This window comes from Anopheles darlingi, chromosome 3, assembly GCF_943734745.1.
Source record: "Anopheles darlingi chromosome 3, idAnoDarlMG_H_01, whole genome shotgun sequence".
NCBI classification, from domain to species: domain Eukaryota; kingdom Metazoa; phylum Arthropoda; class Insecta; order Diptera; family Culicidae; genus Anopheles; species Anopheles darlingi.
The window spans coordinates 24383967-24441466 of record NC_064875.1 but is presented as its reverse complement, the minus strand read 5'-3'; the positions used below and the strand labels follow the sequence as shown (position 1 = coordinate 24441466).

General features: G+C 48.3%; 5 protein-coding genes across 10 annotated transcripts in view; 2 read left to right on the top strand and 3 right to left on the bottom strand.

Annotated features, from left to right (window-relative positions):
- LOC125956588 (unconventional myosin IC) overlaps positions 1 to 15045 on the bottom strand; it is a 20463-nt gene extending 5418 nt beyond the window's left edge. For 2 of the 6 annotated variants that reach the window (XM_049688628.1, XM_049688629.1), the window contains exon 1: positions 3545 to 3721. Coding sequence is in view for 2 of the 6 variants with exons in the window: in XM_049688626.1 (XP_049544583.1) it covers positions 198 to 202 (5 nt within the window). In the remaining 4 variants the exon portion in view is untranslated. Of the gene's footprint in view, positions 1 to 197; positions 439 to 3544; positions 3722 to 14982 lie in introns of those variants that run through there. The other 4 variants (XM_049688626.1, XM_049688627.1, XM_049688632.1 and 1 more) reach the window with 3 other exon arrangements.
- A 2859-nt stretch (positions 15046 to 17904) lies between these two features.
- Positions 17905 to 21457, bottom strand: LOC125956624 (ornithine decarboxylase-like). Its single transcript, XM_049688689.1, has 5 exons — positions 21022 to 21457; positions 19898 to 20081; positions 19254 to 19818; positions 18414 to 19175; positions 17905 to 18331 (listed from the first exon to the last, which is right to left on the bottom strand). The coding sequence occupies exons 3-5, from the start codon at positions 19691 to 19693 to the stop codon at positions 18229 to 18231; spliced, it is 1305 nt and encodes a 434-aa protein (XP_049544646.1). The 5' UTR covers positions 19694 to 19818; positions 19898 to 20081; positions 21022 to 21457; the 3' UTR covers positions 17905 to 18228.
- Positions 21458 to 25629: 4172 nt separating this feature from the next.
- Positions 25630 to 27042, top strand: LOC125956623 (ornithine decarboxylase 1-like). The gene is made up of 2 exons (XM_049688688.1): positions 25630 to 26837; positions 26907 to 27042. The coding sequence occupies exons 1-2, from the start codon at positions 25630 to 25632 to the stop codon at positions 27040 to 27042; spliced, it is 1344 nt and encodes a 447-aa protein (XP_049544645.1).
- A 90-nt stretch (positions 27043 to 27132) lies between these two features.
- On the bottom strand, positions 27133 to 28360 carry LOC125956625 (ornithine decarboxylase 2-like). The gene has a single exon (XM_049688691.1). It carries the CDS (start codon positions 28343 to 28345, stop codon positions 27152 to 27154), a length of 1194 nt encoding a protein of 397 aa, XP_049544648.1. The 5' UTR covers positions 28346 to 28360; the 3' UTR covers positions 27133 to 27151.
- A 9562-nt stretch (positions 28361 to 37922) lies between these two features.
- LOC125956599 (juvenile hormone esterase-like) lies at positions 37923 to 44348 on the top strand. Its single transcript, XM_049688652.1, has 4 exons — positions 37923 to 38225; positions 38301 to 38567; positions 40196 to 41355; positions 43702 to 44348. The coding sequence occupies exons 1-4, from the start codon at positions 37923 to 37925 to the stop codon at positions 44000 to 44002; spliced, it is 2031 nt and encodes a 676-aa protein (XP_049544609.1). The 3' UTR covers positions 44003 to 44348.
- The last annotated feature ends 13152 nt before the right edge of the window (positions 44349 to 57500 follow it).

Sequence of the window (57500 nt, the reverse complement as noted above, 5' to 3'; positions counted from 1 at the left end):
TAATTATGATCAAATCCATTACCAGCGTACTCAAACAGCACAACGGGGAGGGCTCGCTTCCCTATACCTGGACCAAATTACCGTACTAGGACACCAAAAGTGGGCAATGATTTACGGCCGTACTTCATGCATTCCCCAACCACTAGCACAATCGTAAACACCTATAATTACGGGGGAAAAAGGTGGCTTCTTCTTACTCCATGCTGGACGATTGACGACTTCCCAACACCGGTGGCACACACCTGGACAACGGCCAAGATTGGAGGTTTTTGTAACGAAATTAGGTGCAACAATGGAATGTGTCTCGCTCGGAAACCACTTCCTCTAATAATGCGATTGGTAATTTGCTGCTGCTCATCACAATCCTCCCTTGATCGATCGATTGATCACATCAACTTCGGACCAGACGCTGTTCGAGCTTACTACTGGACTGGATCGAGCCGTAAGCGGTGCCTCATCATCATCGGCTGTCGCTGGTCGTTGGTCTGTGTGTCAGTTTTTTTTTAGTACAAAAGATGACGAGGGTCATCTGCTCGCATTAACGGCTTGTTAAACAGCACGGGATGACGGCGAGTGGCGCCCGTTGGCAGGTGCTCACTAATTGGTTAAGCAAAGTTGGTAAACCACCAGAGTGTTAAAAGATGCTTCGACAGAAGCTGTTGTGGATGCTGGATGTGGATCTTTGGAGTCAAATTAGATCACAAGGTAGTGGGTTTTTTAGATATCTTTTCAAATAAATGTTCTAAGTATCTTATCTAAATGTGTGTTTTGGAATTTGTAAAGCTATTTTTGATTACTTGTAAAAATATTCTACATTACTTATCGTTTCTTTTGTGGAAATTTTGGTAATATCCTCTAAATTCAAGAAAATGTATGAAGCAACAAATAGTTTTCTTCAATAAAATCAATCAACTTATTAATTGAAGCTGCGAAATCTTTAACGACTGATCGCAACAACAGATCCCCAACATGCTAACGACTCAATTCTCGATTCTGGCAGTGCAGAAAAAAGGGAAGAGAAAAAAAATGGAACAACTAATTCCAACGAACACATGTTCGCAACACCTTTGGAATGTTTGGCGTTAAACGCACGCGATCCCCGTCTCCCTTCTCTCTCTCTCCCGATTCCTTCTTAGACTGGCGCCACACTCATGCTCATTTGCAACGATTACGTAGTTCAGTTCCCGCAGAGCAAACGGAACGGCGAGATAGAAATGGAACTACAAAACGAATGCACCACTGACGGTGGCGTGGATCCCCCCCTCCGGGGGTATGCGAGATAAGAGATGAACCCAGCGTTCCACTACGTTCACGGTCAGCCCTCGCGACCCTCCTCTTCTGCTGGAGGGCCTTGGCGCGTGTAATGTGTGGCGCGTGTTATGTGCTCCACCGCAGCTCATAACCACAAACCCCACAGAGAGACAGACAGACAGACAGAGAGACAGAAGAAGGGACCGCACCCCAACGAGGCGCATCTAATTGCAGTGCCACAGTTGCAGCAGCTACCGTAGGAAGCAGGCCACTTCGGTGGAGAAGATCAATTGAAAAAAGGAAGAAGAAGAAGAGCTGTTGAACAGCATGTTTATGTAGTAGCACCTCGAAACCAATGATCTGTGTTTTATGGACCTTTTTGGTGCCAATGAAAGGGGGATGCGCTGTAAAACGATCTTCGTTATCAGGCCCCCCGCCTGGTTGGTGTTTGAATTATGATACAGCATACTTCCTAACACCGGACAACATAAACACTGGCGGTTTATGCTATGGACCCCTTTACATTCACTAACAAGATTGGACATTGCAGAGGCAGAGACGCTGGTCGCTGAGGTGAGGGACTTTAACGTCATTAAATGGTAGCTAATTGCCCCGAGGGGTCCGAGATTGGAACCGAGCCGGAAGATTAGACACGCACTGGAGCATACAAGAGGGGCGGGCGAAAGTCCCTTCCCCCCTTGGGATCGATTTGTGATCCACATCCTCTTACCACTGCTGTATGCGTCGATAAGAGCTTGCAACGTGATACGGTTTGACGCTAGCTGGTGGTGTGTCAATTGACCAGACGAGTGCAAATTGACCAGACACCTCTCGCCGATCGACGATCGCCACGTCGCGACTTTCTGAGATTTACTTCAAGGTCCAAGGTTGCCGCGTGACCATAACTTGTCGCGGTTTATGAGTTTGCTGTCCATTGGCCAACTGGTAACTTTATGGGACCTGGACCAGAGTCTGTGGCCTTCTGGCGTCGAACAACGGAGCTGCTGCTGCTGCTGTTCCTCATTGCACTCGAGGAGGCAGTAAACCAATCGATGAGCGTTGGTAGCGCCACCGCTTCGATGCCGTTCCAGATGGTTTGACCAAATTGATCCTCAGCTCGCCAGCGGTCGCCGGTACGTCTGATCTTGATATGCTCCAAGTGGCGACCGGACATCCATTATAATACCGATCGGGTTTTTGTTTCAACCTTCCCTAGTACCGTATCCTTCAATATCGAGGGTTTAATTGGTTCGAACGACAAACAATGTCCAAACATTCCACGATAAGCGACCCCAATGAAGCGTGTGCTACAACATCATCGAATTGTTCAATTGGTACCGAACCGATTCCGAGCTGTGAATGGTGTGAACGTGCGAGGCCCCCTCACCTCCAAAAAGCCCATCACTCAGCGGCTGATGTGGCTCGATAGATTATCGAGGGAGTGGATGGGGCTCTTATAGGGATGGTGGAGCACCGCCGTCTCATGGCTGCCTTTTATCGGCTAATGCAGCGATGTGAATGTGCAAATCGTTATCGCCAGATCGTATCACAAGAGACCGCCACATCGGAGAGCGTAGACGTAATCGAACCGTGGTGCAGCTGGCCAGTATTTGCATTATGACGCATCATCGGAGCGGGGCTTAGGGGCCACGGTGCAATAAACTAGAATCCCCATCACGAAGGGGACCGGCGAGTACTCTAGTGCACTGCCTTTCAACTTGTGACCTTCGTACGCACTGATCATGGTCAGTCGAGGAGTCTGAGATCACTATTAATGGCTACAGTTGCTCCCACGCCAGCCACGTGGTTGACTCATCAGGGAGCTCTGTAGTACAACGCACCAGCTCATCCTCTCTCCAACTCAGTGCGCATGCAAATAGGCGAACTTCCGGAGTAGCTTAAGCCATCCGACGAGTGCTCGCATGTCCTTCGTGGATCACAGAATTGGAAAGGTGATGTGTCACGGCAGTCCAGCAATCACCATCGACACAGTATAGCTGCAGAACCTTTGGGCGTAGGGTGTGGCGCTTCACAGTCACCGTAACGTAGCACTCTCAGTACAATCCATTTTTGGAGACCATCCACACCCTCTGACGTGCTTCGGCAGTCAGCGGCACTCACTCAGCGGCTCAGTGGTTTGCGTAAAAATCCACGAACAAACAATAGCCACGACATTAACTGCTGTGTGTGCTTTGTCACTCTCGCGGCCAACAGTCGGAGGACTTGGCGTAGCGATTCATGGCGTAACCACTCCGAACAGTGCCTTTGCAGGCCAACAACACCAACGACTCACCTTTATTAGTGATCGCAACTGTGGAACCTCCCGTGGGAGGACACTCGAAGCAAATGCAGCACTTCTTGACGATTTTTGGAAACTCCCAACAACTTCCTCCCCTCTTAGGTCTAGGTACACCAGGAGCACCACAGAAACCAGCCGCGTCAGCGTACGGCCAATTATCGATTGATACCTGTATCACGCGCACCGCAGAGTCGATTGGTCGCAAGTTCCGTTCCTCCCTTGAGGTAAGAGGCAGGTAGCAAGAGCAGGAGACAATCTTATCACAAGCTTGCCAAACAGCCAAAGCCACTAGCCCGCATACAGCATACAGACATACACAGACACACACAAATACATGTATTGTCTTATCAGTGCTATTACTGCGTTCGATTGTACGGACTTGGACACCTCGGACACGGCATCGAGACCTAGGAAAGAGGTATATGGATAGATAGGGCACCAAACACCGGGCGGAACTACTCGTGTGTGTTCTTCTCTATACCTCCCAGTTCCTCGCGCTCACTCTGGTTACACAATTACACCCCGGCGGACAGTGAACAACAACTTCAAGAGTCGACGACGTCACCGACTTGACTAAATCTCCACGTCGATAGATAGTTAAAGCGAGGGTGTTTTATGAGCGGTGGTTGGGCTACGTGAACGTGAACCATAAAAACGGACTCGGAACCGAATTAGAACGTAAACGCTAGAAGCCACTGTCCTAAACCCGTAAGGTTCGTAAGTGCTTGCGGACAATGGCCGAGACATCATCAAGCCGAACGACGGGCCGTAGTCCTCGCGGTCTGCGTTAATGCGTCCGGACCGGATCGGTTTGCTACCATTTCTGGTCTGGCGCGAACGGCTGTCTCGATGATCTCGAAGCAGCCGCCGTATCAGCCATCAACACCGTCCGCTGTTCCGGCGGCCGACGATCGTACGATCGCGCACGATTGGGTTTTGCGCTTTCCGTGTTTTCTTGTTTTTTTTTCAACCATTTTTATGCCAAACACAACAAAATGGCACATCGAACGGATGGCACCGTAATTGAGTCTGCTGCTGGCAGATACGCGATACGAAAATAAAACTCATAAATATGAGGAAATCTCGATCGCGAGCGCGATCCTTGTGCTCAATAATAGTCCAGAGGGAATGAAGGCCCGGGGTCCGGGGTGCGGGGATTGGTGTGAAAATAAACAAATCCAGTCGTATTCCGCTCGAATGTGGAGAGGCCGAGAGGCCGGGTGGAAATTGATTTTTCTCAAAACAATTTTCCTTCTCATCTGGCAATGGTGCTATCCACGTCACCGAAACCAGAGCACGGTGTCTGGAGTCATATTATCGGGGTGGAGGGGGGCAGTTTCTTGTTTTTGGTCCGAAATTGGCCTCCATTCGGTGACAGATTGAATATCCCTGAAGTGCCACCGTAGTCAGCGAGTTAAGTGATGTTGATTGAGTAGCGGACGCCGATGCGTTCTCAAGGGTTAAGTGGATCATTAATTTTGTTACAAACAACACTCCCCGTGGTGCCAAGCACGATCAGACAATCGCCATCTACCATCACCGTCTGCGTCGTCGTCGTCGTCAGGAGTGGGGGTCATTGAATGGCATATCATTCGTCGAAGATCTTCCGGTTGCTCAAGACAGACAAACAGGAAGAGAGAGAGAGAGTGTTGTCGAAACCGCGATCCCTTAAAGCCGGGTGTAATAATGATTGCCGGGCGAGTGCATTGAACACCACAACAAAAACCTCACCAACAGACAGACGACAAGAACGTGCTGCAGGAAACTGGGACACGTACGAGATGATATTTTCGGTAAACTCTCGTCTGGTCTGGTCTGGTCTGGTGCGTTCGACGGTTCGTCAGTGTAACCGATTTGTTGCGCAAGCAGCAACATCAGCACCCGGCAACGACGACCAAACACAATGCACCGTTTTGTCGGTCCAATCCATTGGTTGTCTGCGTCCGACGAACGCAGCTGAGGCGGCCAGCGTGGCACGTAATGAAATGTTTTTAACCTAATTCATCGTTGGCCAGATCATCCTTGGCTGATGCGGCTAACAAACAGGAAGTAACAGCAGGACCGGCAAAAGACCGGCGTGGCATCGTGTTCCAGGTCCCGGAGTCCGGATTTGGAGAACTAATTAGACGTCCATGTGGGGGCAGGCGGCGTCCGCTAAGCCACGTAATAAGCGAACGTAAAGCGCCGGTTGACCTTAATGATGAAGATGATCAAACGATGAGCCTATTGGTTGCAGCAGATCGAGGTATTGGCCAGCCTCAAGCCAACCTTCTGGTACGAATTATCACCGGTATACCTGGCCGATCGTTTGCGTGTGCTAATTATAGCGTCCAGGTTGTTCCTTCATCGTGCATCTGTCACCAGGAGGAGGAAGTGTCGCTTCCCTTTTGCCAGCCTTCCCCCCCTCTTTCATCGGCTCGGCATCGGATCTTCTGGAACAGCGATCTGTCAACGCACGAGATGAAGGGCAAGCGGCGATGGCCGCTGTGCGTGCTGTGCGACAGTCTGCTGTTGGTTGGTTGGTGCAGCAATCGCAACAGCAACAAACATGAGCGTCTTGGCGTTTCCGCACCGCTCGCTCGGACAGAGACTCCGAGTTTCTAAAAATATCTCCCTTCTGGTCTGTCTACGTGTCGCGGAGATCGTGGATCGTGGGTGCTCGCCCCCCGAGTTGTTGAAGTTGAAGTTGCAGCTGCGAAACGCACACTTTGCATGAACTCACACACCCTCGCCGGCAGACGAGAGGCGACCGAAGCAAACATAAACGCACCATCGCCGAAAGAACACTCGCAATCCTCCCAGACCGCCAGAGGTCCGTCGTCGTCGTCGTGGTTGTCGTGGCGTGCCTTGAGCGCGAGACCTTGGCTACAAGTCACTGTGGTCGCTGGACACTGGACACGAGACCGGGCAGCCATCGCACTCCAGCCATCAAAAATAGAAAACCATTCCTCAGCATCACCCCAGCGACCGGACTGAAGGTCCACTCGCTCCATCTTCTGCACCGTGCGCTGATGGGTCCCGCCGGGGTTCGAAGGCAAATGAAATCGCTCCTAATTGCTGACGCATGGCATCGCCATAAATCAGCGCCGCGTGCGTACGATCGCGCCAACGTTTCAAGAGCAGCACGGCGGCGGCGACGACGACGACCAACCGAAGCGTGCCATCAACCTCAAGAGGCCCCAGAGCAAACAGTTTTGCCTTCTGAGATTGAGATCGTGAACTGTCAGTTCTGCAGCGTTGGCATTGACAGTAGTGAAGCCTTGAGGTAGGTACTATACTCCGTGGAAGGCGAACGAACGAATCGTTGCAAAACGCATCTGTTGAGCGCTGCGCTACTGCATTTACCGCATTATCTCCGCAATTTTACGGTTTTATGCGGCCGCTTCGAAACGAAACGGTCCAACGGCTCCGAAACGGGCCATCTCGCCCAAAACAAACCGAAGAACAAAACCGGTCCAGCCCGGCCGATGACGTTGACGCAATAGCGAGCGATCCCGTGGGCCAAACGACCGATCGCGCCGCTCGTCATCCTCGCTCGGTCGGCTGGTGTCTGTCTCTGTCGCTGAAGATTGCAAAACTCTACGCCACTCTCAGGTTTTCCAGCCGTTAAACGTGGCCGCCCGGCGTAACAATGGCGTAATGGATACCTTGGGCATACTGTTCCACCTTTGCAGTCACCGGCGCCGCCTCGCAGCGCGCGCACAGCAAACTACCATCACCGAGATCGAGAGATCTCTTGCTGCTCGTTTCGTTGCTCGTCGACACGTGGACATTAGGGGATTGATCAATTTCCATCGGCGGGATCGTCGAGTACGCGCCCCAATTAGGTTCGTGACGGACGTTAAGTGTAGCCTGCTGGCGCTAACCGAGCGGCACCACTACGGGCGGTGCTTCTAAATTTGGAGAAGGGGAGTGCCCGACACCGGCACCGGCGGCTCGAAGTGATGACAGTTGCAGCAGCCTTCATAATTGTACCGGCGAGGTTACTAATGGCGTAGGGGCGTCGTCACGTACCCGTCACCGTCATGGCTACTCCAAACGATCTAGGCCGCTTGCCGTAATCGGATTTGGATCGGATCGGATCAGATCTAACCTGACGTCTCCCGGGTGCTACTGTAATACTTCCTCGGGTGCATGCAGTTCCAATTGGAGAACTAACTACCTCAATTTGCATATAATGCTTCTCAGCTTACTGATGACTAGAGACTCTGACACAGGTAAGCGATCATCTGCCGTAGCGTGAGTTGCCCTCAAAGCTTGTGAGCTGGGAGTCATGTTCTGAAACTTCCTCCCTACCCCGAGAAGTCGATCAGATAAAAGCCCTACAGAGAGAGAAAGAGAGAGAGAAGGAACACCGCTACACAACCTCCCCGTCGATCTACCGACAAACGGTTCCGAGGTGAACGGTTCCGGAACCTTAGCGAGATAAGTGGAAAGCCCCCCAAAGGCACCGTTTACTCTTCTCCTTCTCTGCCCTCCTCCCGCTGTTTAGACCCTATTGTGCGCTTCGCACGCACTTGCGGGATCTCCGATTTCACGGGAACTCCGATTTCCGATTTCTGGCTGCGATCATCTGAAGTGACACCTTAGCGAAATGTGGAGATCACTAAAGGGTAAGTGAAGTCAAAACATTTGTTAACCACAGGTGGAGGGCACTTGAGAGCACGAAACACGTGTACCACTCTGCACCGGCCATATCAGCACCGTATACCTGGGTCTGGACATAGCTTCATTTCCATAAAATCTGCGTCGAAGCAAAGGTTCCACTTTCCGGACGTCACCACATCCAAGTGGAGCATATTTGCAGTATTAAGCCTTCGACCAAACTTGACGGAGACGGATACAGAGATGCCCAGGTCAGGGTTAGAGGGGACCGTTGTAGTTCAAGCATATGATTGCTACCGTCCGGCATTTTGGCTAAGCTCTGATGGGCAATGGCAGTTGCACGGGGATCAGCAGTCGAGCGAGCGAGGGAGTCAAGCGAAAAGACAAGCTCTAGAGGACAAAGGACGGAGCATGAATTATAAGTGGACGACACGGACATGGAGGTGGGTGCGAACCTATACATTTCACGACGCTCGTGCCGTATCCATTTTCGTCGCGTTTATGGCTCCCTTCCTAGACCGTGGCATACGGTTCTGCTCAACGATTACAGAAGCCATGTCAAAGACCGTAACACTACTAGGCACTGGTGGCCATGGACCAGCTAGTGTCACGAAGACCAATTGGTTCTTGAGGACTGGATACAGGATTTATTTCCCCGGGTGACTTCTTGTAGCACTTTTTAAGATGACTCATAAAAAAACTCTCGTGAGTGTCGGGTGAGGAGGAAGTTAACAAATTGATTACTTCATCGGTCATCGACGATCGAGACAGCGATAGAGGCGTCGCGGTAAAGGAACAGGTTTTTCGGGATTAACGTGACGCACCCGGTACGACGACGCATCGGATCGTTATGCCAACAAAACAACAGCCACAGAATGAGTCACGCGGTGCAGGAGGTATAGTGCTCATCTGTTGCTGTTGTGCCTCGCGTATTTTGATAACTGAGCGATGATCGAATCCAATCTGCAAGTGATCCAACACCTCGATGCACCAGTAAGCGGTTGTCCTCTCACAGCGAATGAGGTCATACCTTCCTCCAGTGCAGTCCAGAAGAAGAAGCACAATCATGCACCTCGCATTGAAATGCGACCATCAGCGACACCTACTACTAGGGGTTGGTTGTGGATATGGTTTGGAATATAAATAACTCCCGTGGTGGTGGTGTCCGCTCGTTTGATCACCGCGATCTCTTACCCTTTCCTCTCCGTCTCTTTTCTTGCGATGGAAAAAGCGGCATGATGAGGAGAGGCCGAGTTTGAGAGGTGTTTATATTGCTTTTGGCACCCCGATCGATCGGCTTTGACCGGCTGCACAATACCGCACACACACACTTCTTGGCATTGGGCACATATTTACCGAAAACATTAGCGGCAAGCCCACCATTAATCATCTCTTCCAGTCCCAGGACAATGCGTTGCGCGCACTCGTAACCATCGCGTTTCATCGCGCTGAAGATCGATCGCTGGCTGGCGAGCGATAATTAAATCGAGAGAGCGAGAGAGACGCTTCTTCGCTTTGTCTTGCCCGAGAAGGTTGCTTTCCATCCATCCGTTCGCCCTTACCACCCTCTGGAAAAGGCAAACAATGGCCCATCAGCCGCGTCTCGGCATCGTCGTGGTCTTGGGCGCGACATCGATTTTAATGTATTCTCGTTCAGGCCCAGAATTAGGTCAACGATGAAAAGTACAATAAACTCAGGCGATCGTCCGGTGTGATCCGAGGTACATGGTACGTGGTCTGTATGTAGGTTATGGCTACGTCTTGTCGGTACTCCAGATACTGCACCGCACGTCGCGATGCCACTCGCTTACCAATGTCCCAGCCACATGCAGGACGTGCGTTCTATACTCTGCAGCTGCGTGAAAGTGTGTTCCAGTTGCCCCCTTTTGCTTTGGAGCATCGCGCAGGCGTTTCGGGGGGGTCAACAGTAGCCCACAACTTGCCGGTGGGGGAGCGGAGTGAAAGCTGACGCGTACGGCCTACGCGGTCGACGCACGCGACATGCATAAATTTGGGCAGATCTCTTTGCATCAATCCCCCCCGGCGCCGACAGCATTAAGACAGCGTCTGGGCTCGGCAATCCGTCACTCTATCGGTGATCCGCTGCAGCTTCGTCATCGGATAGCCGGATCGGATTAAAATATGCAGCACGAGGCTGTCAAATGCTGAGAGTCGAGATCCCGCGGACATGCCTCGACCTCTAGTCGAGCTGGTGAAAGTGAGACACTGATCAAATGTTGTCCAACTTCTTGGCGGCACCTCGCACCAGACTACAAATCAATCATTGGAAAGCGGTCGCTTTTTTGGCAAAAACAAAAAAAAAACAGAGACACCGATCACGGATCACATCAAACAAAACCTTTCAACCAGTCGACCAACCGGCCACGGCAAAACCCATACCATCGAGCGCAACTAGTCTGACCTTTCGGGCACTGCAACCCTGAGACTGAAATAGTACTGCAGCAGGAGAACCCTCGAGGTAAAACTCATCCCATTCGGAGAAGGAAAGGAAATTCGCGATTCGCGCAATTTCTTTTGCACAGTTGCGCAAAGGCGCAAAACCTCCGCACCGCACAATTACCGAATTTGCACGCCAAATAATTGCACGCCAGCAAGCAAGGGGGGTGGGGTGCTGGGCCTGGCCAATCCCATCCCGGAGCCAATCAACCGAAAACACCGTTACGCAATTTACGCCAAAAAGGTTCCAGCCTCGGCGCCACGGCCTGGCCACGAGACAGCGACACGGAGTGAAGGAACGGACGCAGGCGGAGGCGCAGGCCCAGGAAAAGGGTCGCTACGGCCAAAGGCATTCCACCAGCACCTCTCAGCCGTCGTCCTTCACCGTGCGTGGCGTGTTCGCGGTTCGCGAACGCGAAAGCTTATTAATCCCTTTTGCTGGCACCCTCCGCTCCGTTCGCCCCTTTTCGGCCGACGACGAAGGCGACTGGCAAGGCGCCAAAACGGGGAAATAGTGTCCATCCGTAGTGTCTGGGGCGCGTTTTGTGCAGGAAATGAATGGGCACGATACGGTGGCCAGCACCCTGCTGCTCGTCGTCGTTTTGACACTGGCGATGCGTTGCGGAAACACAATCGGAGGGTAAAGCAGAAGAACTGCGGCTTCAAGGTCAACACTATGCGAGAGTCTCGGTAACGAAGCATTGCAGAAGCGACGAAAGGGAAGATAGCGGAACCTCCCTGTGCTCAGCGGAAGGGCATGACGATTTGAATTCGATTCGTGTTCAACCTCGAACGAAGTTGTGTACGAGTTCGGCCATAAACCGGCGAAACCATTAAAGCCAGTCCAAACGACACTGTACACTGTCCACAGCAAAAAAAAAAACGAGCCAGAAAAGAACTAGAATCGTGTCTTCGGCATCGCACCACCGTGAGTCATGCTGGTATGATGGGGAACTTAAAGCTGACATCACTTTTGGATATTAAACTTTTGGAGAACCAACCAACGGACCAGAGATGGACCAGAGAGGTCTGTTTGGTGCCATGGACACATCGTGTGTGGTATCCGTGTGTGACTCGAAGACCGTTTTATGATTTACCGCCTCTCGATCACCGTATCGGACGTCTCTTAAGGGGGTACCTGGAACGGATGATTTCAAACATTCCGACATTCCCCAAATTCCCGAGATCAATCAGCAGGATGCCTGCACTGGATGCCTCACCATCGTGAGATCGTTGAACCACTTTGTCTGTCGTTTGCATAGAAACTCCAGCACCATCAATCTGAGTTCATCAATGGGGCACGATTTAATGGCACGCGGCCATACAACAACCCCCGTTGGTGGGCCAGCGTTTACAACACCGCGCCAGGCGCGCACCCATTTCGCTGCGACGACAAATTGGATTATACTCCTTCCGCAGTCCGCAGCGCGAGAGCCCCACGGTGCCCAAATATTGGGCCTTATGATTAATGCATGTTGGGCGATTTCGAAACAAGCGAAGCCCCGAAAAGGCCTCCTCTACTCACTCACCACTTGGCTTCTCGGCATTTTAGCGAGCGCATGGTTTTTTTTTTTGGTTTTTTTTGGGAAAGGGGAGTTTGTTTTTCGATTTTACAATCCCGATTTTATCAGCTCCTAAGCTGACAGAAGCGGGCTACTATCTAGTTCGGTTGCAACCAGCATCGGTTGACGGCTGAAACTGAAAGCAACAACAATCAGACCAGGCCGGGCGCATTTCGTGCAAAACATCGTGAAGAAAGTTTTGCGCGCCGACACCTTGGAATGCCATTCGATTTTCAACTGGCCCTATCATCATAGAGCCAGCCGGGGGGTTTGCTCGCGTCAATCAATGCTAGATGATGGACACCTACCCCCTCCCGGGTGAGTGATGATCACTGTGTGCAAACAGCACTCAAATTGAATCACTGCACGGTGGCAAACACTTTCCCTGCGCATCATCGCAATGGAGAGCGACCACTGGCCGGTGATCACTGGCGATCGTCGACGTAATATGGCAAGAATATGCAACCTGCAGGGTTGCAGCTATGATACAAAAGGTGAGTTATGTAAAGGCTCGCCTGTTGTCTCGCTGCCGGCAGAGCCAACGGCATTAGTAACTAGGCGTACAGCCACGGATTGGACACAGTAGGTCGTTCAGCATCCAGTAAAACCGGTAGCAGCACACCAAGCAACCGGCGTGTCTCGATCGTCATCAACGATTCAATTCCGTCAACAGGATGATGCATGCTGCCTGTTGCTGCTGTTGTTGCTGCTGCTGCTAAGTCATCAGCCGGCGTCGTGTCTCAAGGCATCGGTCGAGATGTTTCCTTTTGCATCGCCGCGGATAGACAGAAACAAGTTTCGAGCAAAACCCACGGCAACACAGCTACCTATCTACCGTCTGTGGGTCGTTCACTCTCCCTTGCTTCCCTTCTGGCGCTGTCGGGCTGGCTGACTGGCTGGCAACGAAGGGTTCGCCTGTGCGCCGATTCCTTCTCGCTGCCGTAGCCGGCCCAAAAAACAGGTTTCCCCCAGCCGCAGACGCAACCCCGGGGGCCACGAGCATCTGCACTTTTCGTCTCGAAGGCGAAGCGAGCGCAAAAGAACGATACGGACGGGCACCAGATCGCTTCGTTTGGCGGGTTTTGCGAGAAACAAAAAGTGTTGGTTCTTCTGCGTGTGCGATCCTTCGGTTGACCTCCTTGGATGGTCCTTCCTTAAAAGGAATGTCCAGCTGGGCAGATCCCGGATTCTTTCCCAAAAAAAAAAGTCAAGGAGATGAAAAATTTGCCAAATTCTCGGCTGAAGCAACAACCGCGAAGAAAACATTTACACGCACATTTTGGAGCTCTCCACTCTTCCGGTGGAGCTCTAGCGCAACTGAATAAAACATTCCAAACCACCCTCCCCCGCGCCGGGTACCTCACATCATCAGCCAGCACCTTGAAATCCGTTTGGAACGGAACGGAAGCCCACCACTACCGAACTTGAGCGTATATCTCTCGCACACAAGCAGAAGGAGAGGGAGAGGGGAAGGGGGGAAGCAGTGGGTTCAAGCGCGATCAATTCTCACCCCCAGAAGCCCCCACGGGGGGAGGTATGCGCATCAATCTGTGCCCCATTGCTCCCGGAGAGGGTCTGAAGAACACACTGGAAGGTGGAAGAAAGGGAAACCACCTTCCGGGGCGCGGTGCGGTGCGGTACGGTACGGTGCGGTGCGAATCGCTTGCCGAAGATCTGGTGCGCGAAGAAGTACACACACGCGCACACACACACACGATCGCTGAGGCGGCGCAGGTTGGCGTAAAGATTTGGAGCCACAGATCTGGGGCTCGGCGCACGCTGCCGGTTTCGGTTCATTTACCGGAAAAACAACAGTTTTCTTTGCGGCGCTGATACGGGCCCGGGGCCTGACGTGGCCTGTTTGCGGCCCGAAAAAGAAAAAAATTAAAAACGGTGCCCGATACCGCGAATGCCCCACCAGTGGCACCGGCATTCTTTTGGCCACCACCACCAGGAGCAGTAGCAGCAACGGCAGCAGCAGCCATGGAAGGCCGTGCGCCATTCGCCGTTGGATGATGAGTTATGGCTGCAACTTGCCCTTCCTTCCGATACCGCATTGCAAGCTGCATGCCAAACATGGCAGGTATATTGTGTGTTGTTTCGCGGCACGGCAAGGCACTCGTTCCGCAAGAGGTCTTGGTTTTTGATTAAAATTTCGAGCGTGGCCCCCGTTGGTCACTACTCTGCTGGGAGAATTTCTGATGGGAGCCGGCACCGGCACCGTTTGTTTGCTGGACAACAATTCTGGGAGCCCGCGGGCATAGCGAGTCTCGCAAAATCCCGAAAATCTGGACCAGAAATGAAAGTGTCCAAATTGCCGGTGGGATTATGCGATCTGATGCGCAAAGACACCGCGCGCACCTGGTACACAATAAGAAGTACCACAATGGTGCAAACTCAGTAACCATTGTGAATTGAACCAGGGGCGAGCTGTGCGACACTTGGGGAGCAAAGATACGGAAGTGAAAAGGGGGCACCGGCAAAGCAACACTACTGGAGCATAACAACGATGGCGAAATAGAAGAAAAAAAAAGAAACGGACTGCAAATACCTTTTGTGGACCACTCGTTTCGTTAGTCGTTCGATCACTTGACGTTTGACTTTAAAATTTCGACAACACTCCGCCGGTGGCTCTTGATTGAACTGCACAAACCAATACTCATCCATCTTGACCAACGAGATTCTTGTGTTTCGATAAAAGGTTGTGGCCCGTCTCACCGAAAGGGAGGAAGCGGAGAGGCGCCACCGAAGAGAGATGCTCACGTCGGAATGATGGTTCGCGCAACATTCGCCGCACCGCGCACTTACCCACAACAACACTCTACGCTCGGTGCGGATGCTGTCTGAAGAAGCCTGCTATGCTTGCGCTGCCCGTTTTTTGATGCTACACATTCGAACAGCAATCCAAGGTGGCTGCTGTTGCTGCTGCTGCTGCGGCTACTGCTGCTGATATTAAGGTTCACTGCAGGTCGTCTAGATAGTGTAGGCGCACCTTCAATCGCACTCTGCCCAGGGCACAGGCATTAGAAATTGAAACTTCTTCTATTTCTGCGACTTTACTTAACTTCAAACACTATTTCAGTGTTTGTGCAATGCTGAAAGAAAGATGGGGGTTATTTCAACTGACTTAACGTAAAGGGCATTGATTCTTTTGCCGAATTGCACTTCGGTAATCTTCACTATACACATCTTGGTTACTAGTTGGGTTTTCCTTGCGAACATTCGATGCACCAACAACAACACCACCAAAGTAACACTTTGGAGTTCCTCTAGTTGGCTTCTTCCTAATACCGGTCAGCCGCACCGTACACGCACCACGTACGATGAGCAGCACACCAGCACCAGCATGAATGATTTTCGGTCAGGTTACACGCTTATCCACGAATAATTAGGTTGGCGGCCTCTTGCTTCGTAGGCACTATTCAGTCGTACTCCTCCCATCCAGAGGTGCTCCTGGGGATCATGCTGACTTCGCCTTCACTCACTCGTTTGCAACATAATCCAAGCCTGTGCCACGGATCGGAACTGAAACCCCAAACAGCTGAACCCCGGTGTTGCACATGCACGCAAATAGCCACACACACACACACACACACACACTCTTCACTTCGTCCCCGGACCCCGGTGGTAATGCATTACCTTTGTGCAAACCGTTTTCCTTCCGCACTGCACAGTGACTTCGAGGTTTTTCTACACTTTTCCCGGCGTAACGGCACCACGGACACCACGCCGCTCGTGTTGTAGTGTTCAAGTTCGGCCGTTAAATGTGATCACGTTTCGTACAGTTTGCCATTGGAACCTCCGAACCGGGCGGTTGAATGGTGAGCGAACACGCAGTCGGTGTCTCTTGCTCTCTGTGTTTCGCTCTTCTATGCTTGCGTTACTATTATGCTTCTCTCCAAGATTCGAAAGGCGATGCGTATGCCGGGTGTCTTCTCTCATGGCCGTTGCCATGCCTACGGACTAACTCTTTGCCGGGACTCGCAGCGATGATCTTTACTGGAGATCATCTGATCGACAATAAATTATGCAAAATGCCTTCATTTGTGTCACCTCTAAGTGATTAGGTGTGTTGTGTGATGAGCAATTAAATAGAATAGAGAGAAGAAGAGAATCAATTTGAAGAGAGAGAGAGAGAGAGCGAAAAAAGGAAGAACAGCACGGTGTGGATCAGTTTTTCACTTTCCTCCGAAACCTCCGACTCAAATAAAACCTACGTCAACATTAGAAGCTGAAGCATATCGTCAACAGTATCACACGACAGCTGCTGATACGCTTAATGCAAGCGCCGCAGTCTGCGCCCCCAACGAGTAGCACCGGTGGTCCGCGGTTCACAGTCCGGTGAGCGGCAAATTTCCGGGTCACCGTATGCATGCGAGATTTTTGGCTGTCCGGAGGGTATATTTTTCAGTTTATTTTCCGTCGCCGAAAAAAGGGAAACCTTCAGTAGCAGGCCAGCACAGGCCCCTCCACATGCGCAACACTTTTACTTCCGCGGAAGCTGGCTGGTGGGTAGAAGTGGTCCGAGGGCGCCTTTTCAGTCGGTGGACAATCCTCACCGACTGGTAAGATTTTTCATGAGCGCGCCCCTGTTAAGATGCAGGCCAGTGGAAAGCGCAGTTGTCGCTGGTCGCAAAAAAAAGGTGCCATCAAAATTCGCGAAAATTCACCCGACCAGCAACGAGCGCGACAACGAGCGAACCGTGACACCGACGAAACCGTATGTATTTGTCGTGTAGTTTTGGAGTGATTAAAATCGAATGAGATGGATTTTCAATGCAGCATTTGTGGCGGTTTGCGGTTGCTAGAGCGAGATTTCGAGAAAGATCAGTTTGAGGCTAGAGATTTTTCAAAATTTTAAATCATTTTCGCGCCGTTTCGAGCGAGCGGTTAGTGAAATTCGCCCGAATCTCGTGGCGAAATTCGCCAGAGTGAAATAACGTGCGTGAAATGAGCCCCCCTCCAAAGTATTTTAAATAATCAGGTGAAGTGAAGGGTTCAAAGGCACAACGCGAAGGTAAAAAGCAATAGTTTACATGTTAAGGATGTGACAGACTACCAAAAACCATCAGGAAAGATTGGAAAAACCTTGTCTAGAGCCGGTGAGTTAGCTGAAGTAGGCATCACAAACGGTAAAAATGGAAAAAAATGGAAACGTTTTTGGAATCAGAAAATCGAAAAGATTGTGAAAACACGTGAAGAAGATGTTGGAAATACAGGAGTTGATTTTTTTAGATCACAAACTAAAGCGCACTTCAAATTTAACCCAGCTTCAGCATGACCTTCATAAATAGTCAGAATCTGCGCGACCTTGAGTTTTTAAATTATGGTTCAAACTGAACGTTATGCCCCACAGCGAGCTGATTCATCTCTGGTCGAGCATCTAGCAGTATGAAAGGTGCACAGTAGGGTGGATAACCGTGGCAGGCCAAAGGGAAAAGCTTCTTCTGAAACGTACCGGATGCGACGGTACGAACGGAACAACTTTTCCAAACCGAATACATACGGCAAGAACAAGTCTCGTAGCATTTTGAGCGGCTTAAACGTAAGGAAAAGAATCAGTGTCGCAAGGAAGAGCGTAAACGGCACCATCAGCGCATGACGAGGGAGACTCGCCAAGGCCAAGCGGTGATGTAGGGCTCAATGGAGCTGCTATACAAGAAGATACGAAAGAGCATGTTTACGGTATGAAGGAGAGACAATGCGGCGACGCAATTAAACCAACAAAACTTGTTTTTTAAAAGGCGTTTTAGGCTCATAAAGGCTGCCTCTTCGTTTATTGTTTTGGAGAGGCCACGCGTTTCGGAGGAACGATCGAAACGTTGTGACTTGCGTTAATAAAAGCGAAATTAAAATAGAGAGGGACTCGTACCGTACGTCGCTAGCAATCGGTAAAAGGCGATAGCACGAACGAACGCTACGGTACCCGCAGTAGCAACAGCAGCAGTAGCAGTAGTAAATCAACCGTGGGTCAGCTGCTTCCGGTTTGAGGAGGGTTTGTAGAAGGAGCGCCCTGGCGGGCGCATCGTCGTCTGCAGAAACCCTCGGATAGCTTCAGGCGCAGACCACCGATTCGAAGCTGCTCATCAACCGCTCGGCAATGCTCTGCCCCGCGGAGCACTCGTTCTGCAGCGGAAACAGCGACTCCAGCAGTTCCCTGTAGAATGAAGAAGAGGTGCATTCGATTAGTATCCCGGGATGAAGGACACTCTGAGTTCGTTCCGTGTGCGACCACTTACCAGTTTGCCTTGCTGATGTAGCAATAGATCTTGGGTAGCTCGAACCCATTGAAGGGACTGGCCACCGGAATGGTGTAAGCGCCCATGTTCTCGAACACGACCCAATCGTCGATCTGGAGCTCGGGCAGAGCGATCGTTTCGATCAGCTGATCGAGCGCATCGCACGTCGGTCCCCAGATGGTGCTGTTGTACTGCTTGCCCGTCTGGCCACCGATCAGTTTCGGGCGTGGAATTTGGTGATCGTACAGGATGCAGTTGAACGAGGCATAAACCCCGTCATTGAGGTAGTACATCATCCGATCGATCGCTCCGGTGCGTGCGTTCAAACAGATGCGCTTCGACTGCACATTCGTCACGAGTGTAAATGCCGACGAGACGTAGTAACGGCCCGGTTCCGAGATGACACGCACGGCAGCCTTATCCGGGAAGAACTGCTCGAGAGCGGCGTTCACGATCGTCGATACCTCATCGATGGAAGTACCGGTATCACCCGGGAAACCACCACCAATGTCCAACAGATTGAAGGTATAACCGAGCTGGGCCGCATACTCGAACAGATCGTGCGCGTACGAGATGGCCTTGTAGTAGATCGGGAAATCGGCACATCCCGAACCAACATGGAAGCTAACTCCGATCACATCCAGCCCGAGACTGCGCGCAATCTTGATGAGACGCGGTGCCTCCTCGACCGGATCGCAACCAAACTTCTTTCCCAGTGGACACTGGGCTTTCTCCGCTTCACATCGGATCCGGATCACCAACCTGAAGATGGGGAAAACGGGATTAGGTTCATAAGCAACACTTCGAGCAACGTTCGCGATCATTCGGTTTGCTACTTACTTCGCATCCGGACAATACTGCTTGATCTTGTGCAGCTCCGTATCGCTATCGTACGTCATCGTCTTGACACCGTTGCTGCTAGCGTAGCGCAGATGCGAAGCCGGCTTCATCGGGTTCGCAAAGATGATGCGCTCCGGTGCGACACCGAGCCCCAGGATCTTCGCAATCTCTCCCTTCGAAGCACAATCGAACGAGGCACCGAGTGCGGCCAGCGTACCGCACACGACCTCGTTATCGTTGCACTTGACCGCATAGTGCGGTACGACGCGCGGCATCTTCTCGATCCACTGCCGATGCTTGCGCACAATGTCTCCGATGTCCATCACGTAGAATGGATGCTCGGTGGACATCTCGCTTACCATACCATCGATAATGGTCGGCACGCTGACCGGTCCGTCAATGATCTGGATCTTCTCCGAGTCATTCTCGAGGAACTTCATCTTGCTCGGTTTGGGTAATTCCGCTTCTAATCGCTCTAATGGTAAATACTTTCTTCCCCGCTTTTACACGCTTTCGATTCTGCAATGAATCAAATCTTCAACTCCTTCAAACTTCAACAAACAAACTGTAACGAAAGGAACGACGAGGATCGTGTGTTAGTGAGCATTGCGTGGTAGGGACCATCAAATTCGAGGTGAACTTACGAGGCAGCCTTTATGGGTGGGAGGTAGATCACTGGATAACAGCGTAGTAACAGGCTCCCCGCACACGGTGTGGCGTCTGTCACCAAGGCGGTTTGGCGTTGGAGTCAGTTAGTCCCAGCAGGTGCCAATTGTTGTTGTGGTCAGTGCCCTGGGACGCCTGGGCCCACTGACCGTCTATGAAGTCCTGCAAAAAGGAAAAAGAAAATCCAAATTAGAATCCGATCGACAGGGTTACCATAACCTAGAGCAACAAACACCCCTCGACCCTCGAGGCAAGAACAAGTCACCGGGGTTATCGACCCAACCCAGGAGGCACCGCAGTGACCTTCGAGAACGAACGAAATCGAACATTCGCAGATGTTGCCAACACTTTTTCGCCCAATTTACCTCCCAAGCGAATGGCGGGTACGACGCTTCGGTCCTTATCACATCTTAAGCGTCACAAATGCCGACACCGACGCGAAAGTGATAAGGATGGGAAAAGAGAAAGGTAGAGAGAGCAGCCGGGACAGGACGAGCCATTAACGGCGACAAGACGTGATGCCGACAATCTTACTATGCGATCACCGTCTACCATTCAGCGTTACATCATGAAAAACCATCATCGGGGAAGCTGCTTGGGCGTGCTGTTGCCGAGGCTACTTTGGTCTGGTGCTAGGTGGATGGATGATCGGTGCATCGAGTAGAGCGTCCCCGCAGCGTGCTCTGACGTAGGGCTGACTCATGCCGATGCCAGATCCTGTGCCACCAAGTCGGCGTTGATTTCGCTTTCGAACAAACGCTACGAGCACCGCCAGAGAGGGAGAGACGTGTCATATCACGGTTCACGGTTCTAATCAAGTGACCTTCGACGGTTTTTTGGGGTTACAAGTGGTCAACCTACCGAGGCTAACATGGGAAGGTGGTTTTGTAGCAGAAAAAGCGGATGGCGAGTGAAGTTACAACAATAACCTTCCTTCCTTTTTCCCTCCTGCTCTGTGTTTGTGGCTATTTTTACTGTTGCCATCCCGGGTTTCGCTTTCGCTTCTTACACCACCACACAACATGTGACACACCGAAGGGGTTTTTTTTTTGCTCTTCACCATCATATTCTTCTGTCTCTTCAGAGGCTGGTCAAAACTTACCTGGTGTGTAATTCTCGAAACTTTTCGACTAAACCAGAAGAACCAGCGCACCTCGTTTCAAGCGGGGGTCAGGTTCTGATGGTCGTCACTGGCCACTATTGTTCAGTGGGCATATGGATCGATACGAGGAATTGCGAAACTGTCCACGACAGCAGCAATGAACGACGACGACGACGACGTTCTAGAAGGAAAATCCCGTGACACAACGGAGCGGTTGTGAACGGAGTGCGCGCGCACAAACACACACGGGCACCACACAACAACAGTTGACGTGTTTTTTCTTGCAGTCACCAACCACGGCCAGAGTGGAAACGAATTTTAAGGGTAGAAAAACCACCGCAAACTGTGGAGTTTTCCTTAAAATCTGCCCACTTGGGTGGTGTGGCACTTTTACACCCGCAACCAACGAACGGGAACGTTGACGACCGACCGATTCTTGGAAGAAAACACGCGGCGAGAGAGCGGTGGCCTCTGCTTTTATACTCGAGCGCGTGCGTCCATTGAACGGAGAGAGCAAATCAGTCTCAACGTGAGCGCGCGAGAGCGAAATAGCTACAAAAAGAGCTAAAAAGGAAGTGAGGGAGCGATCGCCAGCTGCCACCAGAAGATCAGCACTCGAGGCTCCTTCGATTGGGTTTTAAAGCCAAAAAGTACAGTTAAAATCGCTCAAGTTATCATCTAATGAGGCAGCTAAATGAGGCTGTGAAGCAAACGAATCTCGATTGATCTCTGTCACCTCACGAAAAAGGCATCGATCAAAGGAGCCAAAAGGCAGAAGAGGACATTCGGTGAGTGCGTGATCGTGATTCTCCCACGGAGGCAGATACGGACCGCTGTTCCGCATACGGAAACGAAAGCAACAGAAAAACACCGAACCCGAAATGCTATTAGCGGTTTGATCCGGTATCCATCTAGTTTTGCAGGTTGATCAATCATTCGTCGGTTATCACGGGTGTCTATTGTTCCTCTCCCTTAGCCTTGCCTTGTTGCCATCATCATCATCATCATCATCACCATCCGAGAGAGAAGAGAGCCGTACGCACGAGAAAGCATACACACGCAGCAGCAGTAGCAGCAGCAGCATAACCGGCAGAAGCGGGTTTTGCTGCGTCCGTTTTGTTTACGTTATGCGCCGGCGAACATATGATACACAGCCCAAGCGGCCTTGCTTGTGGCGGGCTGAAGCCGTGGCTCCTCCGGTATGCTTCGTAACGAGCCCAACGCGCGCGAGCGGCTCGGAACTGAACTCTGAATTCTCGGAAATACCCACTAACTCTCTCTCTTTTTCTCTCTCTCTTGTAGTTCGCTATAGTGCCATCTCGTGTCGCACGGAAGCCTCGTTGTTGCCGTTGCCAAGACCTTAATTTTTTGTTGAATTTTGTCACCGTACCCTAGCACCATGCACGCATCGAGCATGGGTTGAAGTTGCGCCATTATCATTTAATTTGGGACAGTTCCGCTTAGACACGCGGGCAGGCCGACTTAGCAGCAGCAGCAGCCAGTCTGGCATCGGTGGTATCATCCGGTGACCGAATGATGCCTTCCGAACACCCAGCGTGCTGATGCAGCATGATTTGGTGTCATTGAAACAAATTAGTCAGCATATTTGTGGGAGCATGTGATCCACGGTTGGCTACTTTTAAAATCAATAGATAACATGCTTCTTGCGACTCTTGTGGGCCTCTTGGGCACGAGTAGCGACAGTGAACTACCGAGAGGCGGGCGTGGACTGCGCGCGCGCGCACAAAAAAACTAATCTTTACCCCCTCAAGATGACGAGCCTCTCGTAGCATCTGCAGTCTGAAGTGGTGCGGCCATAGCGCATTGCGTCACTGATTCCAGAAGGCAGGACACGATTGAGCGAGTGTGATTTCCCCGACCGGAATCGAGATCGCGCTTAGGCGCTGAAGCGCAGGAAATCGCTTTATCCAGGATGCGACCATCCGGCACCCGGCGTCTAGACGCAAGAATCCACAGGTACTTCAAGGTGCGCGGCTGGATGATGTGTCATATGGTTTGATACAGTCTCAAATCGGTAGACAAGGGTAAGCTGCTTACATGATACTTTAACCCTCGTACCAACGGATGCTAGAACTTTTTCATTTTCATTTGTGCATTACACATAGTTCTATCATTTGTAGAGGCTTGGCCTTTCAGGTAGCTTCCTAAAATTCCAAAAAAAAAAACGTATTCATAGTATCAAGCATTTTAAAGTTCGCTCAGTGATTGGAGCATTCGTCGGAAAACAAATCAATCTTCTGGCAAATATTGTAGCTACACAAAACAACGGCATCGATACACTTATTAGTAAACTAATTAGCGGCCTTTTTTACACGAAGGTGATAAGTTACGTCGTAAAACTAGTTTTTTTGCTCTACGTGCAAATCGCCAGTCTGTCAACATCATTGAAAAGTCGCATATACTTGTTTTTTCGGATTCAAAATCATTGAAAAAGTTGTTCATAATTCATTCGGCTTTTGTTCGTAATAAAACCCATTGATAAACCTCGATTTTAAATGCTTCAAGCTAATTTGGTACGTACAGAATTAAGAGAAAAAAGAACGCGACAACAATATGTTTTTCACGAAATTTTCAGGGCATATTTTAGTCTTTTCATCTAGTTGAGGATATGCTAAACACAAACTAATTTTGTGTGACCTGCAGGTAAATCGACTATAATCTGTTTTACTTAGATTATAAGCTTCTCTAGGTATCTCGTGTCGAGTGTTTTTCTATTTTTCAATTGCTAAACATTCTGGGCAACGGTAGGTAAATGTACTTAAAATACTATTTTTCTTAAAACAATTTTTTGTTCTCGAAAGGTTCATCTTTCACAAAAACACCTGCCGCACTCCTGAGGGCCCTAATATAAGAAAAATAATACCTAATTATTGCTTTTAAACCAAAAATTATTCAAAATTTCCAAAAAATTATAAAGCGAGCCTGCATTTGCTGCCTGTATTTAGGCGCAATCGAAAAGTATGGCATTCATGTAGGCGCTTTCTTCTTGAATAGTGTATAGATTGGAAGTTTGAATTACGGGGAATATTTTTTCTGAATAGTTGATTTATTCGTAGGATCGGGATTGATTGATCGCAGAAAGGATGGATTATCCGCAAATGATGTAGAGACTTATTGAGTTTATTGTCTCTTCTTATCCTCATTCCCCAGAATCGGAGAGGTCATGGAAAGGTAAGCGATCACGTTTGTTACGAGAGGAACGGTGCTTTGAGCATGTCATTCCGGAATGTGCTCGGCGAATGATCGAGACCTGCCATTGATAAGTGGCATTAGAGTCGCCTGTATCGAAGAGCTAATTTGACGATATTATTTATAGAAACGTATGATCGATCGACAACTAATCACTTCGGTCGCTGTTCGAATAGATTCCGTCCACGCACAATCAGCAGAACCTTGAACTCGGCAACGGAACGGAAACCATTTTCTCATCATCGTCACTATCGCCCTTATGGCATATGTTTGTGTTCCTTTCATTTTAATGCTATGATCGAGCCAAACGTGATGGAACTGTGATTCTGTCAAATCGCTGATAGGCTTATCGATTTTCACACCGGCATAAGTCCGCCATTCATCGGTCACGCCGTGACATGGATGCTGGCCTATGTGAAACCCATCTCGCAGATGCCGCAGTTGGATGTGATGCGCGATGAGCGATGATCAGCGCCCCGCAGCTTGACAAGCGGGCCAGCGCGTACGCCAGAACGAATTGGCATGTCACGCACGGTGGGAGAAATGAGCAGCCGGTGTAGTAGCGGCTATCATCGCGACGATGACTATTGTTTTATGTCACCAGCAGCAGGAGAAAAAGAGGTGAAAAAAGCAAATCCAACCTTGCTCGATATCTCCCGCGTGCCCCTTTTGTTTGTGCTTCTTCTGTAACGGTTGTTCTCACCGTTGAACTCTGGACACATCAATTTGAACACGTTGAATACATCAATTTGCGCAGCATCGCACAGATTAAACTCGGTTCCCATTGTACATCGGACAAGATCGTGATTCCCTCGATATCAGATAGGGTTGCTTTCTACGAAAATCGAGCTAGGTTTGGATTTTTTGGGGGAAAGTAGCGCCGAACACATGCCGCTACCGAAGGACGAAGGCTGCCGCTGATAATGGCGCATCGCCACCATTGTTACGGTGGCGTGAAGCGGCCACCCGGACACTATCATGATCGATGGGGGTTCCGGGTAAAAAGCAAAGGGCAGCCGGGGATCGTCATTCGTCTTCCAAACCCGATGGCGCGTCTCCATTCCATTCAAGTGGACATTTCTGCCTCCACCACCCTTCCCCTTCCCCTGCCCCTGCCACCGAGATGACGGATGATTAGAAGTGGCGTGGCCTAGAGAGGACTATAAGAACCCATTTTCCCCGATACCCCTTTATCAGTACATCGTTGGCATCATCGCTCGCTGTGTAGCTCCATCGCGTTTCTAGCCGCTTGAGGACCTGAGGCAGAGCTGTCAAATCGATCGCACCGATCGGAATCGTAGTGAAAACATTAAACCACCAGCCAGCCAGCCCACAGCTCGTCAATCGCGTTCTCGTGCGGAGAAAGAAGAGAAAGAAGAAAGGATCGAAAAACCAAAAATGAGTGTAATGGTGTGCCCGTCCGATCTGACGCTAATTGGAGACGAGCTGTCCATCGGTGATGTCATCCGCGATATCATCCGGATGGGCCCGCACGAGGAACCGCTCCATGTGCTCGATCTGGACGATGTGGTGCTGAAGCACTACGGTTGGTGCGCGAAGATGCCACGCGTCAAGCCGTTCTACGCGGTCAAGTGTAACGATGATCCGCGCATCCTGCAGACGCTGCACATGCTCGGTGCCGGGTTCGACTGTGCGTCGAAAGGGGAACTCGAGCGTATCCTTGGGCTGGGCGTGGATCCGGACAACATCATCTTTGCGCAGCCGGCCAAATCGGTACCGTCGCTGCTGTACGCCCGCTCCAAGCAGGTGCTCACGATGACGTTCGATGGTGCGGTCGAGCTGGAGAAGATCCATCGGCACTATCCCGAGGCCCACCTGGTGCTGCGCATACGGCACGATTCGCAGAAGGTCCGGTGCTCGCTGGGTAAGAAGTTCGGTTGCGAGCCGGTACGGGATGGTCCGGAATTGCTACGATACGCGGCGGAGCTGGGGATGAACGTGGTCGGCATTAGCTTCCACGTCGGTTCGGATTGTGAGGAGCACGAGGTGTACTACGATGCGGTGCAGGTGGCCAAGGGACTGTTCGAGTACGCCAAAACGCTCGGCTATAAGCTGACGGTGCTCGACATTGGTGGTGGCTTCCCGGGGGATAACAACAAACCGCTCGATCGGTTTGCGGTGGCCGTCAATGCGGCTATCGATCGGTTCTTCCCGGCGGATTGTAACGTGCGCATCATGGCGGAACCGGGACGGTACTACGTGGCATCGGCCGTCACGCTCGTTTCGTTCGTTGAGTCGAAGCGTGTAGTGAAGGAGGTGCAGGAGGAGGATGGTACCGAGTGTACGATCATGCACTACTACTTAAACGACGGTGTGTTCGGAACGTTCTATACGACCGCACACGAGGCACAACCGGCGATACCGATTGTGGCGCGCAAACCGGGGGCCACCGAGTATCGGTCGATGGTTTGGGGACCGACCTGCGATTCGGTTGATTTGATCCTGAACGACTGGAAGCTGCCGGAGCTGGAGCTGGGCGATAGTGTGGTGTTTGAGAACTGTGGCGCTTACACCTCGGTACTGTCCTGTCGCTTCAATGGCTTTGCCCTGCCGAAGGTGGTTGCGTACCTGCGTGAAGAAACCTGGTAAGTTGTTTGACGATGACGCTCACGATGGTGCTGGTTCTCACTTCGCTTCTTGTTTTTGCTCTACAGGAAACTACTGCAAGACATGATTGCCGCACCTGCCTCTAGCACACCAGAACCGGTGGACAGCAGCACGGTGGAGGGTAAACTGCTGGTTACGCACGAAGCCTTTACACCATTGGCCGAAGCGGCCCTTTCCGTCTGACTCTGCTAGCTATAGTAACAACATAGTTTTTGTTTGTAATATTAGTTTCTGTTTTTTTATAATAAAAATATGTTTATTTAAATCCTCCAAATCACACTCCGCTGTTCCCCTAGTGGGTGACCTCGAAACCGAGCAGTGCCCTGGTCGAGCTGTTGTGGGCACAGGCGATCATCCGTGGCAACGGACAACCATTGAACTGGGAAGCGAGCGTACCACCGTACGCACCGACATCCGCAAACACCAAAAAGTCCCCAATATCCAACTCGGGCAGATTAACCTTCTCGAACACTACGTCCGCCGAATCACAGGTTGGACCCCACACCGAGGAAGGCCATACCTGAGCTGGCAGCGACTGCCGGGCACCATTCGTACGATAAACGGTCGGTTCCTTCGTCACCGGTGTTGTCCACCACTCGAACGAACCGTACCGGCCATCGTTGATGAAGTACATTATCTCGCGGATTACCTCCGGTTGGTCGGGATCACGGACGATCCGCTTCGATTGTACGCTAGTGACGAGCGTTACGGCACTTTCCACAAACTGGCGCTCAGTTTCGATGACGCAACTGATGGTGGCCGGTAGCTCGAGGTTCGCGATCGCGCGTGCGAGTGCTGACGAGGGTATGGTTTCTGCTCCTACAACGGCCAGCTCACGAATATCCGTGAGACCGAGTGCGCAAGCTTGCTCGTACACCGCCTTCGCTTGTTCCAGTCCACGCTGGAGTGCTTCCACCTGATGTTGATTCGGTGCCGGAATGGCAACGTATAGACCGGCCACCTGTATACCGTTCGCTTTCGCATGGGCCAAGATGCCCGGTGCGTCTCCCCGGGGACAGCAGCCATACTTTTGCTCGCGTGATAATCGTATGCGAAGCAGCAGCTGACCGTCCGGATAGTGACGGTACACTTTGTCGATCTCGGTCTCACTGTCCACGACGAGCCGTTTTATGTGGTGCTGTTTGGCGAACAGGATCGATTCGACCGTTTTGACCGGATGCACGAACCGAATGCGACCGGGTGGAACGCCTAGCGAGAGTGCGGTACACATTTCCTCCTCCGAGGCGCAGCTAAATCCGACGCCCAGTCTAGCCATCAGCGCTAGTACGGTCGGATGATTGTTGACGCTTGGTGCGTAGTATGGAAGGAGACCGGTACCGTGCTGCTGTTCGGTCCAGCGCTGGTAGTTTTGCACTATCCTATCCAGATCCAGTAGGTTGATGGGCGCCGGATCGTCGGGTGCGTCGTTGAGGATGTGATCGAGGGCTTCCTTTACGGAAGCGGCACAAACATCCGTTAAATCCATGGTCCGGCTTGGCTTCGTCCGATTGATGAAACGACCGTTCGGATGAGGGTTAGGATAGAAACTGTTTTTATATCGCTCCGGTCCGGTCGGTGCACTTTTCGCTGCTCGAGACATCGTAGAGAGGGTGCAGCGCAGCGCAGCGTGAGGGTTCTCAGCCGATCGCAATCTAATCAGATCAATCGGATCAAATCCGTGGCCAGGTGGAATGTGGGTTGTTAGTGCGAACGAACGAGTGTGCGACCTAGTGGAGGAGAGCAATTAGTTATCTCAGGTGTTAGTGCTCCTCTGGGATAAGTCGGTACGATTTACCCGTGCATGGTAACATCCACTGATTCGAGTGTTTCTTACGCTACTAGCGTGTGTCAAGTAGTGTGGAGCCCGTTGTTGGTTACTCGGTGAACGTTAGTCTTCCATTGGTTGTTTTTGTGAATGATGTGTGAACTAGTATTTGCTTTGTTCGCAGGTCGACGCGTCGACGTCATTATTGGGTGATTGTAATATGCTTATGAAGGGGCCAACAATGGAGGGGTTATCAATATCAGCGCAGCGTTTGCTCGATGTTGTACGACGCATCCGGCTGTATAAAGTATTGGAAAGAACGTCGACAACGGCAGGTACGGATCGTAGAAGCCATTGCTCCCGTATACTTCGCTGGTGGCAAGGCAAGCAAATGTAATTGAAACGGTTTTTATGCTTACACGGTAACTGCTCTCGGTTTGGATACAATTAAACCTCATAAACATGAATGAAATATAGCAAACAAAAAACCCCATTTTCATATGCAACTGTTTTGTTGAAGTACTATATTGTTGGTTTGACGGCTTCAGACCCTTGTGCAAACACGCATTCGATTCCTGGTAATGCATGAAACACCAAAAGGAAATGTAGTTTCTATTGTTTAAATGTGAGGCTCTGAGACATATCGCCAATCGTACCTTATCTGTTCAACGATTGAATTTTGGGTTGAAAACACCACAAAGTGTTCGTACACTAGCTCATCCAACATTGTACGAAAAGCTGTGAGCGAACATCAACTCGACTAACACCCAACCTCTAATCAGCAGTCTCTGGGGGTGTGTCCAGCTTGATCTGGCTGAATCTGGCTCTCGCCAAGCGGTGCTAATGATCACGCGTCCGATGATTCATTGGTTGCATCACATGATCGAAACTTGTGGCGAGACAAAGCGAATGCTTCATCATTTCGTGGAGTTTGAAGGGAAAATATTATTGTCAAAGTGTTATAGCCACCAATGGAACTGAGCAAAGGGATATAGTGCACATGAAAGCCTTACGCATTCTCCACTACAGTGATAAATGAATCAGGTTCCGGTGAATTATTTCATTCAGTAACTGTGGAGAGCGTTTTTTTTATGAAACAAAGATTCGCTTCAATTGAATTGATAACGAGCAATGATATCGTACACATGCCATTTCATTTTTTATGTTCTATAGGGGTTTTTTTTGAGGAAAAAAATAGAAAAAATCCTTGGGTGATTGCATGCGTGCTGTGATGTAGCATCGTTTGATGCAAATTTTAGGCCATTACAGTGCGAAATTTTAATAGGAACCTAGTGAAGACTAATACCATATATGGTATTGAAGTTCAGCTAGTTCAGCGCCATACGCAACATCTCTTTGATTACTCACTACTTTACGCGGGAGCACCGGTCCTCTATGACCCCCCCCCAGCATCTTCTTCGATATCGAGGCCCATAAGTTTGGTCGGGGAAAATGTTGTGTTCTCGCTCTCTCGAGAATAATGAATAATATAATATTTCGTAAATTTCTACGTAATGCCATGTTATCTGGTGTTGTGATTGGGCACATTGTTTGCACAATATAACTGCAGACGCCCAACGCTCTGTCCAACATAAGTAGCACAACTAGCTAGCTGCCAACTTCATTCGCCCTCAATCCCAACTCACAGTTTTCGTACAAGATGCAGAAATCAAAAACCGACACAAAGGACGTTGAAGCGGGATGCAGTAATAAGTGTTACAATGTCGCTTGTGAACCGATTATCATCAGGTAAGCAGTTCTGTTGTGTCGATGGTTGTGCGAAACTGTTTGTTTTATTAGTGCCAGTGGTAAAGTGTTATCCCAATAAAATCTTATGCTTTGGTATTTCCTTTTCTCCGCAGTTGCTACCAAACTTGCGTCCTAATGATCCTCAAGCTGATCATATTAGCGGTGGTGGTGTTTTTGGCATACAAGCTTCTGGATTTCTTCGTGCTTCGACATTACAATCCGAAACCGAAGGATAATAGTTTCGGTGCATTTGTTGAATATATGTTTTAAGGATGGAAACAGTCAGATTAGACGTAAGTGGTAGTAGTAGATATGTAAGATTCTATTCGCTCAATTTGTTCAGCTGGACTGGATTGATCCCGAAGCGAAGATGCCGGTTGCGGTCAATTGGATCAAGTGCAGCATCATCAGCGTGAAAGTTATTGTTCTGCAGTATTACATGAGACGTTCGTTGGTATTTACGTTTACTGGTATGTTGCCGGCAGATTTTACTTAAATATTATAGTAGTGAAGTGAAACATACATTGTAAACAATAAACAGTATGTTTAGCTCGGCGAAATACTAAAATCAAACAATTCAATGCGTTTCAAGGTGTTGCAGGTAGCGCTCAAAGCCCTATTCCGAAATTCACAGTACAGTGCATGTAACGAGTCACCTAACGAGAAATGACGCCTTCTACCGTCTTGACTCATCGGATGACTAAGCGCGGTGCGGCTGAAGGTTTGACGAGTCACCGACAGGAGCTGGGAGTTTTGCTACGATCAAATGTTAATTGGGCGTCGATGATTTAACGCCGCAGGGCCCCAAGGGCTCCCGTTTAGGGGGGTACCATTCCATGTTTCATGCATCGATTGTATCGATAAGGGTGTCAGTTATGCCCTCAAATTATCTAAATAATAGTAAAAGCGCAAACATAAATGTTGGGCAAAGCAGTAACAATTACCGCAGCACTACTATTCACGCAGCGCATACCCGTAAATCATACCAGCTACAAAACGCATCATTTGCAAAACAAACAGCCATGCCATTGGGGGGTGTGTCTGCCAGTAGCGATAAAACATCGTGCACACATTGGTGGGGTTCGTGATGCATACTAATCAATTCACTGCGATTCGCACGTAACCGGCTGTATGATTCATCGACTACCGACTAGCGACCGTGAAGCTGGGCAAAGGTAAGCGGCACTGTCAATGGAGTTTCCTTCCGGAACGGGTCGAGGGCATCCCGTTGGGACAATCCGATTGCGCTGAAAGTCACCAAAGTCGTAAAAGATGGAGTAGCCTTTTGGTATTCGATTCTTGGGGGACACTAAAAGGATATTCCGAGGAATTGTATATGAAACGGTTTGAAGTTGGTTCCAACCGTCCAGATCGGATTCGGTTCGGTCAAGTAGGTCGATGACCGTCCACAAGAAGCAAAGAAGGCTGGCTGTTCTGGTAGTATGAGATTCTGATAAGCAGCAAAACAACGCTTGGTGTATGAGAAACCCGCTGTCCATAATTATCTCCAGCCGTAGAGAAGACAAAAGACGAGAAAAAAGAAACAAATAAACCCATACGCAAAGCATCAGCATAGCGTTATCATCCGCACAACCAACCGGTTCAGCCGCAAGTGGGTCACAGCAAGCGTGAAGGCTTGACCGGCCCCGACGGCGGACTGGCGAGCTATGGAATGTGACTCATGGGCGCTTCTCGCTAGTGGATTCGATTTTTGCGTCACCAACTTGCTGGAGAATCCCTATCACGGATAAGCTTTCGAGGTATCAAAGCTTTCAAAGTCACTCTAAATGCATATATGTGCATTATTCGTACGGTTAATGAATGCGCGAACGGGCGCGTGCGCCGTTCGCGCTCTATACGCAGCACAACTCAATGCCCCATAGCCTCCAAATAACCCACGGGTAGCGCGCATTAACACCAAGGAACTTGTCATCCCCACTCCGCGATCGTCGTCGATCAAGATGTGACGCGTGACGTCGTGACGCTTCGCGCGCCTAAGTCTGGCGGGATATACACCCTCGGTAAGCGGCAGGACAGCGCATAATCCACGATCGACTCTTCATGCGCTGACACTGGTCTGCAGCTTTTCGTGTGCGAGAATCGTGAAGTGAAGCGAAGTGTGTGATCACAGAAAACGGAACGAAAATGGTGAAACCTCAGAAGCTGGCCCCGGAACCGGAGATGGGATGCTGTGCGCGGTGTTGCTGTGGTGTTATGGAGCCGATCCTTTGTAGGTTAGTAGTAGGTTCGATATTCTGTGCGCTACCGTGTTGTTGTTGTTACTGCGTGTGGTTAGCGTTTCTGCGCTAAGTGATCAAGTGTTTTTCATTGTTTTTTTTCTTTGTTTTTCTTCTGTTTATCACTTTGCTACAGTTGCTACAAGAGCCTGGTGGAGATGGTGGTGAAGCTGTTCATGTTTGTGTTTATGCTGTTTGCGGTTTATGTGATCCTAGTGTATCTGTTTTCCGGCTTGAGATTTAAGTCGTCAACGGAAGAACCGCAATCGAATGGTTTGCTGAAGGTCATCGCATCCATCTTCTAGCGAACGGCCAGAATGTGGAGTGTCAGCCTGTCCGTCATCTTGTGCTATATTGTTCGTTTGTTACTCTAGTTACACTATTGCGCTCTCAACAACCCTCACAAAAGATGTGTACTCGAACTCAGTCTTACGTTACCGGAGGCAGATCTCATCGTGTTAAGTCTCTCCAACCAAAGTTATCAATAAACAACCGAATCTATCGTCAATTTTATATAAAAAAACAACCGCAAAGAGAAGATACGTTGTGTGATTATTTAGTATGTTTTGGGTAGATTAAGAGGATTGCTTGAGAATATCAGCATACTATCAATGTCGAGGAAAATGCTTTGAGTAGATTCCAGTTCAAAAGCGGCTAAGTATTTGTTTGCTACATAATGCTAGTGTTGATACCATATCCATATCCACTAGAAGGTTGGGAAAAAAACGCAAATCATTGCAGGTTAAGCATCCCAAAAGATTTAAATAACTTTATAAGCAAGATTGATAAGCAGTAATATAATTTGACGTCTTAAGGAAGCGGCGCACGTCGCCTACCTCTGCCAAACAGCCTTCTGCGCAAACAGCAAAGTCATCTGGAAACCGGTAAATCCCTCCAAAACGGGGAAAGATTGTCGATGGCCCGGAGTGCGGAGCGTTACGCACTCAAGACACGTGTCACAAAATTATAAACGAATCGACGAAACATCACCGACCGACTCAGGATGACTCAGGTAAATAAAAGAAACAATCAATGCCACTTAGAGTCATAGGTCTTCCCAGATGTGTTAATACGCATGTGTTCAACTCCAAACCGGATGATAAGATCCGCTTACATCGACTAATTGCGCTTCCACGCTGTATAGCGAACGGCGTTTGCGTTTCGGAATTCAACACCTTTCGCCATGACCGACAGAGAGAAAGACATCGCAACCTTCAGTCAACACCGCACTGCTCAAGATGCTCGTTACTCGTGTGTTGCTAGCCCGCCCCGGGCCTGTCACCGAACCAATCGGATTGCAATCGTACGACTAAACTCGACGACTCGAGTCAATGGTGATGGTGGTGACGATGGTGAAATGAGAACTAAATTGCCACATTGCCCGTGTGGCACCGGCATCCTCACGGAGGTCAATTTGTAATTTTACCAAGCTTTTCCAAGTAATTAGACACCCGAAGCAAAGGGGATACCGGGTTCGTCTAGCTGCGTCCTGCCTGGCTGGGTCGAGTGTTACTGGCGTGCGGAATGGAATTTCCGGACAAGGATCCAGAGACTAGAACGTCGCCTCTGCCCGGGAATGCTCTCTCTTTGTCGCTTTATGTGGTAATTGCCGAGCTAAGCCATTCGATGAAACTTCTCACATTGACAGGACGCACTCGTTGCCCCCGTCTCCGTTGGTTCCCTTCCTGATGTTCCACTCGAATGCTGGCTACTGCTTCGTTTCCATTGCTTCTCCTTCATCTCAGTGGCAGAAGGTGTACGATTAATTTTTAACACATTCCACTGCCTGCTGCTGCTTCGTTGTCTAATTTCACCTTTCTCTGTGTTCTCCGTGTACGGGACCAGACCATGGGACTACCATTAGCAAATTACATGTTACTCCGCTTCCGGCTTCGTTGCGGCCCCCCACCCCCCGGACGAACTCCGATGAAACCCAAACCACTGACAGAACGGTTCGTGACCGTTCGCCCATTTCGGGTCTGCATCTGGAGATGTGCAGCATCCGAGCAGGCCAAGAGCGCATCGCACACGTATCGTAGTAGTGGAATCCTTCGCATACAAAAACGGTGTCGGTATTCTCGGTGTCTTATCTTTTTTCCCCGTTTCCGTGGACATTTTGCTGGGAAAAGCGGAGAAACAATTAGGGCAAATGAAGTTTGAGAAAATGGTTCCAAGGTGATCGTTTGTAAAAGTTTCGCACGGGCGCAGAGAATGCCACCATTCTGTGCGTTTTCAATTGAATTCTCGGTGAGGTTATGGTAGCTGTAGGGCATACGATTTCGACTTGATCTGAAGGACTTTGTACGGTGGTACTACGTATTTCATTGAATCGGTCTTTGAAGACATTGTCTTTACATTAAAATTGTTGTTTCACGTGTTTTAGTTACTTCTTAATATATTGTAACCATGCTTGTATTTTTCAAATGTATTTTAAATCACTGCTATAAATAAAAAAAATCCAAGAAATAATTAAATGGTGCAGAGAGTACGATTTTGGTAAAAAGAGAAAAAGGGAGAGAAGAAAGAAAGGAAACGAAAAGTTAGAGACAGCCAAAGTTGTCAAATAATTATTCAAAACATCAAAGTTGAAAAGCGTATCAAAGGAGAAGATATCATCTTATGTTAATTCTTCCAGCAAAACACTGCCGACCTATCGACCGCTTCGCTTCATCTTCATCAATGACTACTGCGCTGCTGCTTCGAGTGCAAAGCAGAAGTGCTCTTAACGCGGGCTGGATGAGTTTTCGGTTGATTAACGTTACAAATCACCTGCCGTGGTGTAGAACGGAAAACCGAAAACATTCCATTTCCTCACTCGACTGCCACGCGCCATCGAAGACGCGAACGAACGTCCTATAAATAAACATAGACATTTTCATTTTCATCACCAAGAGTCCCGTCTAGACGTACGCCTCCGTTTGGAGTGGGAAAAAAAATGCAATTCCTCTCTGATTAGTCAATCGTGACCGCTCGCTCCACTTCCATCAACACCAATTTGGTTTTATTCCCTTTGTCCCAGTGGATGATGTTGTGCTGAAATTCTTTAACATCACAATACTAATTAGCATGCTTATCACCTATCCTCGGGAATGGTTCATTAGAAGCCAGCGAGCAGTCCCACTGCCTGTAATAAATGAGCCACGTTGTGTGATGCATCGCAAAATTGGTTATCAACATGCAGGCGGCAGCATTTTGCATTGTGTTGCACATTCCAGTACCTATCAACCACAGGGTAGTTGGTATTGTTTCGATTTCGATTGCCACCTGCAGTCATCAATATGCTAACCTCGGTGAGCATGATATTGTCCTGAATTTAATACCAGCTAATGAAGCGACTATCTCTGACTATCGTTTCAGTGACATTGTGCTCTGGAACAGTTGGTGGAACATATATGAGTAATATTGGACAACGGCATGCGCGTCAAAAATAATGCATCCGATGCCATTGTGCATACGGATGTTCCACGAATAGCGCACAGTATCTTAATCTCTTTTTCTCTTTCTCTTTTTAGCAGTATCTCGCCAGCTGAAGACGATGCGTGCAAAAAATATGATGTGTGATTCAACATCTTGAGGTTACGTGGTTCAATGCGATGATGCGTGAACCACACCCTTTCGATTTTTTCTAACACTATTATGGGCAGATGATTCATGACAGCGAGCCCCTTACCAGCAGGCGAAGAAAAGGGCCAACAGATAGCAACAGCATAGGAAAGATTATGTCAGTAAAATGAAGGAGTTACGCTTGGTTTCCATGAACACCTTGTTATAGGAGTAATCTCGTCTACTTTGCCTAGAAATTATTACATTTTTCAACGTTGTTTGCAATGCATGTCAACTTGACTTGTTGTAATCCTATAATTTGAGTGTACAGTGAAAATATGTTATTATAATTCCCAAAAAAACACAACACTTCAAATGGAAAATTATGACATTTATGTGATGTAGTATGTCGATTTACGTAGCATTTGGAGGTGAATAACATTAGAAATTTAAGTGTTAATAAAAACTATATTCAATTTAGTATTATAAGGCCTTATGATAATATAATTATTGTTGGGAAAGGTTTAAACGTTTGTTTAAAATGCATTACAAAGCAATCCAAAAGTACTTACGTCCTGCTGAAACGATCTGAACTGAAGCAGCCTTAACGCAAACACCAAGGCACCGTGCTGCAAACCGCTTGACAATAAGTTTGAACGCTTTTTATTGCTTTCTCCCCGGTCCAGTGACGGAAAACGAATCGCAATCGCAATCGGTATCATCTTGTTCGACCCTTGGATCAATATGCAGCCAGAGCGGCTGGAGGCAATTTGTCTTGCGTGTTGCTCCGCTTTTTCTCGCCAAACCCTGCCTGTAACTGGATGCCACCGGACTGGACTGACTGGCAATGGTGCGGCTTTCGGCGGCATCCGCCTCGCATCATGCTCCATGACGTGACGTGGCGGCTCATGGTAATGAGTAACCGTAGAGCCCCCTCTTTTTTGTGGTCGAATATGGCCCCCGGGGGACACATAAAACATCGGGTGCGGAGGAGTTTAATCTCGGGGCAACGGGAAACCGAACCGATCTGATCCGGATCAGCCGGAGGTATAAAAGATGGTGCGGTTCCGGTGGTTTGGGATGTTTGTCGGTCGGTTTTTCCGTTCCTTCAATTGTGGCAGTGACAGTGGCAGTGGCAGTGGTTATGGTGACTAGGCAGTACGCTGTCCACCGGAAGGACCGGAGGTGTCACTGTCGTTGCAACAACGGAACGTGTCAATTGGCCACACGCAACGCAACGGTGCCAGTCAAACGTGCAATTGATTGCATCGGTTTCCAGCGCAATGCTGGTGGACAGTGTTGATGTGAGTGCGAGAGATCAATCCCTTTCGGGCATGCAAATGAAATGCATAAAGTTAACCAGCAGCAGCAGCGGGAGCAGCAGCCCTGCCGGTGTGTAATTGATTTGAACGCTCGACCCCCTCGAGGTATGGAGCTGGTAGCCCGGTCCCAGCTCGCCACCTCTGATGCCTCTTCGTTCGAACGTTTTCGATGAAACAATCGACGAAAGGTCGACCGTCGAGTGGTTGTGTGAGTGTGACGCGCAAAGTGCAACTGCAAGTGCGGGGTTTTGCAGCCGTGAGCTGCATGTGCAGCTGCTGCTGCAGCCACTGCCAGAAGTAGAAGACATATTCTTGGTAGCGCCGGTAGTGCATTCTTGTGGCGTCTTTTTTTTATCGCAAATTAGTGGTTCCGCTGATTCTTTTCTTGAAGACATTCATCGAAAAGTTGTCGAAAGTGATCGCTGGTTACGGTGTGCGTAGCTGCAAATGGCAAACGATCGGTGGAGTGTCGTCCAGTGTCACCATCGGTCCAACATCACGCTGTTCGTGTTTGTTTTGCTAGCGCTCACTGTACTGGTGACGCTGGCTGTAACACTCACAACACATCATCACGGTACCGCCACGACGGTAGTGCAGCCCCTGAACGATGCACCGCTGCTCGAGTGCATCGTTACCTTCGACCGTGGCGTGGGGATTGGAATGCGCAGACAAACGTTCACCGATCGACGATACTGTGCCTACGAGGGTATACCGTATGTAGAGCCACCGGTTGGCGCACGACGGTTTGAGGTTAGTATAAGATCCCCTGGTTGTGCTCATCGACCACTTTTGTGATCGTGTGATCGTGTCTTCGTCTTTACCTAGGATCCACAGCCGTACCGCTTCCAGGGAACACGATTGTACTGGAATGTGTCGAAGGCCTGTCCCCAGGCCTATGCAGCGCATATCGATCCACTGGCGACGAGCGAGGATTGTCTGTATCTGAACGTGTACACCGGAACTGGAGTGGCGGTGCGGGAGGTCGATTCCAATGGCACACTGTGGCCGGTGCTGCTGTGGGTGCACGGCGGTTCGTTCGTGGTGGGATCCTCCGAAACGGACATCTTTGGACCGGAGTTCTTCATCGATAAGGTACGTTTAACTAGTGTTTCAGTAACTTCCATTGAAAAAGGTGTTAGATTGATGTGCATTGGAGACAAATATAATTGAATTTGTACATGATGTGAGATCGAAGGCCATCAGATTCAGATTCAAGATTAGGGAGATTCCAGAGTTCAAGCAGTCTATCAAGAGCAGGTTTAGGATTCTACTTTCACGAAAAATGCTTAGCTTAGTTATGGATTAAAATAGCTCCTGAGAGCTGCTGTTCGAAATACTTACGACATGATTGAAAGGTTATCAATTATAGGGCTTGTACCAGTTACAATTTGGCGACAGAGAGTCATCTCTCCGTAAAGATAAGTCGTGAAAAAGAACAAAATATGTCATTTTGAAGTTTTTTTGCCTTTGAGGTGTATTGATGCACGAATAATACTTATTACAAATTCGTAATTTTTTTTGTATGAATTTTTAAACTTTTACTTTAAACTCACTGAAAATAGTTTCACACTACTGCCACCACATTTGCCCTCTTGTTGCACATTATGCCAATTTCATTTGGTTTTGATACATTTCTTAAGGTTCCCTTTGATAATTTTCCAATATAAATTGATGGAACGATAATCCAGATGATTTGGTAGATTAATAGTTTTTCCTATCAAATCGATCTATACGAAATCGAACAGTTGACGTCTTAGCTGCTGTAAGGGCAGCTAACTAAATCAGGCCTAGCTTACACAGGATCATTGGTGGACAAATGCAGGACAAAATCCTTTTCTGTAGACACTTTTCTTCGCATAAGTTTGAATACACGCTGGCACTTGTTTGGTATTTATCGAAATGCATTATTATGTATAGTTGCATCGAACATCGAAAAGCATGGTCTTAATTCGCTCAACACTTGTTCATACAGTTTCCCTGCACGGATCTGGGCAATGAAGCCGTGCTCTGGGGTTCTATTTGGCTATTTTCTGGCATGAAACGACCATGAAATTTCTCTTAAATATATTTGCCGAAGTGTTATGACGTCTCTCGTGAGTCATTTTTGGTAAAAACACGTTAAGAGATCGCAAGATTGTTGATAACTGTTTGACTCACTGTTGACCGAAGAAACGGTTATATTTTAGACTTCATTTCCTGTTTTGTTTTACCCGATTCTTCGTAAGAGTTCCTTAGTAACGTTTTAATATGGTATTTTGAGTTAACAATTGAATTTTGATGAATTTGACGGTATTTCCCACGGTCCAATTGGGTTGTCATGGTGAGTGTGCAGATTCACATTCCATCTGCGTTATCGGTTGAAGGTTTGGTTCTATTTGGACACAAAAAACCAGTAAATAAGCAAGCTAGAAGCGACAAAACACAATCCAAAGGTTCTCTGTATGTCTACAAGGAACGGCGCAGTGATAAAAAAGAGCTTCTAACCAGTGCCGGTTTTAGGTTACAAGTTGGTGTCGCAAATTAGCTTCAACGAATGGCATCCAGCTCACTCTCCAAATCATTCCCTCCCTAGTAAATCTCACGTTAAGTTCAATATTGCATTGCATTCATTCCGAATATATATGTACACCGCTATAATCACCGAACTCAGTTTCAAACAGGAATGACAACATTGGAAACCCCTTCTAATCCTTCCCCTCTCTGCTTGTTGCCGGACACAGAGCATCATCGTGGTAACGTTCAACTATAGGCTCGGTGCCCTTGGCTTCCTGTCGCTACCCGATCTCGGCATTAACGCCAATCTCGGTCTGCTGGATCAGCTGGAAGCGCTGCGTTGGGTCGGACGCAACATTGTGTCCTTCGGTGGCGACCCGAACCGGGTGTCGCTGTGCGGTTGGAGTGCTGGTGGGGCGTCCGTCTCCTATCATCTTTACTCCCGTGCCGCTCATGGACTCTTTCAACGAGCGATTATCATGAGCGGCACCATGACCCAGTCCTGGGCCTACGATTACGATCCGGATCGGTGCGGCCGGGAGTTCCTGCGTGCGAACGATGCGGTACGGGTGGAGCAGCTCCGTTCCGATCACCACCGTACCCTCGACCAGCTGATGACGTTCGGCCGTTCGTTTCACATTGACTTCTTCTCGCTGTACTACTACTGCTTCCTGCCAACCGATGATAGCCAGCGGGCAACGGAAGCGACAACCGTACCGTCGTGTACGGATCGTGTGCGCTTCGTCGGTCAGGATCCGTTCGCCACGGTGCGTACGGTCAGTCCCGTGAGCGATGTGCCACTGCTGGTCGGTTACACCGAGCTCGAGCACGGTAATCTTTATCTCGAGCGCGATTTCAGTGTCACCACGCGCACCAACTTCCCCAACACGAATGGCACCATTTTTGAGCGGCTCGAGCGGTACCTCGAGAGGGAACGGTGGGCGTGGGAGCTTGGGTTGAACCGCAACCGGAGCACCGGCCACCACCAGCAACAGCCACGCCGGATGACGGACAGTACGTTCTACCGGGAGCTGGCGGCGGTCGCCGACATCATCTACGGGATACAGTACTTCATCCGGTACGCGAGCAACCGGATGCGGTCACCGGTGTACCGCTATCTGTTCGCGTACGATGGTGCGTTCGGGTACGCCAAACACTACTACTACCGGAACCAGATATCACGCCAACCCGGACCGATGCACGGTGACGATCTGGGTTATCTCTTCACGCCCTACCTCTACCGGCGACCAACACCACCGGCAAACGTGGAGGAGGCTGGCGGAATCAATGGCGGACACATCACCACGACGCAGTCCGGCCGTTATCGGACCGAACGGCGTGTCCAGCGTCGCATGGTGGCGCTCTGGTCCAACTTTATCAAGTACGGGTGAGTAATGATGTGGAGGGGGTGTAGGAAGCAGAGAGGAGGCTGAAGCGACATCATTTGATGATACAAAATTCATCAATCATTAAACACACACTCACACATAAACTCACGGATTGCAAACCGTTTGGAGTCAGATTTCGCACTCCATGACCCACTCCACGGGCTTCAGGAGGAGCAGAAGAGTTCGGACCGCTTTGGACGTGGTCGCAACGTGGTGTTCAAGGGCAGCAGCAGTTGGTCAGGGTTTTCGAGGGAGATACTCAATTTGATTGACAGTCCCGTTAGTGATGCTCGTGCTGCCGCCCGAGTTGCCACGAGGTCGCGTGAGTCTAGAAATAGACACTCGGGGAGGTGCGAGAAGATGACTGATTCGCAGCCGCCGCCACCGCCGGGTATTGGCTTAATTGGGTGAGGGTAGCCGCCTCCCGCAGGGAATTTGACATTCCGTCCCGTATTCCCGCCTGCTGCGCTCGCTGCTTGCGAATTTGAATATTGAACCATCGTTGGTGATGCAAATGTAGTAGCTCAGGAGGCTCAGGAGAAGTTCCCTGGTTGGATCAGCCGGGCTAGCCCGGGCTAGCGGCTTTCCCTAGTGTCCTCGTGCCCTCGTCTCACCGGATGAGTAATCAATCATCGACAAGCCTCCAGCTTCGGGAGAAGGGCAGTCTGAGTCATGCGATGACTCCGGCAGGGGCGTGAGCTGGGCCAGAGGCACGGCTACTGGTGCTTGATTTGAATGGCGCACCACCACCCCGCGGGAGTATGAGTACCATTATGAGTTGTGTCGATATTTGTTGGATTGGTGATGTTTTGATGGAGCGCCGGAAGGCGCGTTGTATTCCCTTGACGATAGGCCACAGCTGCCGTGGTAGTTGTGTTTGGAAGCTGGTAGAAGCGTTGGCTGACATGGTTGTTCGGTATAGCCGAATCGTCTTGTTTGGTTAGTACTATTTGCGAATAACATAATCGTGTTAGCAGTACTTGGGCTTGGTATACAATTTGTTGCAGTGTACTAACACTAATTCTTATCTGTTCTGGTTCAGTTTTATAGATAAATAGTCATCTAACCGACTAGCTACATTATTTCAAATGAATCTCAAACTCTTAACAACACATTCGGTATAATGGAAATTGCAGACTTTAGTATTTGCAATAAGCTCTTCATTCAGCTATTGATTTATGTGACTCATCGACTGACTTGTATGACTCATTCAGAAACGTTCTTCTCGATTGTATGAAATAACTTGGTTTTTCCAGGATTTTCTTTCTAACTAAAAAGAAGTTGGTTCCAACTCGCTGACGTCTTCATTCGTAGGTTAGATTCGTCGTCTTCTCATTGCTATACCACTTGTGGTACTATTTGCTCGATATACTGAACCAAAACTCGCGAAAGGACACTTCATTTAGTAATTGGAAGGAAAGGGCCTCGCTAGCGTCAGAAGGTTCTGGGGTTCTGCACTATCTCCCTATCCAAACAGACCAACTTGTGCAATTGTGAAACTCTTCACTTCTCATGCGGAATGATTCAAGAACCTTCAAGGCTATCGACACTCGTTGGAATACTGATAGCATATATTGCAAGTGCAAAGTTTCCAGCAAACAACACAATTCGGCAATCATCTGGAATCTCCATCCGGCGTTCTGTATCACTAAAAATTACCCAATTTATCCACCAATTGATTCACTTCCGAGCTTCCAGCTCGTTTTGCCGAAGATACGGTCAATATATCGGCGCAGCAACCGAACTGTTCGCAATTGATAAATTTCATGAATATTCATATCACTATCACCATAACTTATCCGCGCGGGGGGGGGGTGCTGGGTCCATTGAAAAAAGGATCCCCCGTCCGTGTGCGTCCGTGTATCATACGACAGCACGAGCGACAAGCGACGTTGACTTTTGTCAAGTAAGTCAGTTCTTTCCCGGATTTCCCGGGAAAGTTTACTCGATGACGGGCGCGGCGCGCGCGCGCTCCATTATGTGAATTTGTCATTCGTTCGTTCCCAGTTTAGCTTCCCCAGGATGCCACCATTCTTTACCATCCTCTGTTCGCTGCGAAGTCGTCTTACTACGTGAAGCGATTGTCTGGGATAACGAAAGACGAGTTCAGGACAACCACACTCGTTATGCTGCACCTTCTCTCTCTCTCTCTCTCTCTCTCTCTCTCTCTCTCCTCCCTCTCAATGTGCCACTTTCACATTCGTTATCCGATTTGATTGTGCTCTTGCGGCGCAGTTTCCCTCGGGCATTACCTAACCGTATGTGGAGTATCACGAGCGGAATCACTTGTTAGCCGTTAGACCTTGTATAAAGAACCTCTTTTTTCTGTTCGCTTTTCTTTTTAGCAATCCAACGCCCGAACCTCACCGGAAGAAACCACGGGCCATCCGCTGGCAGCCGTACAATGATGTGTCGCGAGGCCGTCACTACCTTCGAATCGATCAGCGATTGCAGCTACTGCCGGAAGCGGATACCGAGAACCCGTTCCATATTATTTGGGATCGTGTGTTTCGCTGTTTGTACGAGTTTTCCTGCGAGTTCCTGAACGAGTATGGCGAGACGCTCGATACGACTGGTGGCGACGGCTCCTCGGAAGAAACCGGTTACAGCGGACATGGTGACGATGTACGTGACGATGACGAATGAGAGGAAGGTATATGTTACGCGGCATAAGCTATGTGCACCGCGAAAAGGATCAAGAGCAACCTGCTTGAAGGGTGGAATTTCTCTTCAATTTTCGGTTCAACCTAACATACTAAAATTAAGATTTTGTTAGCATCCTTGCGCCCTTTTCAATCGTTTTCAAAATAAAGGGATCATTCCCCACAAAGTGACAAAGGGCAGAGGACGAGGAAGTCAAAGAATCACAAAACACCTTCCCCTAGCAGTGGCATCACGTATTCGCAATGCCCACAACTGTCGCCGATACACGAGCAAGAAGTAAATAATGAAGTGTCTCCGTTTCCGCGCGTGTGTGTGTGTGCACACGCCCCCCTCCTCCGGTTCGGTGATTAATGGGAGGATGATTGTGGCTGAATGACGATGCCTTTGGAGCGCCGGCCGCAATCGGCCACGGCCCGGTTGACAGCCGCGTAGGGTGGAGGGTTTAACTTTTCGCTGAGCTCGTTATTTTTCACTCGCGTCGCGTTTTCGTTCGTTTGGGAAAAATCGTGCGTTTTTCCTGCGTGTGACGACGTGGACCAGTCGAAAGGGAAGCAAGATGTATCTTTTGTCGAAAGGGGTCGAAAGAACATCCGAGTAACAGCGAGAAGGGGACAGAACGCAAACGCAAACGCAAACGATGGTGAAATAAGCAAGGGGGGCGCTAGGGCGATTAAATGATGTACGATTTGAAATTGTTCCCGTTCTTGATTGATTCTTTTATGGACTGCAATCAATGTTTCATAATTCGGGAAATTGATGATGATGAGATTAAGATTGTCGGAGCGGGTGTATTAGTTTCGGTTTTTATTTACAATTACGCTGCAGTTCAATAAAGCGATGCCGTATGCGATGCTGATGAAACATATTTCCAGTTTTTGCTGCAAAAGATCTGATCTTTTTTCAGATGCATATAATGAAGTATGTTCCTGTTAGATAAAATGTTATTGTAATAAAATAAAGAACAATACTAACTGATCCCCTTCAGTAGGAATGATTGATGAGATTTGATGGTTTTTTTAAGTATCATGAAGGTATGGCAAGACTATCGTATCTCATGATTGTTATAAAATCTTTTATAATGTACATTTTATACTACTACTTTTTAATATGAACACTTTGTAATATTTGCAGCTTGAACTCTTCGCCCATATCGGTAGCTTCTTGTCTAATGATCTAAAGTTGATAGATTTACTAAAAGTAACTCTAAAAATTCAGGGAAACCAATCACTGAATAACGTACATCATGAGGTGTTTGCAAAACTATGCATATCCTTTGCATACCAGCAGCCTCTAGCACCATTAGTCGGTCAGTGTTAATCGATACTTCATCATTTCTTGGAACCCATCCACAGGTGAAGTGCTTGTATGCTGATAGGATGCTAGCAAAACTCGAACCAAACCATTTTTCTATTCTGCTGCTCCTGCAGTACGAAGTAAGTGGCAGAAGGTGAAAAGGTAACGCTTATCTTCATCTAGCATAGCAGCATATCGTCGCTGTCTTGTGATGCCACGTAAAACTTTCATGCACACGCTGTCAGTGCAGGGAGTCACTAGCGACACCGATAGCGTAGCCCCCAGGTGTGTGTTTGTGTGTGAGTGTGTGTATGTAATGATTTATGGGTGTTATTAGTTTTCATGACTCCTGGGCTGGAGGTTTGATAGTGCCGGGAAAATCGAAGGCGTGGAACCGAAGTCTTAAAGGTGTGCACATGAGGCCAGAGTCTGGAACCTTAGTCTGCAACTCAGAACGCCCGAGCCAAGTATGTCAAATGTTGAGTTTTTCTTTGTACCTTTACCTTCACAAACATACGCTTCGATGCGACGAAGCCTTCCTGTTTGTGGGCGGGGAAAGAAAGAGTCGTCAAGGGGATGAAAGGATGCGGAAACCGAAGTGAACGGGTGAAGGGTGGGTGGCCCGAACAATATTTAGTTTGTCAAAAGTTTGCACTGCAACGGTTTGCGGCGTATGAAGTTATGTGGAGTTCTGTGGGACGAGAGTGGGAGAAAAATCTCTTTTTTATTGGCTTCGTGACCTGCTCACCGGCAGAAATGGCTGCAGATCGGGTTTGTGGTTTTCGTGCATTTTTTGTGCTTCGTCCGGGAGTGTTCAAAGTTTTTTTTCCCCCATATTTTCCTTGGTGTACTCATATATTGGATCAACAAAGCGGTTCGAACCACTATTAGTTTTGACTAAATATCCTACAAGATGTTATATTTAAGTTCAGATGCTTGTTGGTTTAATGAAAGCTCTTTATTATATCAAAAAATAACATTAAAAAACGGCGTTTTAAAACCGTGAAGTTAAAACAAATCTTTAATTTAAAGAATTTCGATTAACATAATTTAACAAAGGAAAGTACATAGCACAGGCAACCAAAAATATGATTAAAATTGAAATTCAATAAAATTGTTCGCCAAGAGCCATACCGCGAAAGATCTAAAGGATCGCTTTTTAAAAAATAAATATGAACATTCCCGTGGACATGTTGAAGGCATGGGAAACGCGAGGATCAAACAAATAATATTGACGAAACCAATCATCATCAATCAATCAGCGAGTAGCGGCATTTTGGAGATCTGCATCGAGCAACAAAAACAGGGTTTCAGCATTTCACCGAAGACAAAGGTAGATGGATTGTCAAAACAAAACATTGGAGCATATCATTTTGATTATCATGTGATTGAGCGATCCAATGAATGTCACATCAAAGAGAGCACGTGGGATTTTCACTAGCTGCTATGCTGCAATAATAAATAATTTGAACAAAAAATTGAGCTGGTTGGTTCAATTATTGTTCACAAAAATGTATATCCGCTGGGCTGTAAATATTAACATTTATTTTTGGGAATCGCCAAAATCGAACTGAGCATAAGACCCCTACACCCATTGACCGTTAATTTAAACTATTTCTATTCAAGATAATGCGGAATTCCAAAGGGAACGCTCGAAACCAATCTCTCCATTTAACATTCATTTAAGAGTAAACACATTCCATTCCAGCGAATAAACGCCCGGGGGAGACCGCACACCTGCCAAAAAGGGATGATGATTGAATTTGCATAGCTTTTCACGTTAATTTAACGAAAACGTTCTATCGCTCCTCAATCCTCACCATTAAACCGTTTCCGAACGACCCTTCTCTTCCGGGACTCATTCAGAACGTTCCTGAAGAAGGAAACGGCGCTGAGAAGAAAGGCACCCCATTCCCCCCGGTGGGGGCATTATAGATGCGCTCGAGAAATCCCGCTGTGAGAGCAGCTAGATAATGATGCTATTAAGCAAACAGATCGAGATTTCCACCGAGAGACCGTTCCACCGGTCGGTCGGTCGGTCGGTCGGTTGTTCATTCGCAGGCAGTCCGTTTTTCCATTTGCAAAACGTTGACTTTCTCAAAGGTTCGAGAATGGTTGAGAAATTGAGTTCATATTGACGTGCATAACGAGGGTCTGGAAAAGGATCTGCTTGATCCGAAAGAAAATCTAAACTCCGCGTGGATAGTACATTTCAGTCGATCTGGTTAATGGAAATGAAATGTTGAACACTGAACAGTTAATGGATCTAGACGAGGTTCGAACAATATATCTGCAGCAGGGAGCAGACAGGAGTGCAGACTGAGCAAATCATAAGATGTCACGAGATATCGAGACCCGACGTGCCTTGGACCCTAGTTGCCGCTTAAGGCATCTCGGCCATCAAGAAGCCACCCTCCAGACCTGAACCTGAATGCTTTCTTTCAATCATCGACAAAACACACTCACACACACACACCACACAGGCCGCCATTGGTGTTTGGAGAGGGTTTTACGGTTTTTGAAGACGTTGACCAACCTCACTATCGGGTGCAGCCCTGATGCTGATCAGCCAACCTGCTGCACGTCCTTGAGGCGATGCATCGTCGACCGACGGTACGCTCTGCAATCTAACTTTCGTGATTGTATCGCACTTCGACAGCGACTATATCGAGAATCCTCGCCGTTATCTTTCTCCTCTCCATTCTTGGCTTGGTCGGCACATTGCAAACAAGATTTGCCATTTCTGTTTGTACTCCGCGTAGCATAGCGAGGATGCACGAAGAGCAAAATAAATATAGTATGCTATTGAGACTGAACGAGGAGGAGTTTTCAAAAGGAAATCATAAAGCTATCTCCTGCACTGATCCGCTACTCTAACAGCCAACCGTTAAAAGGTGAGACTGGAATGAGATCTCAGGACCGGGCGACTGAACTATCGGCAGCTTCGTCAGGAGGGAGCTGACGAAGGGAGAACAAAGAAACAGACCGAAGTTCGTTTCTGAGTTCGCATCCCTGTGTTTGTTTGTAGTGTAGGTAGTCACGGTAGTTCTAGAATAAGCTTCCTTCGTTTGCTTCCATAGCTCTTATCTTATGATGCTGATGGATGGTCATGTTTGGTATGTAAAGTGTATCGATCAACACAACTTCTAATGGAAGATATTGAGACCGGGGCGGCTAGTGATATTTCTGGAATGGTTTTTTTTTTGGATAGAACATTTAAAGTCCTTTCCTTTAACCAGACAGCAGATACTCGGTTTCGGACGATTGGATGAATTCCATGCGAAACTAATTTTCACATTCTAGTAGCCCGGTTTTCTCGTGACCTTAGTAACACGTCTGCAGCGAATGCTCACATAGGGTCCGTTTTTGTTAAAATTAACGCTTTTCGCGCACACGGACAGACCACAGCCTAGGGAGCATGGGCGAGATTTTCGGAAATGTAAATCCACAAATTATTACATTCCGATGCATGGCTGTGGTTGAGTTGGAGGTTCTCGGTATAAGCTCCGCCTCCAGTAATGTTCCAGCCGGGCCTCTTGGCAGTCAAATGGTAGTCGCTGTTCCGCGCATGTAAAAGGATTTAAATAAATAGTTCTACGCTCCCCGGTTGTATGCAGACCAAAGACCACAGACCAACGCGGTGCACCTACGCGATGGATGCGTTGATGTTATAGTGGTATGTGTTGCCCACGGTCAAATATTTGCTCATTTTGCGCACCGTTCGCGTCTCGTCTCGAGCGGAAAGAGTACATTTCTTGGTTTTTAGCCGAAAAACCAATGTTTTCCCAGCATCAACCGTTTCCCCTAGCTATTCCATAGTTGATGGAGATCTACTAAAGGGGTTTTTTTTTGCGCAAAGAAGTGTGTTCGGTCTGGTGCATCCTAAGCCTAACGCAGCACCAAGTGTCCTTCACTGGGCGCTGCAATAAAACCACAGTTCGTAGCATCAGCATCAGCATCAGCATAAGCGCATCTTGATACTGGCCGTCTCGTTGGCGTTGATGCTACCGATCCGACGGCACTCCAAGTGACAGTCCGGGGGCGCATGAATGATGGTGATGAAGCATTGTTTTGAGCGTTTGCGGTGCTAATGGTGCTGTCGAGAGGCGAGAGAATGTGGAACGGGACGCCGGTTGCACTGCTGACGGTGACGGATCGCGGTGGTCGCTGGTGCGCTCGTTAGTTTTGAGTGATTTGCCTCAAGACAGTGGGTCGTCAGTGGTCTGGAGGTCAAGATAAGGTTTTTGGAGGAATTTTCACAAAAAACTAAAAATTAAACATTCGATTTTTAAACCAAAATTGTTCGATGAAGAGCTGCAAAACATCTATAACATCAATATCCAAGTAGTCTTTAAATAGGAGCTCTCGGCTTGACTTTAACTAGAGACCTCAAACTATTTGACTGCTCAAAATAAGCAAAAACTTTGAGTCTATAAATGCAAACAGCACATTAGCATCCTTTCGGGACAATTCTAGTGTGTTGATTTGATGATTCGCAGTCGAGTTGCAGTCGAGCGACGAACGAAGCTTGCAATTAGTAGAAGCGTCTCCCCTCCCCCCCTCACCACGTTCCGTTCCGTCCACCGTTCCGTGGCGTTTATCTTTTCCGCACGACGAAGCACACTGATTGCGCGGCCACTGTTTTGCCACCATTTCGGTTGCACCGCCCTTGTTCTACTGCTCTTAAAACTAAATAGTAGAAAAAAAAGGAAGGAACGCGAGTGAAAAACTAGTCTCCACCGACCGACAATCACAATTGCATCGCGGCTCACTGGAGCACCGTTTATTTAGCAAATTTCCAGGAGCTTAACTGATTAGTTGCGGTGCGGAGTTGGGACTGGATGCAGGCGGCCCAAAAAGACACTCGCTGCTGCTGCTGATGTCATGTGCCGTGGCTAGATGGAATGTTTTATGTGCATTTCATTAACTCATAAATCAACTCCCGATCCCGATCCTCCCTGTCCCTGTGGAATGTAAATTTCCATTTATTCCCCCCATTTCCCTTCCGGTCATCGAGCCGGATCCGGCATCATCTCGGAATGTGCCGCCCGTCACGGCGGCCTTTTGTTCGTTTGGTGGCACGAATCGGATAATAGAACAATATCATAATAGTGAAAGGGAGTAGCAAAATGGCAACCTAAGCCTGGAGCGTCCCCTTGGAGCCGGGGCCGGGAGCAGCAACCGCACCTAAGCACCACCGAACGGTGACCGATTAATCCAATTGACACCTTTTGTGTTTACGCCGTGCGCGGGCGCTAATTAATGGCCATCAGAACCTCCATTCGCCTTCGCCACGGCTTCTCCACCACTCCATTATCTGGCCAAACCGAGCTGGCTGGTGCCGATGACGACGACGTGTCAATTGTTGGGCATGCCGCGGGATGGATGGGCTTTCGAATTGCCAGCTTTGGTGGCGATGGTGGTGGTCGCCCATTAGGCCACGCGCTGCTGTTTGCTTGCTTCTTTGTGGCACCAAGAATGAATTCGCCGTAAATCATACCTTAACAGCCATATTTATGGGCTCGTGAAAGCTTTATGGGACACCGCTTGGCTTGGCTTGGTTTGGCTTGCCACAACCTTCCCTTCGCTGGTGAATATTTGGTGGACCCGGAGGTCAACGTGAGAAGACCTTGTTTGACCATAGATTGGAGGGCAGCATTTTATTTTCTCTACTCTCTCTCTCTGCGCTCCCTTTTTGATTATGGGCGCGTCTTTGGACCGCCCTCGCGCTATCCTCGCGATGTAATTACGCACGTTCAATCGTCCGGAGAGAGAAGCGAGGCTTTCGAGGCGAGGTTGCAAATAAGGCGAGACCGGGGGCAGTCATAAAGTGAAATTGTGAAAGCATCACAATGATGGTGTGTTAAACTGTCAATTCATGGCCGCCTCGAGCGTGCACACACACACACACACACACACAGTGCACGTGGTGTCCCTCTTCATTACAATTACTTAATTGAGCAACGCAATCAGTAACACCTCGATGCCGTGGAGGCAATCATGATAATTGGAATTTTAAAATATGACTTGCTAACAAAAGGATGACCAACAACGTGGTGGTGGTGGCCATTTCGCGCTTTTAATCGCGACGCGTCAACCTGCCCGGAGTAACGCCGGATGCATCCGGATGTTGCAACCGGAACGCAGCATCGAGCGCCGCTTTCGAGCTCGGTCTCGGTCTCTGATCCAATTTTCCACCGATTTAGTCACGCACCACAAATGCGTATCCTTCTGTTGCTGCTGCTGCTAGTGTTGGCCAGTGGACTTCCATTTTATTCCGGCTGATCCGGCCTGCCGGAAATAATTGATGCAAGTGTGGAGGCGGCGATTTAATTACGGCAAACCGGCTTACGGAACGGTGTGCGGTGTCCAAGGGTAGTGCTCATTTGTGGGGCACCACCGGGCTTGGTGCCATCGACAGGAGGAGGTCCCACCGGAATGGCGGGTTTTAAATTGATCGCTTGAACTGAGCCGGAAAATAGCTATCGCCGTGGGAAGATAATTGGTGCCACTGCGTCGAATGCCGATGGATTTTTGCTCTGTTCCTTTTTTTTCAATTCAATTTCCATATTCCCCATAGCTGACTGAGGAGAAAGGCTGTGGTTTGTGGTTGTCCCGGGAAACGGTGCGCCTCCTGTTGATAAGGTACAATTAGGTGATTGTCAGTTGGTGAAAGCGAGAAATTTGGGATTTTACGAACATGCTAACGGAATGGCTGGTCATCAGGATCATCAATGTTAGTGAGCAAAGGATATCGCACGTCACTGTGAAAGTGAGTATCCTGTCACACCAGCTCGTAGTCGATGGTGGCCAGTAGCTAATAAGATTGGAAATCATAGAGACCGCATCGTAAATCCGCCAGCCTGATCCGGCTGGTCGGGTGTTTGCAACAGGTGCTGGACAACGGCACCAACAGTTTTGCCGATAATGAGTACTTGGAAAAAGGGGGAGGAAAATTGGAAAAGTTGTGGCAAAACTCTCGAGATCGACCAGCATCAGCTCGTGAAGCTGGAGCTACAGAGCCGACACATCGCAAGGTCTTGGGCTTCTAACTACCTCGCTTCCTATCCGGTGACACCGCGCCAATAATGAGATCTCGAGCTGGTACGAGCCTTTCCACGGAAACCAACAAACGAACGACGCTAATTAAGTGTTCGCCTTCGAAACGGCTAGGCATCGGATTAAGGTTAGAGGAGCGTACAGCTACTACCGTGGGTGTCGTGCGAAGGTATTTATAGGTTATTGGAGGTATGATAGGTTGACCTTGTTTCCGATATCATACGAGGTCGCTACGATAAACTCTCGTGAAAGTTGTATGTTTTGCGGCATTCGCGAGGACCGAGTTGTTATCGTGGCTGTTGTGGTAATGAGTAAGTTTCATAAGAAAGTTAAGTAGGAAGACTCTTACGTCGGCATAAAATCGCAGAATAGTATACAGGATATGTACTCCATCTGTTGATGTGACGTTAGAAGTGATGCTTTGTGCAAGCCGTTTACCTTAACAGAAAAACAATATTTTTAAAAAAATAATGCAATGGCAATTGATGTGATGGAGTAGTTTGTTACTCTACATTTAAAGTAATATTTCGTAAAGTGGGCTTAGAATTATTTTTATTGCAATATATTTTTTATACATTCATATTGTAGCATCAATTCATATTTTAGCATTTATTCATGAACATAGGTCGTTTCAATACTATTGTGTAGAATTGCTGGATCACTCGAAGCTAAACTGACAAAGATATTGGTTATTGAAAAAAATCGCCTTTGCTCAGTGCATCTAGCTGCTGTGAAGCGGTTTTTCTGATTTATTAGTATTTACGGTTTTATTAGATTTTGTATAGAGATTAAATAAGTTTAAAAAAGTAGCCCCGACGAGTTTCCATTAAAATATTGATATTGATGACACTTAAAAAAGCTATGTCAAACTGGTTTTTTTCAAACAAAATCGTTAAAAGCATCACTTCGATACTCAACAATAATTAGACTCAAAAAGCTCAAACGTTTTCCTAAAATTAATGCCAAAAGTATATTTTTTCGCAAATTTATCTCAAACTATGACAACACATTATTTAAATTTTATAATTTAACATGACATTCAGATTAAAAAAACAATTGGAATGGTTTCGTGACAAAAAATCTTCACAAATTCACTTTTTGATTCTTTGGTTCGAGTTAATCTCCCCCCCCCCCCCCACCCTAATCAATTTGTTTATATTCCTTATTCAGGTCTTTTATTTAATCCGTTACGTACCAAACGTATCACCTTGGTTGTTGGTTGAACAGAATCATCGAATAATTTGTTTCTCGGTCCAAACGAACTTTTTCGCCGATAAACCACGCTCGCCTGTGCGATGGAGGCGCCTAGTGAGCGATGAAAAAAAAGGAATTTATCATACAACGTTTGTGGTCCAGTGTGCATCCTCCGTGTGATTTGCAAGGTAGTGTTCAAGTACATTTGGAAAAAAGGAAACCGCGCTCTATTTACCACCCTTTTTTTAAATTCCTCATTTCCTTTACCATGACATGAGTTATAACGTTACTCATTACGCGGTTCTTGCTCTTGCTCGCAAGCAACTGGAAAGCTGGAAAAGTTTGTGTAAAGTAAGCGGCTCTGAAAAATGGTTCCCTGGGCGCGCGCCTCATTTATCGTCGGCGCCGATACGGGTTGACACGATGTTGTTCGGTTGTATCTCGTGGTAATAAATTACACTCGCTCACCCTCATTTCGCATCGCACTCGCAACGGCGGCGGCGACGTTTGACTGTTGATTGTTCGATGTTTATTATTTTGCGATGTTTTCGTGCTTCAACTGCCGTTTAGCTGCCCCGTTTCATATTTCACCAAAGTGTTTACCTTTTACAAGCGTTGATCGATGATCCTGGATGGAGCTGGCTGGATAAGGGTGGCTAATGGGTAACTGGTGTAACAGGGCGAGCGCCATGAATCAGTCAGCTGTCGATGAGCTCATTTAGGGAAATGAAAAACGAATCTTCTTGCTACTGGTGACGGGTTGGCCAGTTTCTGAACTGAAACGATTAGTATGCGAAACGAACCATTTTATGAGGACCCTCGTTTCGGGGGAAATGAAATTAGCTACGCTTTGTGAATTATCTTCCCGAATTATATCGAATGATTTAATGCACTGCATAGCTGTTTACCGCGAGCAACGGTTTTTATCTACAAAAGGGTCACCAGTTATTGGAGTGAATGGTTAATTTCGAATGCTACAAATGTTATGCATTTGGTAAGCGTAATACTTCGGTTGAGTAGCGAAATTAATGGTTTTCAAACATTTACAGTAACGGTTTTGGGTATGTCATTATTAGCATAATAATTATTCTCTGCATGTTTGCACCGATATGGTTGATTAGTGGGTTAATAGACATGGAAAGAATTTCAATGTTTCGATATTGCTGTTTGTACTTCTCGTGGTATTGCTGCTTTGTTTGAATGGTTTTTTACAATTTCTAGTACAAACATTTTAACAAAACTGTATTCTTTAATGACTTCCTTTTCAACAGTAATACATAAATCATCTAAATCCTTTAGTGTGCTTGTTAAAGAGAAGATGAAATACTCGTTCTGGCTCTCTTTAGTTCGACGTCAGCCAACCTAATGACGTTCATTAATGCTGTGCTTTGTCCGAGGTGAAGAGAAAAAGCGAACACCATATTGCCATAAAATCTACCCAGTCAACGAGCCGCGACATGCAAATCCACGACTCCATTCATTTACCATTCGACAAATGGGTTCCACCAGCGGCTTCTCGTGCTCAGAACGGGCAGATCGCACCCTGGAATCTCGCCTACCCGCGCAGAACCTCCGCTGGCGCGAATCCTTTAATCTTTAAATATGGCACCTCATTCAATTAGCATTTATCGTCCATTTTGATCGCATATCGGGACCATCGGGATCTCTCTCGTCTCTCGGGAAAAATACGTGTCCCCTCCCCTGCCCTGCCCGTTTTTCCCGTTAGAAGAATGGCAGCTGATCGATTCGAAGTGATTTGCTTTGAATAATAATTGAAAAAGGGGGGACGGTAAAGGATTACAGTCAGGCCAGGGTTGTTCCCTACAGTTGTTCCGAGTTCACAAGATCATTGTATCAGCCAGTCCGATAAGGTTGAATTGGTAGTCGAAAATCGGGCTGTGCGTGTGTTTGTGTATGGGTGAAAGGCGACATTCACGGCGGTGGGCCGGTTCGGTGTACTGTGAAATGATCAGATAAATGGCGCTATTTATGGTGCCATTCATTATGGGTGACAATACAACCACCATGCTGTTACCGTCACACCACCATTTGACTAATAGTGACGAATGATGCCATCGGTTTCGGTAGGCAGCAGTGGAGCGCGGAGGAGATGGTAGAATGGAAGAGCTCACTCGCTAACGCACTCTTTCCGGAGTAATCCATCTACACGCAACCGAAATGGCGGGTTGTTTGATGGGTTGTTGTTTTTTTGTGTTTCTCTCAGGGGCGTATAATGGGAGGAAAGTGATTTCCCGTGTAACCGGCATTCGAAGGTGATACTAAATACTATGTATATTACCGACGATGCCGAAAAAGTACTCCCAGAATTCTGTTATCGGATCGAAAAAGTATTTCCTCTTCATAGCATTCCTGTCCATCAGCGAGATTTCAATGAAACTGGTCTCTTGTCTCTGTTAATTATGGTCAGCTTTCGTTTACGATCATCATTCGCTTCTTGAAAGCCCCGTTAAGTGATAGTTCGTGTTACAAATCACTCATCAGTCATCATCATCAGCGGCCATCATAATGGATTCAAATCGTTTTCTATTCTGTTCCTTGTTGATGTCATCGTATTGGCTGGCACAAAACGTAACATATTTACGTACCTTTGAATAGCGCGTCCAAAACGTCAAATATGGCGGTGATGAGATGCATGATGATGGGGCTGAGCTTTGTCGGTTCCGTATTATCAATTAAAATTTATTCCAATTAAAACTTTTCTTCTCCTTTTCATCATAAATGCCGTCCACCGGCGTCGTCGTCCAGTGAGAAAGGCCATCCGGTGTGAACTCTTACCTCTCTTACCCCTTATGGGGAAGCGCAATTCATAACCTTTCAATTACGAGATAGATGGAATTAAAACTAAAACTAAACCTCGGTAGACATTGAATGCGGTGGATTCTGGTTTCTGGCGACGGGGGACTGCGGGGACGTTGCTGCACGGACGGAGGTCAGTTGATGACGTGTGAAAGAGTTTTTATTTATCAGCAGCAGTAGCAGCACCGCGAAGCCACGACCATCCATCCTTCACACATAGCCTGCGCTGGAGGAAAACGATCACACTACTAGCCTCACCATAGCCGGGACCATGGGGATACTGTATGCTGTATGCCAGGATTTTAATCATTAATTTTTCCGTAGCTCTGTCCGTCTGTCCGTTCGTCCGTCCGTTTTCATTTGACATGCGGATGGACAGCAAAAGCTCGAACTCCGGTATGTTAGCCGACAGAGAGAGAGAGAGAGAGAGAGAGAGAGAGAGAGAGAGAGAGAGAGAGATGACCCGCAAAGAGCATTCCTATGGGAACGGTGCAGCTCGTTCCTCGTTCCCTTCAAGCACCATGCGACAGGGCTGGAGGTGGCGTGAGAAAGGAGTGTCACCGAGCGTTAATACAAACAGCAGCTAAATGAAAGTTTTCTGATTTAATATTTCATTTGACACATTTCAAAACCGCCTCGCATGAGTGTGTGTGTGTGTTTGTATATGTGGCATTGAGAAAATTAAAAACAACCACTCCACACCACGCGCAAACGGGCCGGCTGCTGCAGTGAGCGATGATGATGGTGTGCAGGAGGCAAATGGCGGCCAATATTTATCTGGCTCGCCATGTACTTTTTTTTATATAATTCTGTTTATCTTCCGTTTGGTTTTTGTTTGGCAAGCCCCGGCGTTGCCTGAGCCATTTATCACGGCAATATTAAATTATCTTCGCACAACGGTGCTTGCCGCTGAGAGGACGAGTTGAGTTTATTGTGTGGAAAATGGAAATGCTCGGGCGCTTCGGACGGTCATATGGGGATTTATTTGTGAAATGATCGCATTTTTGTCTTTTGTTCGCTATAGCGGCATGATGTTTGTTGGTACTGCAACCGAATGTTTCATTAAATGATAAGTGGTTTGGTGAACGGAATGAATGGTGAATTCCAGGCTCTTCAG

What these genes read in the sequence shown, in the direction of transcription:
- LOC125956623 (XM_049688688.1), top strand. Translation starts at nt 25,630, where the DNA reads ATGAGTGTAATGGTGTGCCCGTCCGATCTGACGCTAATTGGAGACGAG. An exon ending in TACCTGCGTGAAGAAACCTG is followed by an intron (nt 26,838 to 26,906) that starts GTAAGTTGTTTG and finishes TTTGCTCTACAG; the next exon opens with GAAACTACTGCAAGACATGA.
- LOC125956625 (XM_049688691.1), bottom strand. Translation starts at nt 28,345, where the DNA reads ATGGATTTAACGGATGTTTGTGCCGCTTCCGTAAAGGAAGCCCTCGAT.
- LOC125956624 (XM_049688689.1), bottom strand. Translation starts at nt 19,693, where the DNA reads ATGAAGTTCCTCGAGAATGACTCGGAGAAGATCCAGATCATTGACGGA. An exon ending in CAGTATTGTCCGGATGCGAA is followed by an intron (nt 19,176 to 19,253) that starts GTAAGTAGCAAA and finishes CCCCATCTTCAG; the next exon opens with GTTGGTGATCCGGATCCGAT. An exon ending in TACATCAGCAAGGCAAACTG is followed by an intron (nt 18,332 to 18,413) that starts GTAAGTGGTCGC and finishes TTCATTCTACAG; the next exon opens with GGAACTGCTGGAGTCGCTGT.
- LOC125956599 (XM_049688652.1), top strand. Translation starts at nt 37,923, where the DNA reads ATGGCAAACGATCGGTGGAGTGTCGTCCAGTGTCACCATCGGTCCAAC. An exon ending in TTGGCGCACGACGGTTTGAG is followed by an intron (nt 38,226 to 38,300) that starts GTTAGTATAAGA and finishes GTCTTTACCTAG; the next exon opens with GATCCACAGCCGTACCGCTT. An exon ending in TCCAACTTTATCAAGTACGG is followed by an intron (nt 41,356 to 43,701) that starts GTGAGTAATGAT and finishes TTTTCTTTTTAG; the next exon opens with CAATCCAACGCCCGAACCTC.